Genomic DNA, 72089 nt, shown 5'->3' on the forward strand with positions numbered 1-72089 from the left:
TTAAAATCCTAATTAAAATTAAAAAAACAAAAATTATTATTACAAAAATACTGATTACTTTTAACAATTATTAACAGATAGACAAAACATTAATCACACAGTGAAACATTTAAAATAGAACCAATGCATATTTTTGTAATTTTATTTTTAAATCAATTATTAAATGCATAATTAAATCCTAGATATGCATGAAACATATATTTTAATTTTAATTTTGTTTAATTATAACAAAGCAAACATTTACGGACAAAACACAAACAATTAATAAACGTAACACAATTTCCAAAATTTGCACACTAAAAGAAATTAACTTTTATTTTTGATTTATTTTGGAGTAGTTTTCGTGAGGCAAAAATCACGTGCTCACACCCGTCAACCAATAAACTAGATAAATTAGTTAGTCAATTCAATTGAAGAATACAATAGGAATGTTAGATAGCCCATAACCGAGATCGTTTTCATTACATTGATATCATAAAAATCTGCTCTTCTTTTGGTCAAAGTTCATTATTTGTTTTTCTTTATTTTAATTAGATTAGAATCAAATACTTCTAGGTTTAATCCTTGTTTAGATAATTGGGATAGTCTAATTTAGTTAATAGTTAATCACAAGTCCCCATGGGTTCGACATCCGACTTTTAGTCATTTTATTACTTGACGACCGCGTATACTTGCATGTGCGTTTGGCCGCAATAAATTTTTTGCGTCGTTGCCAGGGACTTAGAAATTATCTATTTTTCTAGATTAGACATTTAGTTTTTATCTATTCATTTTTTTGATTTAGTTTAATTAGTATTTTTCATTTACGTTAACATGGCATCTTGGAATGAAAATTATTCGAATGATGGTTATTCTTATTTTGATGATCCTTGTCCATATTGTGGAGGACCCAACTAGTGGAAAAATTATCAGAATATTCTCGGGAGCGAGTTGTGTACACAATGTCAATCTTTTGAGTGGAATATTTGTAATATGTGTGGTGGTTAAGATGGCCATTGGAATGGTTGTCCTAATTCTTTTCATCCTTCTTTGGGCACATATTATGATCTTTCTAACAGTGTTTGTGAGTTTGATAGGGGCGATGAAGTGCAGGATATGGAACCTGATGCATATATTAGGGATATTCTGAGGCAAGTAGCAGAGCAACATGATGAACTCAAAAAGTTATGAAAAGAATGAGGACAGCAATCACAAGAATGAAGGCCAAGATAGAAAAATTGAATGAAGAGAGCGAGTTCCAACAAGAGGAAAATTTTAAAAAAGTGGAGATTTTGAGCCAAACATGGCTAGTGGAACAAGCTGAAAGATTAGAAATATATGAGTCTCAACGTGAGAAAATTACAGATGAGATGAAAGACTTAATAGAAGGAAGAGCTGAACTGGAACAAGAGATCGAAAAATTTGGCAATGCCACGACTTGAGAGCTGAATTGATTGTAATGTTTTATGCGTCTAACGCCCAACAAAATAGTAATGAGTTGTGAAAAGGAGCTTATACGCCAAATTGAGGAGCTGAAAGTGGAGAGCCAATCATTCAACCATACTTTTATTGATGATGTCCATGTTGAGGAAAGCACTCTAGAGTCATGTGAGGAAGTAGATAATATTATATTTGAAGACTCTAGTGTGTATACATATGAGGATGTAAATAGTGATGCAATTCTAGAGATGGGGCCTATGGTCTTCATTCCACGCATTTTTCGATATTATTTTGGGATGATGATATGGAAATTGAGTCATTCGATCCTTTGGAGAAGCCAACGGATGAGGAACAAGGTGCTTACATTCTGGAATTTGTCGTGCCAGAGAGAGAGAATTACATACCTCATCTGAAGGCCAAGAAGTGTAAAACGCGATACTGGTTACTTGGCCCAATTATATTTTCCCACCACCGCGAGAGCATAGCAAAAAGCTTGATGCTAAATTAGGGGCTCAATCGTAAGTTCGAGGTGGAGGCAAAAAGTGATTTATGTCGTGCCGCGATATTAAATTAGGCGCTTGTTGGGAGGCAACCCATCTTTGTTATTTTTTTATTTTTATTTTATTTTATTTGTTTGTTTATTTTATTTTTCTATTATCTTTGTAGTGTTTTTTTTGTAGGATTATAAACATAGGAAGAAAAGCCATTAGAAGAGTGCAAAAGTAAGTTAGATGATGAAAACTAAGTGTGGGTGCCCACACAAAAGACCATGCTTGGCGGAAGTCTGAGTACCTCGTGAGCCGCTATTGCTTCGGCCTTTGGCCTTTCCGGGAGTTTCTTGTCCACCCCTGTTATTGTTTTGCTTTATTTGTGCATTGGGGACACTGCACCCTTTTAAGTGTGGGGTGAGAGAATTTCTCTATATAATTAGTAGTAGGATGTTAGAAAAATGTTAACTTCTTATTTTTGTTTTTGTAGTTGTGTAGTATTTTAGTAGCTATGAGAAGAAATCGAAAAAAAGGTAGAAAAATTGAATTTTTCCTGACAATGGATCTCCTAGACAGTTTTCTTGAGGGATTAAAGTCTAAACAAAAATCCAAAAAAAAATGTTTTTAGCTTTCTTTAGGTAGTAATAATCTCCTGTGGTTTTTTTGGTACCTCGGTTCTTTTTCATGGGATGTAGTTTGGACCGGGTAGTAGTTTTTCCTCTTTTTTAATTTTTTTTTTAAATTTTTAGAGTAGATTAGAATTTAGGGAATAAATGGAGGAAGAAAGATGAAATTCCTAGGTGCCTTCACTTGTTTGATAGTAACATATTTAGGCTTTGGCATGTGTAGTATCTTCCATATATTTTGAAGTTGATCATGATGCCTTTATAAATCGGATTGCATGTCTCGTGATGCCTATGTCTCAGCTTTTTGACTTATGTTCATTATGTGCTTAATGCTTAATATTTTGTGGTTCCGTGAATACTTGTATTAGTTGAGAGTCGGAATATGACCGTCCTTAGTAAGTAATGTGCCATGTGTGGTGAGATTTTTGTGTAGTCCATGTATTGTACTTGTATCTAGAACTTGCCCAGTAATGTGAGTTGAAGCGAAATTTAAGTTGTTGCTCGGTTTGAAAAATGATTCTGGGCTTTCTTTGATCTTTTTGAGCTTATTGCTTACCATAAATAAAAATTATCCCTAGTTAACCCCTTTGAGCTTATAGAGTTTTATTTGGCACCCACATTACAAGCCTATGCCTTTTTTTGTTCTTAATTAACATGATTTTGATCCTTTTACCTCTTAAAGCACTTTAACTTGAAAATAAGGGCAAAAAAGTAAGAAGGGACTTAGTGTGGGGTGGATTTTGAGTGGAACCAAGGAAAGAAAAAAGGGTGCACTTATTTTGTAAGATAATACACCACTACCGGAAATTGAAAAAGAAAAAAGAAGAAAAATCTGAAGAAAAAAAAGTAAGAGAAAAAAAATATAGATGAATAAATATCTTGTTTTTTTCTAGTGGCGTGTAAATGACAATAGTGCTAAAAAAGGGAATATTTTTCGGGGTAATATTATTTGTGAAATTGAAGTGGATTGAAGAATTTGCGTTTAAGTTATTTGGTGAGGTGTTAAAGTGCTTAAGAGGGTGAACCACTATTCCTAAATATATCCTACTTGTCCCTTAGCCCACATTACAATCATGAAAAAGTCCTAATTGATTTTAGATCGAGCGAACCTACATTAGTAGAGGTTTACATTATGGGCAAGCCTATGGTGCCAATTGCATGCATGTGACCTCTTTTGTGAGAGTGAGAGATTTTATTTGATATAAGTGAGTCCGTAAAATATATTTGAGCATTTTATTTGAATATATGGATTCAACTTACTCTCTTATTTTTTTTGTGAGGGCGCATGGTTTTACGAGGGATAGGTAATGTTATTAGACTTCTCTGCAATGTTGCGTGTTCAAGCAATGAGTGCATTGTGACGTTGAGTCGGGTTTTGAGGCAAGGATTGTTAAGAGCATGTTGCTTTTGTTTTGAATATTTTTGAAATACGGCATACGTTAAAGGGAAGTGTTTGTTGAATGCATATACTAGAGCTTAATTGTTACTATCAACCATGGTCATAGGTGTGATGTGCTTTGAAAGATAAGAGCTTAACTTTGTTTCGTCTACTATAGTAATGGTTTGCTCGAGGGCGAACAAAGGTTTAAGTGTGGGGTGGTGATGTTGGGCATATTTCTATATGTTTTGATATTACTTTACCCATTTTTAACAGCTTTTTGTTGCTATTTGGTGTTAAAAGCCCAACATGGTTTAGTTATTGGTTTTATGACTAATTGAGTTGTGTGATAATTTAGGGTGTTTGGAGAGAAAAAATATGAAGAAAAGATACTCCAACTAGAGGAAAAGAGGGTGGATGCATCGCATCCAACCTTGGAAAGAAGGTTACTTGGCGCACCCTTAGCAGTGAAGTCAGCCCATAGCATCCGCACCTGGGCAAAGCTAAGATGGAGGAACAAAGGGTGGATGCTTCTACAATGCGAAGCTGAGAAGCGGAGGACGAGGTGGATGCGACGCATCCACCCTAGCATCAATCTCTGAAGTTGAGTCGGATTAGAAATAGGAGAACTTTGGCCCACGACTTTTGTACGCAATATATAAGCTAAAAACGCCCCTTTTAGGTCATCAAACCCACTTTTTGAAGGGAATTCGACCTAGGAAGGGCAAAGAGCCGCCGTGGACGCCGGGTTTCATCTTTTATTCCATCAAACTTAGTAATTTTTATGTTTCTTTGTATGATTTGTTATTTTGCTACCATGTCTATGTGGAGTTAAACTTCACGTTCTAGGATTGTGGTTCTTTCATGACTATTATTTTTTAGATATTGATTTTGCTTTCTTGATTTATCGTATTGGTTTGTTTATTCAATCATGCGTTTAATTATTTGATTGTTTGATCACCAATTAAATATTTTCTACGAATCTAGAATTGAACTCGAAAGTGAGAATTATTAATTGCATGTAGGATTGAATAAAGCAAGTTCTTGAACCTTGGCATCGGGGAACGGATTTGCAGTTAGGATAGATATATACCTAATTTCCTTGCTTGGTTGATGTACAGGAATTATAAATGCGTTCTTGTTTATTCTAACTCCATAGATATATAAGCGTTAGGTTTTCTTGAATAGGCGAGTAAGAACTCGACAGATTCTTATGAGCAATATTAACCCCGTCAACCAATAAACTAGATAAATTAGTTAGTCAATTCAATTGAAGAATACAATAGGAATGTTAGATAGCCCATAACCTTAGATCGTTTTCATTACATTGATATCACAAAAATCTGCTCTTTTTGGTTCAAAGTTCATTATTCGTTTTTCTTTATTTTAATTAGATTAGAATCAAATACTTCTAGGTTTAATCCTTGTTTAGATAATTAGGATAGTCTAATTTAGTTAATAGTTAATCACAAGTCCTCATGGGTTCGACATCCGACTTTTAGTCACTTTATTACTTGATGACCGCGTATACTTACGTGTGCGTTTGGCCGCAAAAATCAACATGTCACAAGCAGTACCCACTCACACTCTCACCAGCCTTGGTTTTCATAGCAAAAACGAACACGTAGTCACCCCGGAAACGGAGTGCCTCCAATCAATCCCGGCGCACCACAAATCGTGGATCCGATTGATGTCAGTTCTCATATCACCATTTATGGAGATTTAGGTGCCAACACCGAAAATAGTGTCCACAGAGATGCCCGAGTAGCCAATCAGAATGCACAAAATGGTGAAGAAGGCAGAATTAGCCTTCGAATGATATTTGACATGCTACAAACTCAGCGGACTGCAATAGCGCAACTCCATAATCGGACACCAAGCAGAAGTGAACTCGACATCACAGGAAGTTGTTCACAGGGTCGAGCCTGTACAGGAGAAATTGAACGATAATGGATCAGGAACTGACCCCCGCCATCATGAGAATGCTCGAGGAGCTCACTAATCAGATAGAATCATGTGAAAAGAAAATCGAGGCCAATGACAAAAAGGTAGAGACGTACAACTCACAGGTTGACCAAATAACGGGGGCACCCTCAATCCTAAAGGGTTTGGATTCGAAAAAATTCATGTAGAAGCGTTTTCTTCAAAGTGCGGCTCCGAATCCCATTCCTAAAAAATTCAGTATGTCGTACATGTCTAAGTACAACGGGACCGCCGATCCCAATGAACACATCACTTTCGTACACATGCAGAATAAAAGGAAATGACTTAGAAGATGATGAAATTGAATCCGTTTTGTTGAAAATATTTGGGGAAACATTATCAAAGGGGGCAATGATATGGTACCACAATTTGCCTCCCAACTCCATCGATTCTTTCGCAATGCTCGCTGATTCGTTCGTAAAGGCGCATGTCGGAGCAATTTGCTACCAAGAAGTCGGACCTTTTCAAAGTGAGGCAGAAGGACAATGAAATGCTAAGGGAGTTTGTATCTCGATTTCAGATGGAACGTATGGACCTACCCCCGGTTACCGATGATTGGGGTATCCAAGCCTTCACTCAAACTTTGAACGAGCAAAGTTTGATAGCATCACGTTAGCTAAAGCAGAATTTGATTGAATATTTAGTGGTGACCTGGGTCGATGTGCATAATCAGTATCAATCGAAGATCAGGGACGAAGATGATCAATTGGGAGCTCTATCCGGTTATGTTAACCCAAGTAGGTCCGAAGGCAGGATTTAAAAGGACACCAACAGAGAGCCTCGATCGAACAGAGAAGACTACCAACCATATAACACAAATCGAAGGAACAACGGACCGGGACGTAATCCCGTTCAAAATGATCAAAGGAATGATCGAGTTCAAAATTCTCGAGGGCTAATGAGTAATAATGGCTTTGATAAACACGTCGAGCCTATGGAAGTACCACAGTTATCGGAATAAAACTTTAGCATCGATGTTTCAAGTATTGTATCATCCATTGGACGGATCAAAGATACTAGATGGCCCAGACCCCTATAAGTTGATCCAGCTCAAAGGAATCTGAATCAAATATGCAAGTACCATGTAACCCATGGTCATAGAATCGAGGACTGCACACAATTAAAGGAGGAGGTAGCTCGTTTATTCAGCAAAGGTCATCTTCGAGAATTCTTGAGTTACCGAGCAAAAAATCACTTCAGAGACAGGGGTGCAAACAGGAAAAATGAACAGGAGGAACCACAGCATGTGATTCATATGATTGTCGGTGGGGTCGATATCCCTCAGGGTCCAACATTTAAATGCACCAACGTCACAATCATGAGGGAGAAACATACCCAGGACTACTTACAAGAAGATACCTTATCCTTCAATAATGATGATACAGAAGGGATCGAACAACCTCATAACGATGCACTGGTAATATCTATCCTTATGAATAAAATTCAAGTTAAACATGTGTTGGTTGATCTAGGCATCTCGGTGAACATTATTCGATCGAGGGTCGTGGAGAAACTCGACCTTCAGGATTAGATCTTGCCTGCAGCTCGAGTGCTTAACAGTTTCAACATGGCAAGTGAAATCACTACAAGGGAGATTATGTTGCCAGTATACGTGGCCGGAACTATCCAGGAAATGAAGTTCCATGTGATTAAAGGAGATATGAGGTACAATGCGCTGCTTGGAAGGCCTTGGATCCATAATATGAGGGTAGTACCTTCAACGCTTCATCAAGTCTTAAAATTCCCAACACCGAAAGGAGTCAAGACGGTGTACGACAGCAGCCAAAAAGATGTTTGCAATCGATGATGTGATACCAGTGTCGGCTCTCACACCAATAAGGGGACAAGAATTGAAGGAAAAACAGAAGGTCAAATAGCAACCACACTCGCCGGCTTTGACCAGTTCTGAACAGCAGGAAATTATCGAGGACGATGATTTCATAATACCTCGAACCTTCATAATCCCTGATGACTCTGATGCCACGAAATCAATAGTCAAAGAGCTGGAAAAATCATACTGATCGAGCTCCTGCCTGATTGAAAGGTATGCCTGGGCATGGGTTTAACTCCCAAGCTCTGGGAAAAACTCATTAAATTCCTTGTTAAAAATGGATTGTTTTTCTTGGTCTCACCTTGACATGACAGAGATCCCACCATAGATCATCATGCATCAATTGAGTTTGGACCTAAAGCTCAGACCGGTAAAGCAAAAGAGAAGGCCACAATCTAAGGTAAAGTATGCATTCATCAAGGACGAGGTAACCAAACTTCTCAAAATAGGGTCCATCCGGGGAGTAAAATATCCCGAATAGTTAACAAATGTAGTTGTAGTCCCCAAAAAGGGGAATAAACTTAGAATGTGTATAGTTTATAAAGACTTAAACAAAGCGTGCCATAAAGACTCTTTTCCACTGCCAAATATCGATCGCACGATCGATGCCACGGCCGGCCACGGGATCCTCAGACTTCTCGATGCCTACTCCAGATACAACCAAATACAAATGAACCCGGAGGATCAGGAAAAGACCTCATTTATCACTAAGTACGATACATATTGCTATAATGTATGTTGTTTGGGATAAAAAATGCTGGTGCTACTTATCAACCCCTAGTAAATAAAATGTTTGAAGAACATATAGGTAAGTCAATTGAAGTGTATATTGATGACATGCTAGCTAAATCCCTGCTCGCAGAAGACCATTTGACATATTTGCCGGAAATATTCGAGATACTGAGAAAATACAACATGAAGCTCAACCCTAAGAAATGCGCTTTTGGGGTCGGTTCAGGCAAGTTCCTTGGCCTTATGGTGTCGAATCGGGGAATCGAGATCAACCCCGATAAAATCAAAGCTATCAAAGACATCACCGTCATGGACATTGCTAAATACGTGCAAAGGCTGACAGGGCGGATAGCTGCCTTAGGCCGATTCATCTCGATATTGTTGGATCGGAGTCATAGATTCTTCTCTCTACTAAAAAAGAAGAACGATTTCTCCTGGACCCCAGAATGCCAACAGGCGTTAGAGGAATTGAAGCGATACCTCTCGAGCCCACCATTGCTTCATACTCCAAAGGCAAATGAAAAACTCTACTTTTCACAGACGGAGCTTTGAATGTGAAGGAGTTCGGGCTAAGTATCATTTTGAGGCCACCCACAGGCAATACGATTAGACAATCTATCAAAACCCCTAAGTTGACTAACAATGAGGTCGAGTATGAGGTCATGATTGCAGGTCTCGAGCTGGCTAAAAGTTTGGAAGATGAGGTCATCGAGGCCATGTATGACTCCCAGCTCATGGTTAACTAGGTCAACAAAACATTCGAGGTTCGAGAAGATCGAATGCAGAGGTACTTAGAAAAATTGCAGGTAACCTTCCACTGGTTCAAAGAATGGACCCTACACTATCTACCTCGAGAACGGAACGGTGAAGTCGATTCCCTTGCAAATTTGGGTTCATCAGTCGAAGATGATGAAATTAGCTCTGGGAATGTCGTACAAATTTCAAAATCGGTGGTCGGAGAAGGCCACACCGGAATAAACTCCACAAGCCTAACTTAGGATTGGAGGAACAGATGTATCGATTATCTGAAGAATGGGAAACTTCCATCAGACTCTAAGGAATCGAGGACTCAGCGAACAAAAGCCGCACGATTTACATTGGCGGAAGATGGAACATTCTATAGAAGAACATTCGATGGGCCATTAGAAATATGCTTGGGTCCGGGAGACACCGACTACGTCCTTCGAGAATTCATGAGGGCACTTGCAGGAACCATTCTGGCGCCAAGTCGCTGGTTCACAAAGTCATCAGAGTAGGATATTATTGGGAGAAAAAAGATACTAAGGAGTTCGTTCGAAAATGTGACAAATGCCAAAGGCATGTGCCGATGATCCACCAACCGTGAGAGTAACTTCATTCAGTCCTATCCCCGTGGTCATTCATGAAGTGGGAGATAGATATCGTTGGTCATCTGCCATCGGCCCCAGGTAAAGCTAAGTTCATTTTATTTATGACTGACTATTTCTCTAAATGGGTTGAAGCACAAGCTTTCGAGAAAGTCAGAGAGAAAGAAGTTATAGACTTCATCTGGGATCACATCGTATGTCGATTCGGGATACCTGCCGAGATAGTGTGCAACAATGGAAAACAATTTATCGCCAGCAAAGTAACAAAGTTCCTCGAAGATCACAAACTAAAAAGGATATTATCAATACCATATCATCCTAGTCGGAACGGACATGCTGAATCAACGAACAAGACCATCATTCAAAACCTAAAGAAAAGGTTGAATGACGCTAAGGGGAAATGGAGAGAAATTTTGCCCGAAGTCCTTTGGGCATATCGGACAACCACAAAATCTAGTATGGGGCAACGTTTTTCTCCTTAGTATATGGTGCCGAAGCTCTAATTCCCGTCGAAGTTGGGGAACCCAGCGTTAGGTTTCGATACACAACGGAATAATCAAATCACAAGGCTATGATCACAAGCCTCGATTTGTTAGATAATAAATGGGAAGCTGCCCTCGTTCGAATGGACACCCAGAAACATCCAATCGAGAGATATTATAATCGAAGAGCCAATCTTCGACACTTCAAAATAGGGACCTTAGTTCTGAGGAATGTCACCCTCAATACTTGAGACCTAAATGAAGGAAAACTCGGCCCAAATTGGGAAGGGCCATATCAGGTCCTTAGTTTCATCGGAAAGGGATCTTACAAACTTGGTACAATGGAGGGTGAACAATTGCCAAACAATTTGAACATATCACTCCTCAAACGATATTATTTCTAAGGTATGACTTTCTCCTTTTTCATTTATATTTGATACTAACTTATCGCAGGTGTTCGTTTGAAGATATCGTGAAGCTCTTCAACACGAAGACCTTAGGTTTTAAAGCACATGTTGCACTCTTTTTCATTTAGATCGATTTTTATCCAAAATGGGTTTTTTCGGTGAGGTTTTAACTAGGAAACAATTATAGTGCTTCCTGGGGAAAATTCAACAGTATCCAAGGCTTCTTTGCAATCAACCTCGAATACTGGCGGTATCACCCTCGGATATTATGTTTTCAAAGAAGATGCTTCGTGCCAACAAGGTCTCGATAGGAAAATTTTGTAAAGGGACAAATGGTCAAACGAACCGTGCCCATGTATATTACCCGAGCCCTAATGACAAAACATATACGCATGAATGATCTATTGAAAGAAGTACTTTTTCCTTATCAGATTATCCATGACATAGTAAAATTTCTACTTTACAATTTTGTACTTACGATATTTTACGGAAATTGGCTCAAGATCCAATCACAACTAAAGCTCGAGCAATTAACTCCGTACCCAGATACTGCCGTCCAAAAATAGACCTTCCCGAATTACTAAACTTTAAAATCATAAGACCTTATAAAGGCAACTCTCGATTTTACAAGCCACAACCATCCGACTTGGGGACTGGTAATTCGAACAAGTTCGAAGTACTGTTGAGAAACAAGCCCAAAGGGCAAATCTCAAGTTAAAGGCTACAGGCAAACTAACACGGTTCGTAGACGTCTGAATTCTGTAATAAAAGAGACCTTCAAATATTTTCACAAAATCGGTTAAACAAGGCTAACCCCAGAAAATTTACAAAGGGTTTCGATAACATCGACCCTCGAAAACCATAAGAGGTACCAAATTGAACAAACTTATGCTAAGGTATAACAAATTAAACTTTTAAGACGACAAAAGGGAAAAAGCCACTATTTTGAGGTCATATCGGCCCGATCAAAGAGCCTAGGAGCCATTATAGTATTGAGCTCGAGGATTCGCCCTCGCTTAGCCAAAACCCAAGGGTTTTACCACTCCGAGTTTGAGAAAAGTCCTCACTCGACTATAGAAACTATAGTAATCCGATTTCAACAAAATTTTCATGGGGCAACGAAGTGAGTTAAATTCCTCACAAGGCCTAATGTATATTAGAATTACCATAAGGCTAAAGTAAAACAAAGTTTTCACAAAAAAAAAATCATAAACAAATCGGAAAGAAAAAGGATCTTTCACATATACGAGAGTATTTACAAAGACCACTCAGGGTCTCACACAAAAATCCAAAAAGAAGAAAAAAGTTCTAAGTGCCTAATCTTCCCTAGGAGCTTAATCTTCATATTCTCTACTCTCGGATCCACTTGCGCTACCGGATTCATAATGATCAGAGAGCAAAGCTTCGGCTTCTAACACTTTCGCATTCTCGATATCGGCTATGAGGTCAAAGCTACGAGAATGAATCTCTTCGAGAGTTTCTCTCAGAGACTGACACTTAGCATGACTAGCAACGCAGGATAATCGAACCTCAGCAGCATCGAAAATATCCTTTGCTCGAGCGTTAGCAGCTTCAGCTTCAGCTTAGTAGACAGCCACGAACGCCTCTACCTCAGCCTTCACATTCGCTGCCTCAGATGTGGCCCTTGCAACCTCAGTGGCCAGTCGAGTTTTGAGCTCTTCAATTTTCTTGGCTTGACTCAATGTCTCTTCCTTCAGGCTTTGGAGTTGACGCTTAGCCGAAGACAACTAAGATCGGGCTGTATCTTTCTCCGACGTGAGGCGGTCCATGTTCTGCTTCCACCCCAAAGTCTCAGCCTCTTTTATCTCTGCCTCCTCGTGAAGCTACTCGATTTTCTCAGCCTTCAGCTGAACCTGCAGGATCTAAGTGTTAGTCACCCATATCAAATTGATATGTCAAGCTCCTGAAAATTTACATTACACGATGAGATCGGTATACTTTTTATGGGTTGTTTCCAGTTCAACTCAGAGGTCCTTGATCTCCTCTTCTTTTTGCACATAGAGGCATTTGAGGGCATTTGTCTCCTCTGTGAGCCTTTTGAGATCGGCCTCACACTGGTTCAGCTCGTCTTAGGATTTGGAAAATGCTTGCCGATGAAGTGTCACAGCCTGTGAAAAAAGGAAGAAAATCAGACAAAAGGAAATAAAAACAAACATAAACCTAATAACCAGAGCTAAAATTTACCTGATTCAGGAGTTGCTGAGTCTCTTCAAAAATGATCCTTGCATCCAGGTCGGAAACGTCATCGACCCCCGTGAAGCATCCACGGAAGATGTCATCCCCTTCATGGTCAGTTCCCACATTGGGGGTCCCCGTAGACCAAGCCTCCCAAAATTTCCCTTCAAAAAATGTAGGGCCGGGCGGCGAGTCATCAATATTAATTTCCCCAAGCAAGCCACTTGGGTCATTCTCTCCTTTTCAAAGGGCCTTGGAATTGGACCTTTCAAGTACAACCGCTGATTGTTTGTTACGGCGCACAGGCATGCTCGCCGGTTGTTCATCACGGCGGGAGGCATCTTCAGCCCCCGATGACTCGGGGACTTTGCATAGACCATCTTCTGAGATCTCCTCGGTTCGAGGATAAGCCTCTTTGTCCATCACCGGCTCAACTACTTTTGAAGCTTCGAAGATTCTCCTTTTTCGAGGCACCAGCTCATAACAAGCACCTTCTCCATCCTCTTCTTCATCTCGTAATTTTTGGGATACGGCAGCAGGTAGAGCGGCAAAGTCATCTTCGACTTACGAGCCTTATTCTTCTTAGGCTTTAGGGTATCGAAAGGCGAGGCCCTTCTCCTTTTCTTATAGTTAGCTGGTTTTGGTGCCACCTCTTCCCTAGGTGGGGTCGGTCCCATTTCAGCAATATCCCCGAGGCCTGCATAAAAGGGAGTTAAGTATAAATAAAAAGAAATGTTTCCAAAAAAAGCATCAAAAGCATTCAAGGTAAGCTTACCGTGATTCTTGGCCTCTCATCGGCCCCTCGCTAAATCACACCACGAACGCTCAGCATATGTGAAAGTCGAAGCCAGCTTTTGAACCCAACTTTCAAGGTTCGGGATTGCTCCGGGCATCCAAGGAACTGCTACATCATAAGAAAAGATGCGGCAAAAAGGAATATGAAAGAAACAAAGCAATCAACATAAGATGTTGATGGGTTTACTTACGCTTCATGTTCCATTCCTCAGGGAATGGCATTTTCTTGGTTGGGATTATATCGGAGGTCCTTACTCGGACAAACCAACCCATCCATCCCTGATCCTTGTCCTCGTCTGTACTCAAGAACGACACCTTTGTGGCTCGGTGATGGATCCTTATTAATCCTCCCCGATAGAGATGAGGGCTATACAGTCTCATGAGGTGGTCGAGGGAAAATGGCATCCCTTTGACCTTACTCACGAAGAATCGGAGCAAGATAAAAATGCACCAAAATGAGGGGTGTATCTAGCCAAGAATTATCGGTATTGACGGCATAATAACGGGATCGATGAGACCTAGTGTGAAAGTGTAAGTGTAAACACTTAAGAACCCTTCCACGTAAGTAGTAATATCCTCATCGAGGGTCGGAACCACCACCTCTGCATTTTCCCAGTGGCAGTCCTTTTTCACCTGCTCGAAATCGCCTTTAGTTATCGAGCATATATACCTCGACATGGGCTAACATCGGCCAAGGACCAAAGAGGGTTTTTTAATTTTGAAATCAGAAGAAAGGTCGTATGACCCGGGAATGCACTCTTTAATGCGTGGCTCCACCGGCGTTTTATCATCGGTCGGCCGCTATGAAGAGGCTTTGTCCTTTTGAGGAACGATTTTAGATGTTTTCTCCATTTCTATGTGAGTTCATAAAAAAGAAGAAGATGAAGTTTGTTGTTTTACGAAAGTGGTAAGAAGGATGTAAATAATTTGCAAAATTAAGGAACTTGAAGGAAGTAGGAGTACTTTGAAGATTAGAAGAGATTTTGGGAGTAAAGTTTGGCAAAATTATGAAGATGGTCTATTTATATTGTTTTCCATGACGGTTCAAGGGCTCTAGTGGCCAACCATCAACTGGCACTAATTAATGATCTTGAGAACTATGCAGAAGCGACGCTTCAGTCGCCTCCGTTGCTTACGTCACGAGGGTGACATCATAATCGATCGAGCAGCAAAATTGAAGGCTCGGTTCGTTTCTTCTCGTTACATTCTAAGAAACGAGGGGACTATTGGCCAAAGTAATGGTTAGTATTGAAGACTGACAAAGGAGCACAGACATGAACCACGTTCATCCTAGTGGAGCACAGATATGGATAGACTTAAGCATGTAGGATGCACGTGAAGGAGATAAACCTAACTTGACAAAAGTGATATCTCCTGATCCTGATTGAAAAGGTTGCATATTGGATAAGGAGAAGGACTCCTTACTCAAAGAGATCATGGGTTAATAAAGAGAAGGAGTTAGATGTTGAGATCAACTAGAGCTCTTCCACCAAGGAAGAGTAGCATCAAAATTTTAGTCAATCTCCATTTACTAACTCTATAAATATCAGTGTTGTTCTCTTTTATAGGTAACGCACATAAGCAGAAGTTAAACGTGAATTGAGAGCAAAATAGCAAGGAAATTTTGCAAGCAGTTCGTGTGTGATTCAAGTGTGTAAACCTGAAGCTACTTGAACCAGATAGAAGAACCAGTTTTAAGTGTCTGTCTTTTATTCTAGTTCAATTGTAGTAGGTGGTTTTATATTGTACCTTTCAGCTTTATCTAGAGGCAATTATAATAGGTACTCAGAATTTTCAAGTTAGAGTTAACTTGAAGTTGTCACAACATATTAATGTGGACAGATTAACCCATAATCGAGAGAGAAGTGAGAGAAATATGAAACCTAATCTGAGAGAAGGAGAAAAGAGAAGCGTAAAAATATCTAAAGAAAGAAATGAATTATCTTTTTTCTTATTATTGGAAACTTCTAGTTACATGTCTAATATATCAAAAATGAAAATAGAACCTGGTCACTTAATACAACTGGGCCAGTTACTATACAAATGGGCCGAGTATGTCTTCAAACCAATTGCTAAGGTGGCTGAGGCCCAATATTGTCAACACCCCCCCTCAAGCTGGAGGGTATAGACACTCTAAGCTTGCACAGAAAGTGATGATGCAGAGGACCGGGGAGATGCTTGTTCAACATATCTGCAAGCTCAGCAGAACTGGAGGCAAAAGACAAGGAAATCAGACCTGAATGCAGACTATCACGGACAAAGTGACAATCAACTTCAATATGCTTCGTGTGTTCATGAAATACAGGGTTCTTGGTAATATGTAAAACTGCCTGGTTGTCACAGAAAAGAGAAACAGGCCCAGAAATATGTAACCCAAGATCGCCAAGTAATCGTACAAGCCAAGAAATCTCAGATATAGCCATTCTCAATGCCCTATATTCAGCTTCTGTTGAAGAAAGTGCCACAGTAGGCTGCTTCTTACTCTTCCAGGAAATAGGACTGCCCCTAAGATAGATGTAAAAACCTGATACAGATCTTCGAGAGATAGCACAAGCAGCCCAATCTGAATTTGAGTATACTAAAAGGGATAAATCGGAACTGGTAGATAGAAGAATACCCTGGTCAGGGGCATTCATGAGATATCTCAACACATGAAGAGCTGCTATATGGGCACCATGTGGAGCTTGTAAGAATTGACTGAGGTGTTGAATAGAAAAGGAAATGTCAGGCCTGGTGTGTTGAAGAAAACTTAGCTTGCCAACCAATCTCATATAGGTACTAGGATCAGAAATGAGATATCCCATATCAGCAACCAATTTCACACTAGGATCCAAAGGGGTGGAAACAGGAGTGAAATTTTCACAATGGAATTCTGCTAGGAGGTCAGAAGTGTACTTCTGTTGGCACATAAGATAGCCATGTGGATGAGGAGTAATATCTAAACCCAGGAAGTAATGAACATTCCCAAGATCCTTTATCTTGAAAGTGTCATCCAGGAAAGACTTCAGAGAATTCAATTTACCCACATCATCACCAGCCAGTAAAATATCATCCACATAGAAAGCAATCACCACCAAGGAGGAACCAGAAGACTTAGTGAAGAGTGAATAGTCATTCTTACTGGAAGTATAACCTCTAAAGAGCAAAGACTCAGATAATTTGTCAAACCATTGTCTGGATTTTTGCTTGAGTCCATAAAGCGATTTTTGAGTTTGCAAACCAAGGGAGAGGAAGAGGAAGGTACAAAAACTACAAGACCAGGAGGTATCTTCATGTAAACCTCCTCACGGAGATCACCATGCAAGAATGCATTATTAACATCCAGTTGGAAAACAGTCCAGCCTCTCTTAATAGCCAAAGTAAGTAAGCATCTAATTGTGGTAAGTTTGACAACATGTGAAAAAGTTTCAGTATAGTCTATCCATTCTTTCTGAGTATCTCCCCTAATTACTAATCTTGTTTTACATCTTTCAATAGTGCCATCAGACTTCTATTTTATCTTATACACCTATTTACAATGTATTGGTTTCTTATGAGGAGGAAGGGGAACAATATTCCAAGTTTGGTTTGCATCAAGGGCCTGAAATTCTTTAGTCATGGCCTCCTACCAAGCAGGATTAGATACAGCTTGTTGGTAAAATTGAGGTTCATGCATATGCAAATCAACAATAGACATCTTGGAGGTTAAAGGAGCAGGAATATGAGAAGGGATGACAGAGTTGCAAACATAATCCTTAAGGTAAGCTGGAGGAATAACAGTTCTGCTAGACTTCCTAATTTTAGGAACTAGAGGGTAGGAATGAGGAGACTGAGAAGAGGTGGAGAAAGGAGAAGTAGGAACAGCAGAATTGGTGGAAGTGGGGGAAAGTGTAGGATCAACAGGAACAGGTGAATAAGTGTTCACATTAAAGGGAGGAAGAAGGTTAACAAAATCAGGTGAAGGAGGAAAAGTAGGGGAAGAAGAAGAATGGTAAGGGAATATATACTCATAAAATACCATATCCCTAGAGAAGAAAATAGATTGATTAGACAAATTTAATAATGTGTAACCCTTTTTACCACAAGGATACCCTAATAATACAGCAGAAATGGACTTGGACTGAAATTTATCTCTACCAGGTCTAGGGCAGACAGCATAACAAAAGCAGCCAAAAAATTTCAAGTGGTCATAAGTAGGAATAGTACCATGTAATTTTTCGAAGGGAGAGATATTGTGTTGAACAGTTGAAGGGATCCTATTGATAAGGTATGTGGTAGTGAGAACACTCTCACCCCAAAACTTGAGGGGAAACTTAGACTAAAAAGGGAGGGCTCTAAACACTTCTAATAAGTGTTTATGTTTTCTTTCAACTACCCCATTTTGTTGTGGAGTGTGTGGAATTGTAGTTTGGTGAAGAATCCCATTATTAGTGAAGAATTGTTGAGATGCAGTACTACTGCCTAATTCATATGCATTATCAGACCTGAAACATTGAATAGTAGACTTAAATTGCACTTTGACCAGTTAGAGGAAAGCTTTAAGGATTGAAAGAGCATTACTTTTACAAGATAAGAGATGAGTCCAAGTCACTCTAGTAAAATCATCAACTAGAGTCAGAAAATATTTAAAGCCATTGTAAGTGGAGGTATTGTAGGGACCCCAAATATCAATATGAACAAGTTGAAAATGAACAGATGAATGGATAGTACTATCATGAAATAGTAATCTCTGTTGTCTAGCCATAGGACAAACAGTGCACAAAAATGGTTGCTTAGATGAAATTTTATCAGACAAGAAAGAAATAGATTTCATTCTAGCAAAAGGAATATGACCCAACCTTTTATGCCAAAATAAATCACTTTTATTAGCAACAATAGGTGGATTACAAGTGGAATTATATTACAGAAGGTTCAGAAGAATTGAAAATAGGAGCAGAAACATCACTATGAACAGAATTAGAAACACAGCAAGGAACAGGAGTAGAGACTTGTGGATCAGCTGAATGCAAGAAGTAAAGTCCATTTGCAGTCTTACCAATTTCCAGAGGCCTCCTCAGAGAAAGGCCCTGTAAAATACAAGCAGAAGTGCTGAAGACTACAAGACATTGAAACTGAAGAAGCAACTTGTGCACAGAAATCAAGTTGAAAAGAAAAGAAGGAACTAAAAGAACATTATATAATATCATATCTGTTCTAAGGACTAAAGATCCAGTAGATATAACTTTAACTTTATATCCATTTGGTAAAGTTATCAGAAAAGAAGAAACGAATGGCTTAAGATTGTGTAAAGATGTTTATGTGGTGTCATGTGATTGATGGCACCAGAATCTATGATCCAATGGTTTAAACCTAAAGTTAAAACAGCACATGCATGAAAAGAACTAGAATGTACTTCAGGATGATTGTACACACCTGCAAAATTTGCAAAACCAATATTGTCAACAGTATTATTCTCATGGTGGAAGATAGGAGAGGTGTGAACTACTGGAACAAATTCATAAGATGTTGATATTGTTCTTTACTGAACCCATGACTAGGAACTTCAGAAGAACCACGGCTGGAATGGACAGAATCTGGAAGAAGAGCCTTAGACTGAACACATGCAGCAGACCTCTTATTCTTGGTAAATTTGAAGTTAGGGGCAAAGCCATGGAGCTTGTAGCACTTATCAACAGTGTGCCCAGTCTTCTTACAATACTTACAAAAAAGATTTGAGGTAGAAGTAGAACTTCCTTTTGAGTCAAACTGTACCCTTTGATGGAAAGCCCTATGATTATTCATATGCCCAGTTGAAATATTGAAAGAAGCAGAATCATTAGAGAAGCTGGGAAGAGGAGCAGAAGTTTCTTTTTGTTTTTCATCATGTTGAAGCATGGAATAGGCTTTGCTCAAAGAAGGAAGAGATGGAATCATCAGAATATTACTTTTGCATGTAGAATAGGACTCGTTTAACCCACAAAGAAATTGATAGATTTTATGTTCTTCAATGAATTTAGGCAAAGCTCCACGGGAACAAACTGATCCTACGTATGCAGTTCTAAGTTCATCCCAAAGACCGCTTAGTTTGGTGAAATAAGTGGCAATGTCCAAAGACCCCTGAGATGTAGCACTAACTTCCCTCTGAATTTGAATATATTTGGAGCCATTGGAGGTACCAAACCTTTCATTAATATCAGCTCACATATGCTTGGCATTATCAAAACACATCACACTATTGGCTATATCTCTAGACAATGAATTGGTGATCCATGCAATGACCATGTCATTACATCGTTCCTAGAACTGATAATATGGGGAATGGAATTGCGGCTTTGAGACTCTACCAGTTATAAGACCTAATTTGTTTTTAGCAGACAACGCAGTCAGCATTTTTTTACGCCAAATAACGAAACCACTACCATCAAAAGGTGGGGATACCAAGTGAGTACTTGGACTATCCGAGGGATGAATATAAAATTGGTGGGAAGGGGGAACAGTAAAGTCATCAAACCCATTAGTAGTAGAAGTTGAGCTAACATCAGGATTGCCCATGGTAAAGAACCCTAATTAGGTATATTTCACAAAGTGTAAACAACTGGCAGAATTTGTCAACACTGAGCGTGAACAAAGGTTAATAAAAGAGATTAACGTCCTTCTTTGCAACCTAAAGAAGTAAGGCCTTGAAATTAACCCAAAAACACAGCGACATACATCCAATCGGTAGACCTCGGACCACCAGAGAACGAAGATCTCGAACCACCAACAATTTTACCTCAATCGATAGCGCGTAGCTAGATCTTGAACCAACAGCATGTAGCGAGACTAAATCGCTCAAAAAAAATTCACAGAAAAAATCGAACCCAAAAATTGTTGCGGAGATTATGATGAAATTTCACAAATCTACCATCAATCGATAGAGCGGAGCTAGAATCGATCGATTCTAGGATCTGATACCATGTTAATGTGGACAGATTAACCCATAATCGAGAGAGAAGTGAGAGAAATATGAAATCTAATCTGAGAGAAGGAGAGAGAAAAGAGAAGCGTAAAAATATCTGAAGAAAGAAATGAATTCTCTTTTTTCTTATTATTGGAAACTTCTAATTACATGTCTAATATATCAAAAATAAAAATAGAACTGGGTCACTTAATACAACTGGGCCAGTCACTATACAAATGGGCCGGGTATGTCTTCAAACCAAATGCTAAGGTGGCTGAGGCCCAATATTGTCAACACAACAGTTAGAGGTTGTTTGCCACAACGAGATTAGAGTTAGTCCTAGGTTTACAAAAGAGTTTTTGTAAATGCAGTTTTTGGCTCAGTGATTTTAGTGGAGAGTTTGAGAAAATTCTACTGGAAAGTAGGTCGTGGTTTTTTTATCTTTTGAGTCAGGTGTTTTTCACGTAAAATACTTGTGTTCTTTACTTTCCGCATTTACTATTTCTGCAATAGTAGGTTAAGGTACACTTAGAAGAACCAGGTCTTCCATAATCAGTTTAAGCGAAAAATCGGTCACCACACAAATCATCTCCCCCCCCCCCCCGTGTGGTATTGAAGTATAAAACATCAGGGACTATCTGTATACGGCCAAAATCGGCCCTTTACTATTTGATCGAATAGCAAAGGAGCTGCATCAAGGGTAGTAACTTCGTAATGAATCAGATCCGAGCTTGAAGACGAGGCATCGAGTCCAAAGATTGAAGTGTCCGTCGAGATCGAGGCCAGCAGCAATCGAGACTAAGCAAGACCGGCTTCGAGTAGAATGCAATAACGGAAAGGCGAGATATCCATAACCGATCGGAGATCACGGCGGAAATCTCGGAGCAGATCAAATCAAGGGCGGTTATTTGTATCAATCATGGGATTTACTTCTGTAATTAGAATTGTACCACAATTAAGATTCCTCTAGTATATAAAGAGGGGTCCCCATCATTTGTAGACACCTTACATTCATACAAAAAAAACAATATAATATTTCTCTACTATTCATCAATTTATTATTCTTTAACTGTTCTTATTTTGCATCCCTCGAGGGTTCAACAGCTCGAGGGCATTGTTCAAGCACTGGTTTGTCTTACATTCTTGCCAATTTCATTACTTATCTCTGAATTAATCAATTGGTATTAGGTGAAATCACATATCTTTAAAATCACATTACAAGTTTAATTGTTACTCGATTTTTAGGGTAAACAATTCTAACCCCAACTTAATGTTGTGCGCTAGGAATTCTGACCATACGACTTGTCACACATATATTACATCCATAAGAACATTAAATTTAAATATAATCAACTGCTAATCAGCTAGCTAATGCACTGGTTTTTATCATCTTCTTTATTTCTTTCAGAGATGTGGATATGTAATCCGTCCACGAAGTACAAACCCGGTGTCCGCACAATGTTCCCTTCTTTTTTCATTCTCCACCTGAAAAATCAATAACGAAATGATAGTGATTTTTACCTCTCTTTTGCTCCTATTTTACTAAAGTTTAAATTATATTCATTGTCAGTGTGTAAATGATATTTGCACAATCAAATCCTTTATAACATGAACTAGTAAATCTTTACGATAAACGTTAACCAATTAACCTAATAACAAAGCTAATTGCCCGCAAGGGTACGGTTGACTGATTTAGTTGGGTGAGCGTGGTTTCCCACATGGGAGACCTGAGATCGGTTCCCCTCACCACTAGCATCTTTAGTCAGAGTTCGTCGCACCGGACTTGCTTAGTATGGTTTATATCTCATGTGTAATTTGCGAGCTATTGCACAGTGAGAGGTGATCCAGTGTGCACCCGAAGGATAGCGGTTGCGGGTTCCCTTGGAATTTTTCCCACAAAAAAAAAAAACTAATTGACATGCTATTATAGTGTAGTGCAAAAATATTTACACTGTCAGCATACAATATAGAGTAACTTAAATTATTTTTTACAATTGAACACTTTTTATCTTGAAATAGGAAAATATTTACCTGTACTTGGTGACTAAATAATGGAGAAAAATGGATATTTGCAGCTTGGCAAGATCAGCACCAGCACATAGTCTGAGACCCCCACCAAATGCCATGAATTTCTTGGATGCACTATGTAGTTCTTCCTCCTAATTATATATATTTACATATATAGGTTAAGAGAAGTCCATTATATATGAAATGTTAGTACAAGAAATGATGCTGAGAGCATATGAAATACAAATATACGTCACTTGCCTTCCAACGCCATGGATTGAAGACATAGGGATCCTCATAGTTATTAGAATCAAGATGAACTGATGGTGGACATACTACCACTATCCAACCTGCTGGAATTGTAAATCCTGCAACAATATAAGGACTTCAGCTTGAAGCAAACCAAATAATAAAAGAATAAATAGATACAGACATCTAAAAGCAAAATATACTAGGAAATGGTATGAATTTTCATTACCTTTTATTTTGACATCTTTCAGTACTTTTCTGAAAATTCCTGGCACGATATTGGCTAGCCTTACTATTTCATTCACAACCTGCAGCTCAGTTCTTAATCTTTAGTAACAACAAAACAAAGGTAGGATTATAAAATTGTTAAGCCAAAATTTATTAGAGTACATATAAGAAGTGCCTTGAACCATTTAAATTATGTTAAAAGCACAAATACAATATGGAAGGTAAATGCACCTTATGTGTGAATGTCATTGACTTGTATTCTGCCCATGAAATCGCGGCCTCTTTGTCCTCTCGGTTTTTAACAATGTTCTCGTGTTCTTCCTAAATCAAGCAGAAAAAGAGAGATGAGATTTAGTGTAAGATAATATGAGAAATAAAAGACAAGGAAGAAGTAAAATAGGTGAGAAAAGATTTTCAGGAACGAACCATAAGTTGTGGCAACACCTGAGGATGATCATTGAGAAACTTAAGACCTAAGGCAATGGCAGCAGATGTTGTTTCAAATGCAGCAAACAAGACTGCAAAGATAGTGTTCAGGGCATTTTCCTCGGTTAGAATTGTTTCTTTGTCTACTTCATAAAGGAGGTGATCCAAGAAATCTTGTTTCTTTCGTTTTTCCTTTGATGTTTTTCTCTCCTTCACTATATCTTTGATCATCTTCATGGCATTTTTACGCCCCTGAAAAAATGTACTACTTAAACTAAGGTCTAATCAGCTAAACCATACATGTATAAAGTGATCCATTCTTCCATGAGTTTAAATTATATACATTCTGAATATAAAATTTTTTACACAATATCAGTGCACCGGTTATAGCATGTTACAGCTCTATTTCTTAGGTTGTCATATTAGGTTTGATACAACAGAATACTTCACCTGTAAAGAGGCATGATAAGCTGTACCAGGGAGATTAATGGGAAAACAGACAAAGCCACCCATAAAAGCTCTGTACTGCTCTCTCAATTCCAATGCTTTTTCTTCATTACATCCCAGGATCTTTTCCGCCATAAATGTGATTAGCATCTGGATTAAGACATATCAAAATTAACTATTAGCAAAAAGAAGAGCGTGTTGAAACTTAATATAATTAACTTGATATATAAAAGTGTGTTCCCTAAAAGCTTAAGAGAATATCACAATTTCAGGCGCTTCTTTGACGTCAACATCGCCCTGGCCAGCCCATCGATGCAAGTGTTTACGAATGTTTAGGTCAATTTCAGATATATGGTTATGTTTTAGCTTATCAGGGCCAACGAGACTGAGAACTAAGTTCCTAAGGTACTTATGAACAGTCCCTTTGTTGTCAAGAAAGCCATCTTTTCCAGTGAGTTCAATAGCACTCTTTGTGTACCAACATTGGAACAACACTTCTTCTTGTTGGAAGACATAGTAATTGACTTCAGGATCAGTAGATAAAACCACTGGATGCCCAACTAAACTAGTCTTAAATAGCTTCCCATATCTGCAAAATCAAGAAACTTTTTTCAGAAGTACTTGATTAGGATTACCTATAACAGCAGGTAATTTTATAAGTAACTCTGGTTTGGTAATCTTAAGATACAGTAAATAACCTATTATAACCGGTTAAAGTACATTGACTATATGAGTAAATTCTTTTTTCTTTAGTGTATGGTAAATATAAGTAAAATCTTTAGTTTAAAGTGCATTGACTATATATAAAAGGAAAATCCTTTAAAAAATTTCAGGTTGACAAACCTTGCAGTTCTTTTCTGAATAAAAGGTGGGATTCCTTCCAAAGGATGTGAAGAGAAGTACTCAATGGATTCGCCAATAATAGGCAGACCCATAGAGCCAGGAGGCAATAACCCTTTGCATTTGGGATTTCTCCATCTATACACCCAATGAGTGAATCCTACAACTATTAATGCTACTGCCAGTAAACTAAGCCACATATTTTCCTCTGTATATATATGTATCCAAATTTCAACTAAGTTTACCAACTCATTTGTAAGGACGAGATATATATATACACTTTCTGTGCTGCCAAAAGCTAATGAGTGATAATATCAAGTTAAAGCCAGGTAGTTATAAGAAAATTTAGTACAAGAATGTATATTCGGAACATTCTGTGGTGGGTGCTACTAAAAAAGAAGCGTCATATTCTGCAACTTGTTATCACGTGAAAAGTATCTTGCATACGGTTTAAACTTGTTCTTTGGCTAAACGTATAAAATTTTGCTTTTTATCAAAACATGCGCATTGCATTGCATTCATCCTCTTTTGCGTATCAAGAATCTTTCTTATCATTGGAAATTAGACCAACTCTTTTGCCTTTTTTTTTCCTGCTCGTTTCTGTCGATGAAATTAAGGTTTTTATTTGGATTGAAAGACTTGACTTTCCGCATTATGTCTCAATTGGAAAAATCTTCATAGAGCAGTTGTATTACCATTGGCATTTGATTTACTCCTTGATTTATAATTTTTTTTAATACAATTAATTGGCGTTGTGAGCTACACGCTTCATTTCGAGAACAAACCAAAAAGGGGCGTTTCAGGGAGGGGGGAAATAAAATCTATACGTAGTCTAATGAAAATAAGAACTGCAACTGTCTTGTGACTCTGTAAGGCCTAGCGTTTGTGTTTGCATCTAATGATTGTTCTCCTTTATTTTCACAAGAAATACGTCCTATACGTATCCCTCCACCATAAGGACTAATAATTCAGTAACAGGCTAATATCAATACACCATACCAAATTACCAGACTACATAAAACTATATCAGAACACCGAGACCCAAACCATTTTCAGATGTCAAAATATTCCCTGTATGTACACCAGTAAGTGACAGATTCGTACATCACATGCATGTATAACCATATGTAAACGAATGAACAAAGAACCAATGTAAACTTCGTCATTTTTACAAACTGAGCCTGTGTTAAAGAATAACTCTACAGCAAGGAAGATATGAACACGCAAAGATACTCTCACGTATAAAGTGACAACAGTAACAAACCGTTACCTCCGTATAATGCGTTTTAATATTTTTAACACTATAATGCAAACTTTAACTTCTCAGGATTCCATTAACTGAGAGGTTGGAGGCCTCACTTTTGTCTTCTCTAAACCTGCATATCATAACACATGATGAGCTTGCCACAATACAATCACAATTAGGAAGTTATACTAGGAACCCACAGACAGCTAAAAATCCCAAAAAATCAAGTTAAGAAATTACAAAGCAATTCCCTGCCAAATATTGCTAACACAGAAAAGCACCATACATAGACATATGAAATGGAGTAGAATTTTCCAGTGAAGCATACCATGAGTCCCACGTATCTCCACTTCGCGCCATTCTTGGACAAGAGCACAGCAACAACACATTAAATGAGAAAGAAAATCATCAACAAAGCCTCCCTGAAAAGAAAAGAAAATTTTTTAGCACGGCTCGTGAGATCTCTGAGGGTATTCAATTTATTGCATCTCAAATAAAAAGAAGCATTATTGACACAACATGCATGAAGGTACTTATGTATCATAACTGTTTCTCTTTACCATGATGTTTAGCTTTTTCCGAAGCTTCCTTCTGATGCAACATGTGTAACAACAGCAGGATAGTATCAAAGAATAAGCCATTAATTCATTACAAGCTTCCGCTGAAGCTACATAACAGACATTCAAAAGTTCATATTGTTAGCTTCAAAAGTATCAAAATGAATAAATAAAAAAACAAGCTGTCGAACTACACTAATTGATACAGAAGTCAAGAAAATGGTTCTTGTATTTTCTACTGACAAAGATAGAAGTAAGATATCTAATTATGCCCACAGAATTTAAGGGTATGCATAACATTTTCAACATTTTTGCTGAATCAAGTTACAAGACATAGTCAAGCATTGACCTTGTCGTTTTTATTTTCTTAGAAGATCAATGCAATTAAAAAGGGAGGCAATGCTAGTCTGAAAAGAGGGATTAACCAACCTATGATGGTCCAAAGACTTTATAAGTCAAACTTCTAATTATAGTTTTCTCAAAAGAAGACTTTAATTTCATAATCCTGGCCCAAGATTACATCATACTTGGAAATTTAAACTTTCAGCAAAGACGCAACACTTGACAAAAAACAGTAGACTCTAATGTTAAAATTAACCGGAAAACATAATATAGTTTCTCTTACAATGCGTATTAGCAACTCAAACTAGTACGTATGTCAGTAGTCACTTGCAGAAATATAAATATGATAAAGAGTTACACATCTTTAAAAAAGGGCAACTAATTTCACCAGTTTCTTGATTTATTTTAAGAAAGAGAAAGATTGATGAATGAAAAGGACGGCTTAATTTTCACCCCTCATCACTCACAATTAGTAGAGCTATTAATAGACCAGAAAGTTCTAAATGGAATATAAAGCCACTTACATATATGCCTGTCTGCAGCAACACTGGCAACTTTAGAAAATGTACCACAAGGAAAGAAAACGGTTTTAATACCTGCATAGAAAAGACACAGTATTAACTAGGAATATCTTGATATTTAACCTAATATAATGGCATCGTCCCAATGATGAAACAGATAATTCTGTATTTGGTGTCATAACAAATCATCCTCCCTTTGTGAGCATGTATCATATGAAAACATATGGAGTCATGCATCTAACTAATTTAGGTATTCTCATCGAAAGCAAAGGTTATTACACATGTGGAACAACAGACACAGACACCAACTACAGGATACAGTATATGTTCTCGCTGATCTTTCAGATGACAGCATCTTTCATAAAATGGCTTGCTAGACAGTAATAGAGCAATATGAACTGTAATAATAGGCAAAATGATAGTAACAAAAAAATTAGTAAATGTACTACATTGTCCTACTTCAGCCACATCATAATGGAACCCGTCCAGCTCCTTTGAGCTAGAATGACACAACCAAGATCCATGTCTGGACCTACTACTCCAACTTATTTCGTTCTCTCTTGGAGTAACATTTTCTGTGCTATTGACCACTCAGAAGTGAATCAGAACTCAGAATACCTATAGAAAGGAGTCTTCTGTTCATAGAACACAGAAGGAATTCCTAAATAACGTATTATTACTAGTTAAAATGCGTCAAATCTTGACAACCTTCTATCCTGTCTCTTTCTAGGCACTCTCACTCTTCTAATTCTACTTCAAATGTATGTCATCTTGTTGATAAATTTAGAAGTTGCTGGCCAAGTTTCATTTGCTTGGTGACAGTAATCTGTATTTGCTAACTTATTAAAAAATAATCTGTACTTGCTGATGCAGATCCCAAATGCTAGCTGAAGACAAGTGAGAGGGACCTCTGAGGATAATGTTTGTTATCAAGGGCTTTCGATCAAGCATCACTCAGTTGCGTTATCCTTTTTAGCATAATGAGAATGAAATATCACAAGAAACGTGACATAGAGAACATAAAGCAAGTTCTAAAACATACACAAGAGAGGTTCTGAACAGCAGCCGAGCAGATCTGAATGCCACTCTTCATATCGATGTGAACCCTTTGAAGACAGCAGTTCATGTTTGGACGAAACTGATGAAGTGTTTCTGTAAATATTTTTAAGCATTTAAAAGAATCAGTTGACGGCAGGCAATATGGACCATATCCTCGCACTTGATTTATGAGTCTAAGAGACACAGCCTCCCATAGAGAATTACAGTTTAGCTACCATACTTTAGCAAAAATCATATTATCTTTTACTTACCTTGAAGTTGCCTGTTTCTCATCATTTTTTGCATAACTTTCAACGTAATGGTCCGTGTAACTATCAACATTTGAGTAACTTTCATCCAACTTTTTGGGAGGCTTGATAGGTGAACTCTTCAATGATAGAGAGTTTGTGGCAACAACCTCTGTGACATCCAGAAGATGCTGAATGAATTCACACTGACCTACATCTAAATTAGCTTGTGAGCGTTGCAATTCTAGTTGCAGCTTTTCATTTTCTTTTTTAATTGCCTCATTGATAGGTACTCTTGGGTAGGAACAAGAAAGGTTCTTCGTTAATATAATGGTATCATCTTTAGAAGGCTCTGGTTTCATAATCACTTCTTGCACCTTCATGTCCTCAGCCTCCAATGTGTATTCATGCTGGTCCCTTTCAATAAATTCCAACCTCTCCTGTCAATGTATGGAAAGCAAGATCTATCAACTTGGGATAGAATAGATAGTGGTTAGTGTGAACATAAAGTATATGTATGTATATATTCTTTCCAATTGTGAGCAGTAGCAGTCAATTTAAGCTATAATCATGAATGAGTAGATATTAAAATAAGATATTAGGTAAAGTAGCAGGTTGCTCTTATTGTAATAGATGCACTATCTTATAACCACTGCAATTTTCTCTTACTCAAACTTGATAAGAAAATCTCACCTCAAGAGGTGATTAAAGCGATTCTACCAAGATGGATGAAATAGCAAAAAAATACTACCGACCCTTGTTCATTGTAACAGATTCAAAATATCTTCAATATCCAAAAGTATACGGGCCTGCTCTCTCATTCAAATTCTGAGAAAAGATTACTTGTTCCATATCAAGAATCAACAAACATTCTATAGTTTCCATAGTAGCTTAAAGAGCTGATTGCTGTTAAAAGAACTTTTCATCATCTGTTATGCATTACAAGAAGCGGGTACATATGATATAAACCCAAAATCAAACCAAATATCAACACAACATACTTCTTCATAAGTAATTCGTATAATAACAAAGTGTTTTAGTACTTTGTGTGAATATTTATATGACACACCCAAAATCAAACCAAATACCCTATCAACCTATACTGCTTGGCACGGATCCCACACACACCCAAATCTTGTCGGATCGACAAGAGAACGACAAGGAGTTTGAAGGATCTGAATAACAGAGTATCAAAACAAGGTAATGACCTGACCAGGAGTTGAATTATGACCAATTATTCCGACTTCAAATCATGAACTTGTCAAACTCAATTATATCCCCCACCATGTCATCAACAAAAATGAGAAACAACAGATATAGATCTTAAGATGGAAGAGCAATGAAACAAACAGATAATGGAAGCATATAAAGCGGAACAGCAACACTATGGACAAAAGAGCAATGTCTCCATACCCTGACTCGAGCATTATCCACCAGAGTGATAAGAGGAATAATCTTCAAATATTGGTCAATCTCATTCTGAGCCCTACGAAACTGGTAGACAATGTTCCACCCCATAGCCAACAGATAAAGATAGCTCCTGTCCTGGCAGCTCTTGACCAATATATAAGACCTCCTTAATGCATCTTCAAGTTGTTCCAATGGCTCTCGGGTTTCCGGATACCTCTTAAGTTCAGTAATCTTGAGCTGCTCCAATAAATTTCCAATTAATTTGAGATGCTGTGCAAACTGCCTGCAATTCTTCTTGTGCATCCGGGCTGTGGTAGCAGCTTTCACAATCATCCCAATTAGCCTCACCGCATCTATGCCAGTAAGCTGGGCGACATTTGCAATTTCCCCAAAATGTTCCCATGAAGCCATATCTAAATTCCGGATTGTTCCCTCAACTCCCTCTAATTTTTCAGTTCAATAAGAAGCACATCTCCAGATCAACAGAATCAACTCCTTATAAACAGCAACTCGCTCTAAACTTTTAACAAAAATCCAAGATTTCTCCAAGTCAATATCATTAAGTAAAATTTGGAGAGAACAACATTGCCGACTTAATATAGACTTCTATAAACATCCGTTTTGCAAAATTCATCAGATTCAAGCTTGCACACATGCAGTCCCATCAAAATACACTCAAAAGCACCGATATGTGGTCAAAATGCACTCAGAAAGATTGCTTGCAACAGATCCAGCAATGGAAGTGCAGCTACCAGTATTGAGCTGCAATGGAAGCTCAAAAGAATGAGGGAACGAGATATCAAAAATACTTAAGATTCTATTATACCTCTTCAATTTCCTTTTCGACAAAAATGATAAAGGCAATAAAAGAGCAAATAATAAAGGAAATATGTCGTTTGACTCGTCTTTTGAATATTGAGAAACTACCGGGATAAAAAAATGGAAAGGAAATTAACATATTTTTAGTAGAACTCCATTAAAAGTGCAACAACATTACCAGAATTAACGGTGACGCCGTCACCTCACTGTACTCCACCGCAATCCCGTGGTCCTTTCAGCATTCCTTGCAAGCTAAACCTATAATGGAATTAAAATCACAATTTACACAAAAAAAAAAAAAAAAGTTGAAGAATGAAAAAAAAAGCTGCGCATATCTCCATGCATATATTCACAATAACGCTGCACACGCGATTTATGCAAACGTACGGGTTTTCAAACTCGAAGCACAAAAATTTCTGTGCTTTCGGGTTTCGATACAGACTAGAGCTTTAAAAAATGGTTAATGCAACTTTCTATGAACTGAAATACGTGAAAGAAAACGTAAAATTGAGAGGAAATGGACAAGATTTTCTGTGATTTAGTAATTTACAGTCATTGCTTTGCGCGAAGAAGCTTCTGGTTATGCAGTTTTGGAATGATTCAGAGAAGAGAGATAGATAAACACTAGTCACGGCTCGCTTCGGTGTCTCTTGTCTGGGAGCTCCGTTATCTGCACTGTTACAACAGAGTAAGAGAAAGGAATACTTCTGTGACTTTTATTTGGCCGGGAGTGCGTACATTCACTATACTGTTACGTTTAATTGACATAAACACCCTCAATATTTCTTTGTTTTTTCGTATATGCCACTACCTTCACGGGATTTGCAATTTTTGATTTCTTTCTCTTTTACTGTGCTTCCATTTTTTCCTCAAACCAGTTTCGTAATTTTTCTTTAGTGAAGAATACTTTTGGGCACAGTTCATCCTTTTGACTGTTTTTTCTTTTTTCAGACAACCGACGGTGAAACCCACATGATATGCTCATACTGTTCTTTATTTCTCTACTTTCTTTTGTGGCAAAATACATAATTTAACCACTAACCTTCCAGCGAAATCCCTGTTACATATCTCTCTTTCACAGGAAACCTTTTACACACTCAATCTTTCAAAAGTATGTCTAAAACACACTACTTTTGACTAGATAGCACTTGCATGTTTACACAAAAAAAAACACGTGAAACTCGTAAAAAAAACTATTTTTTGTCTCCCCTCGCCACAAGAACCCCTCCCCTCCCTCTTGTCTTCTTCCTCACCACCCTCCCCCTCATTTTCTTCCACCAAAAAGAATTTTTGAAAGAAAATATCAATTTAAGATCTAAAATTGAGCGGATTTTGTTGGCTTATTGTCCAAATATTATAAAAATTATTTATTTGTGATAGATTTAAAAGCCTTAATATTAGTATTGAAGGTTTGGTGAAAAAATCGAGAATCCACCATTGTTGGGATATCGAAAAAAGCTTGAAAATTCAATTGACTCTTGTTGATTATTGGGTTATTGAACTCAATTTGTTGCTCGATTATTTTTGGCTAGTTGTTTAGATAGTGTAATTGAATTTTGGTAATGTTGGAAATATTCTCACAAACAACCATGGTGATAGCAACAATGGTGCTTAAGATAGAAAATGAAAAGATGAAGAAGATGGATTTTAATTTTAATTTCTAATATTTTTTTTAAAGTCAATGACACGTGTCGTGTCCCTGTTAGAGCGTGAATTTCACGTTATCTGAAAAATTGGTCAAGCACAAGAGCGGTGTGACTTAGACACACCTTTAAAAGATTGAGTGTGTAAAAGGTTTCCCGTGAAAGAGAGGTGTGTAACAGGGATTTCGTTGTAAGGTTGATGGGTAAACTATGTATTTTGCTTTCTTTTTTAAAGTCAAACATTAACAACTAACATGTTGATGCATTTTCTTTTCTTTTTTTGTGAATGCTTGTCATCTGAGAAACAATATATTGTCCACTCTTTACTTATTTGTGAGTTTGATAATTCCTGGAGTAAAATTGGACTAAAAGAAAGTGAAAATAACCATAATATTTAATTATTTAGATAACACTCAAAATAAAATTTATATAAATCTGCGACTCAATTATTATAAGAATTTGTTGAGGCTGGTAGTTAGTAGTAGTTGTGTAGTTGTGCAGTTGTGTGCCAGTTGTTAATGAGTCGGTATTAGTGTGGAATTAAGTTAAGAAGTTAGTTAATTATGTGTATAAATAGGGAGTATTATCTTTCATTTCTAGATTCTTCTGTAGCTCAGCTTTGATTCAATGAGAATACATTTTCTCCTTCTTCTCTCACTCGCTCATTTCCTTTTCAATACATCACCATAGATGATCTCCATTAACATGGTATCAGAGCTTAGGTGAAGCTACCTGGTTCAGCAATTAGGAGAAGCCTGATGCGAAGAGAAGGTAGTTAAAATTCTCACGAATTGAGCTCGATTTCACTGGTTTTTTGAATTTGTGATCTACAAAGATAATTCCTCTGTAATTCAATCTCAATTGTTGTCATTTTGTTGTTCGAAGAGCTGCCAATTGATCAATGCAATAGCTATCGATGGAACTTCCTTTACTCCAGCTACTCCAGCTGCTCCAACACCATATCAGAGTGTAGACCAGAATGTAGATCTAGTTCATCACCATCACCCACTCTATATCCACCCGTCTGATACACAAGGTACAGTCCTCATCTCAATTCAACTTCAAGGTTCTGAGAATTATTCATTGTGGAGTAGATCTATGAAGATTGTTTTGCATGGTAAAACAAGTTAGGTTTTGTGCTAAGAACGTGTAGCAAATACATGTTTGATCCTAGCTTATACGAGCTTTGGGATAGGTGTAATGTTATTGTATTGGCTTGGATAATGAATACTGTGGCTCCAAATCTGCTTAGTTTTGTGATATACGCCTCTAATGCTCACAAGGTTTGGGAAGATCTTCGTGAGAGATTTGATAAAGTCAATGCATCTAGATCCTTTTACTTACACAAGAAAATTGAAAAACTAACACAAGGTTTATTATCTGTGTCTGAATATTTTTCAAAACTGAGAGTGTTGTGGAATGAATATGAGGCTTTAGTTCCTCATCTTTCGTGTGGTTGTCCAGAATCTAAGCAAAATGCAGAACATTATCAAATTGGGAAGTTGTATCAATTTCTTACTGGCCTAAATGATACCTTTGATAATGCCAAAGATCAGATCCTCATGACTAGACCAGTACCTAATATAAACTAGGCATATGCAATGATTATTAATGTGGAAAGTCAGAGAAGAAATAATGCTACTGTTGGTGTTGGTGATCATACAGCTCTAATGAGTAATAGAGCCCATACTGGTGGTCACAATCGTGGCTATAAGCCCAGAAATAACTTTGGAAACTCATCTCTTCAGTGTGACTTCTGACATCTTAAAGGTCACACTAGAGTCGATTGTTACAAACTTCATGACTACCCCACTTATTTTAGAAGCAGGAAATGAGAGTGAGGAACTCTTGATTCTAAAGGTGCATATGCACACACTGCTAGCATAGCACCTGATTTAGCTACACAACAAGGAAGTGCTGCTAATGTAGTCCCAGCATATGGTTCAGCAACTGATAGCCCTTCAGCAACAACAGGTGTCTCTTCAGCACCCTTCTTTACTTAGGATTAATACAATCAGATCCTGCAAATGTTGAACAAAGGAAAGCAGGTTGATACTATGGCTAATTTCGCAACAATGAGTACTACAGGTACTATAACAGCTCTCATATCTCATTTAGTGAGCAATAACTGGATTATTGATACAGGTGCTACCAATCATATGGCTCACAACCTCAATCTACTGAGCAATATTAGAAAGCTATCAGATAGTGATCAGAACTCATTTCAACTTCTTGATGGTGAAAAAGTTATTATCAGTCACACTTGTGATCTATCATTGTTTAAGGATAAATCAGTACATCATGTACTTTATATTCCAGATTTCAAGTTCAATCTGATGTCAGTGTCAAAAATCATAAAAGAGCTAAAATGTCTAGTGGCTTTCTTTTCTGACTTCTGTATATTTTAGGAGCTCTTCACTGGGAAGGTGATGAGGATTGGTAAAGAGGATCATGGTCTCTACATTATGAAGCACAAAGAACAAGATGTTCCCAAGCAGCTTCCAGATCCTAGGCCATTTCATTCCAGTCCTTTTGTAAATACTACTGCTAGTGAGTTTCAAACAAATAATGTTAGTACTGAAAATAAGAATACATCTGAATGTCAAGATGAGACTCTTTTGTAGAATAAGAGGTTAGGTTATGTACCATTAGGAGTTCTAAATAAGATAGAAAGTTTACCAAATGTTCAATTGAAGGAGCAGTTATGTACAATTTGTTCTGTTGCTAAGCAAACAAGAATTCCTTTCTCTTCCAGTAATGCATGTTCTATTAATGCATTTGATCCCATACATGTTGATGTTTGGGGGTCATACAGAGCACCTACTCACAATGGTAGGAGGTATTTTATGACCTTAGTGGATGATTACTCAAGGTTTATCTGGCTTTTCTTAATGAATGACAAGGCAGAATTTATTGTGATTCTGAGAAATTTTCTGTTATTAGTAAAAAATCAGTTTCACTGCAGTATCAAGTGTTTAAGGCCAGATAATGGTACTGAATTCTTTAACAACCAGGTAATAGGACTTCTACAAGAACATGACATAGTTCATCAAAGTTCTTGTATATACACTCCTCAACAGAATGGCAGAGTTGAAAGAAGACATAGACCTATTCTTGATATGGCTAGAGCCTTAAGGTTTCAGGCTTGTGTTCCCTTAAAATTTCGGGGAGAGTGTGATACTTGTTACACCTCGCATTTTTTTTATACGTTAAAGTTTCGTCTTCAGTAAATTGACGTAGACTCGGAGATGATATTATCTGGAGGTTAGCATATTTATGCTATTTATAACAAGCGATAAATAAGTATCATGAAGGATAAAGGATACACGAATTAGAGAAAACGAGTTTCGTTGAAAATAACCAATTTGAGATAAAATACGGATCAAGTAATAATACCCGATAATTATAAACTAGTACTATGCAAGGTACCATATGAGAACGGTAGTATAATGTATAAAGTATATTAAAAATAAGTAGAATTTTTAGTAAATTGTGATAATTTTTAAATTATGCGAGTAATTGATTAATTAACGGGTAACATGATATTACCTAGTTAACTAATAAGTGGATAAAAAAATTAACATCCCACCCCCACCCCACGTGGCAAGAAGCCACTAAATTAGAACTAACTTAATAGTCACTTTGGCCAAATGGCTAAATCATGGAAATGACTAAGCTTTAAGTCTTAGAAAGCAAGACTTGTGATGATTAGTTTGAAAACTTTATAAAAAAGCCTGAAGAACCAAAAACGTTGCTTTTGCTTTTTTAGAAAATTAAGACTTTAAACTTTACTATCCTAAAGTAAAGATAACCATCTTCCTTGGTTTAAAAATCACTTGGGAAAATAGTAGTCAATTGGTTTTAAAAAAATCTGATCCTAGGCTCAAATTCAAAGACATATTGTCTTTAAAAACATTAAAGAGCAGAAAACCAATTTAGTTCTTGAATTTCAAGCAGACTTTCGTCCATATTACGCAAAAGCAGATTCATTCAAATAATTTCAGGAACAAGTATGTTAAGGCTAGGCTCTTCCTTCATTTTGGCATGATCTCGTCATTATACAAGTTTGATAACGAGGCATAAAGAAAAATTCATATTTCGGAATTTATATATATTATATGTGTAGTGTTGCGGTCCATTTCTTGTGACAATGTGTATGTTTAATTTTAGGCCAATTAAAGATAAGGTCTGGTGAAACCAAAATGGAAAACCCATGAAAAGGCAATTAGTTATTTTACAGTTGCTCGTTTACTACCTAATATTAACTGAAGGTTTTAAGTGGTAATGAGAGATTTGAGAGTAATGTTAATGCTTATCTTGGATTTTTGTTTGAAAGATAGTGATAGACCTTTTTGTTATTTATGTTTAATTTATTTATTGCTTTATAATATCTGGAAATTCTAGTTCAGCATTTATTTTTGTATTTTTTTTTAATCTTTAATATTGACGAAGTTATGTTTTCAGCGGAGGTGAATTAGATTAGCTTTCTAAGTTTTTTTGCGTATATTTTTCTAGTTTTGTAAGTTATAATATTCTCTTTATGGAGACTTCATATTCAGTTGAGTATTTCCTTCTTCCAGTCAAGAGAGCAGAGAATTTACATACTTGGTCAATATCAGAAGTATCTTGAGCGTATATGGCGAAAGTTGTGCCGGGCAAACTTGGTAGAACCTACAGAACTCTTCCGCTAATGGGAGGAGGGGAAAATAATAGTCAATCACGAAAGGGTACTCGTAGAAAGCGCAGTACCCCGGTCTGTGGACCTCCACGAAATCCCTCCCCGCTGAAACCATGTCAACATGAGCGGGAATGCCATACTTTGCACGAAGAGCATCAATGTGAACTTGTTCCGTCTTAGAGAGTACAGTGGTAGGAGTAGAAGGGGGATCTTTGAGGAAGTCACTTCAAGACATGGGGTGTCTTGGTAGTAACTCCTCCACCGTAGGAAGACTATCACTTCTTCTACCACCATATCTTCACCGCCTGAAGGGGGCGCCATGGACAATGGGGCGGCCTCAGAAATTCCTTCAAGAGATCGATGTGACCTTGGCATGCTTTTGTTAAAAGAGGTAGTGGCACAACCAAGAAAAAGAGAAGAAGAAGTTGTGAACGAGGAGTGTGAGAAGAAGAAGCACAAGGTTGTCAGGGCAAGCTCGGAAGATATGAGGAGGGGAAATCAGAAATGAAATGGCCAAGAATTTTCGAGAAAACAAACCCTTCACCTATTTATAGGATTGGGTGGCGCCAGAATCGAAGCGTAAGGTCACAGAGTGGCATCAAAATCGAAGCAACAAGCCATCAACTCCTATCTCGAAAACACGCGTAATGATGACGCACGTGAAGATGACATCATTTCCCGGTAAAATGCATTACCGGGTGTCTTGCTAAGCACGCTGACCTCCCACCATTGGCTAGGCCGTAACGCCTCGTAGGGTCAAATTTCTCCGTAAAAAGGCATGGTGTCTGCTCATCGAGGACGCACTAAGTTGCAACCTCGACAAGCGGAGGGACTAACTGTATGGGTCTAAATTTGAACAACTACGACTGGTGATGAGTACAACGAACGCCGAGATCCTCGAAGTTCGACATCCTAAAGAGGACGACCTTATGGCGAACAAGAGGTTGTACGACCTTTGCAATAGTGTAGGCCCATTAGGGGACCTTAGAATTATTCTTTCGAATATTCCCTATAACTTATTTTTTAGCGCTTAGAAGGCAATATATAGAGCGTAAAACCACCATGTAAGTCTCTCAGGACATTTTTTCTAACTCATAATACTTGCTGTAAACTCGCTTACATAAACAACCGACTGGATTATTGTTGATTTTTCTTTTGAAGGGAGATAAAAAGTTCTTATCCTTTACATTCTCCCGGTCTTTCTTCTGTTCTAGAGATTATTATGCTTAGCTAAGATTTACCCCTTCATTTTCTTTGATTGATTTGTTCAAAAAAGTTCCGATATTTTTTAAGTCAAACAAGTAGGCATTACACTGCAGTGAGAGATATTAAAGCATACTAATTAATGTAATATTTGGGAAGAAGGCTCTCGTGAACAATCTGCGCCGATGTATTAACAAAACTAAACAGTAATATTTTTAAAATTATAGTCGTCACTTATGCTTGGATAAGGATTTTTATGGATGAGTTGCATAGAGTTAGCCATGTGAACATATATGCTGATTAGCATTTGGTATTAATGCCAAGATAGGGGATCTCCCAGGGTCGCACGACCGTTGCAAATCGTGATTCTTGAAGTTGGTGTATAACTATGTCCGTCTTAATTTTCCAAAGTTTAAACCTTAAAACATTCAAACTTAAAAAATCATTTAGAACACTATCTAAAGTGTACTATGCATCACGTAAAACAAGAAAAATTATCTTTACAGAATATCTACTATACATATGGAGGGAGAAAATATTTTTCTATTATTTTCACGAGAATCGTCACATATAATATTACAGGGCATATAAGATACTCCCTCCACCAAGATTATTACTGACAGTTACCATTCACGTTATTTGATTTAGAGAAAATTTTATTTTTACACTGATCTAAACTCATTTTATTATTATGCGCGACGGCCATAGGCAATAGGGTATGATGAGGAAACGGGAGAGGGGTCTTACAATGGCAGTCTTTATTTATTGATACCACGTTGGTAAAGAGGACTGTAGCACAGCTGGCATAGTAATAAAATTGCCGTAACCAATTTCAGTTTGCATTTTGTTAAGAGGTGTCTGCCCTAACTCCCTCTATGCACTGAGGGCATTTGTGTCATTCGAGTAAACAAACTAAAAACAGGAAGGCGCATGATTTTTTTTGCAACTGTCAAAGTGGGACCAGTAGTAAATTTGCGAGAATTTCCTTTGGAGCAAGCACATGCGTCTTAGGACACGTTCCCTTCTGTTTTGGCTACTTTAGCTCTTCCTCATTTTTTATCCATTTCTTATTGTACTACGCAAAATTTTATAATTTTGTGTCTCATACAATATTCTTTTTGTCTCACGATTTTGCGAAGACACACAATAAAACTTATCGCATATAATTTATCAGATGCACAAAGAAATATAGTGACTCAATATCAACCAAATACCAATATTATATGTATATGTGGTATTAATAAACGGTCGATCCAGTTGTGTGGCTAGCTTTATCTCTGTGTCCCAACAAGTTCCAAATTCAAGTTAATTAGACATTTTCGATTTTGTAATATGTTAAACAATTCCCCAACATTATTACCTATAATTATCTTCAGCAATATACGACAATAATAATTATGTCTCAGTCCCAAATAAAATTGGGATCGGCGATATGAATCATGATCACTTCTTTTTTTAAGCTCAACTCATATTATCATGCCAGAGTTGAGCTTAAAGAAGAAGTGAACTTATATCGAATTTTATTTGACACTGAGAGATAATCGTTATTGTTGTTGTTGTATATTGTTCAAAATAATTATACGTAATAATATTGGGGAACTATCTTGAACAATATATGCATGGAAATTTTGAAAATTTTTTCAATGTGCACGTAATTATTGTTATACAAAGAATTTAAAATTAACATAGCCGTGAATATATTAAATCGGACGGTATAAATTACCTTTCATGATTTCTTCTTCAATGACAACAGTCAGTAACCTTGATCATGAAAATTTATGATCAGTTAAAAGGACCTAAGATATACCCGACATAATGATTCTAGAACGTGTTTGCAAAAATATGATCCTTATTGTCGTCTTTTTCCCCCTTTTTGTCCCTTGTCAAGTGAGTAATTAAATTTTTAACTCAGCCATACGATATTCCTTAAACCTCATATTAATATCTTGTTCCCTAGTCGAGATCGATAGTTGAAATTATTATTTTTATCCGTAGATAATTAATTTTTACGCACTGAGTGTTTCGAAGATTCATAAAATTTATAGTATAATTAGTCAATTACACTAGATAAAGGAAAAGCACTAGCTGGTTTTACAAATTTACTTTCAGATTAATAAGAGTACTGTATATTTGGCTCTGATACCAATTGTTGCGGAAGCCAAATGTATATAGTGTGAATAAGTCACAACTACTATACCAAAAATTATGACAGCCACCAAATAATAAATAAGACAATAAAGCAACAATAAAAGGAACACCAGAATTTACGAGGTTCGGCTAATTTTGCCTACTCCTCGGACACAACCAATATTTTATTCCACTCCAAAAATACAAGTGAAATAATACTAAAGAGAGAAGATACAAATGCCTTAAGAAGATAAGAAGGCAAATGAGAGGTGTATCTAAATCCTAAACATTAGGCCTTCTTTTATAGGGGAAAATCCCCCCAACTCTACTTCCCAACCGATGTGGGACAATTTGACATCTTCAACAAATCTCCACCTTGGCAAAATTCCACATCTTCAATTCTCTCTCAATAACAAATTTTGGTTGTGTCTTCATCTTCAATCTTCATTGTTCAACAATGTTGATCAAATCCAAACGATGTTGAAACTTGATCGTAGTCACCACTTATGTCAGCATATCAACAGGATTCCCTGTAGTATGAATTTTCTTCACCGTGACCCCACCTTCTTCAATGATTTCTCGTACAAAATGATACCGAACATCAATGTGCTTCGTCCTTACATGATAAACTTGGTTCTTCGCTAATTGAATAGCACTTTGACTATCACAAAAATTGTGATACTTTTTTGTTCAACGCCAAGCTCCTTTAGCAATTCTTGAAGCCAAATTGCCTCCTTTACGGCCTCTGTAATAGCCATGTACTCTGCCTCTGTTGTAGACAAAGCAACTGTTGACTGCAAAGTAGACTTCCAACTGACTGGTGCCTTTGCAAAAGTAAACACATAACTAGTAGTTGATCTTCGTTTGTCCAGATCACCCGCAAAATCTGAGTCACAATATCCAACTACAGACTGATTGTCTTCCTGCTTAAAAACTAACCAAACATCTACAGTATTATGAATATACCGTAGAATCCACTTCATAGCTTGTCAATGCTCCTTTCCGGGATTATGCATATATCTGCTAATAACTCCAACAACTTGTGAAATGTCAGGTCTCGTACAGACCATTGCATACATCAAGCTACCAACAACATTTGCATATGGTACCCTTGACATATACTCTTGTTCAACTTCATCATTTGGCGACATAGTAGTACTTAGCTTAAAATAGGGAGCAAGTAGAGTACTAACTGGCTTAGTCTTTTCATCTATGCCAAAACGTTGTAGTACTTTTTTCAAATATTCTTTCTCAGATAAACAAAGTTTCTTTGAATGTCTATCTCTTATTATCTCCATGCCAAGAATTTTCTTTGCCTCACCCAAATCCTTCATCTCGAACTCCTTCTTCAGTTGAATTTTCAACTTATCAATTTCTTCCAAATTCTTGGAAGCTTATCAACATATCATCAACATATAGGAGAAGATATACAAAGGAACCATCTTTAAGCTTGCACAAATACACACAATGATCGTATTTGTTTCTCTTGTACCCTTGCCGCAACATAAACTCGTCAAATCGCTTGTACCATTATCTAGAAGATTGTTTCAATTCGTACAACGATTTTCAAGTTTGCACACCATATTTTCTTTTCCAGCAACTTTGAATCCTTCTGCCTGAGTCATGTAGATTTCCTCCTCCAAGTTTCCATGTAAAAACGCAGTTTTTACATCCATCTGAACTAGTTCCAAATCTAATTGTGCTACCAAAGCCAACATAATTCTAATGGAAGAATGTTTTACAACTGGAGAAAATACTTCATTGTAATCAATTCCCTCCTTTTGAGCATACTTTTGGCCACCAATCTTGCTTTGTAGCGAACATCTACTTGGTTAGGAAATCCTTCCTTCTTTGCAAATACCCATTTGCACCCAATTATTTTCTTTCCCTTCGGGAGATTGGCCAATCTCCATGTATGATTTTGATGAAAGGACTGTATTTCATCATTCATGGTAATCCTCCATTTATCTTCTTATGAACTTTGGACAGCGTCTTTATAAGTGGTAGGAACATCATCAGCTACAATTGAGGTTGCACAAGCAACCGTCTCTATGAGACGAACATGTTTCGTTATTGTTCTTTTTGGCCTGCTGGTTGCTATTGATTCAAGTTGTTGTTGAGGTTCCTGAGTTGGAATCTCCTCTACTGGCTCTCCTTCCAGAGGATAATCTTCATTTGTTTCCTCCTCTGTTTCTTGTGTATGAAAAATAAAATTTCCCTCAAACTCCACCTGCTTAGAAGCACCTTCATTTTGTTTGGTATCTTCTGTTACCTTATTTACCATAGCAGATTCATCAAAGGTAACATCCCTGCTGAATACTATTTTCTTTGTCATAGGACACCATAAGCGCTATCCTTTGACTCCAGAAGTAATTCCCATAAAAATAGCCTTCTTTGCCCTTGGATCCGATTTTGACTCTGTCACATGATAATATGCAGTTGAGCCAAACACGTGCAAAGAGTCATAATCTACAGCAGGCTTTCCATGCCATTTTTCAAATGGTGTCTTGCCATCAACAACAGCAGATGGTAAGCGATTGATGAGGTGGCATGCATATGTAATTGCCTCAGCCCAAAATTCTTTGCCCAAGCCAACATTGGACAACATACACCATACCTTCTCCAGCAAGGTCCGGTTCATACGTTCTGCCACTCCATTCTGTTGTGGTGTATGTCTGACAGTGAAGTGTCGGACGATGCCATCATTTTCACAAACCTTATTGAAATGATCATTTTTGTATTCACCTTCATTGTCCGTGCGAATACACTTGATCCTCCTGCCTGTTTGATTCTCCACCATCGTCTTCCATTTGAGAAAAATTCCCAACACTTCATCTTTGCTCTTCATTGTATACACCCACACTCTTCGGGAAAAATCATCAACAAAGGTTACAAAATAGTGCTTCCCACCCAATGAAGGTGTTTTGGAAGGACCCCAAACATCAGAGTGTACATAATCCAAAATGCCTTTAGTATTATGGATCGTTGTACCAAATTTAACCCTTGTCTGTTTCCCTTTAACACAATGCTCACAAAACTCCAAGTTGCAAGCCTTTACTCCTTTTAACAATCCTTGATCTGATAGAGTTTTCAAGGATTTTCCTCCAGCATGTCCCAAGCGCATGTGCCATAGCTTGGTTGCTTCTGCCTCTTTGTCGTCACTGGATGTTACTGTCGCTGTCCCAATAATTGTACTGCCACGATAGCGGTACATATTATTATTCTTCCGATTAGCCTTCATTACCACTAGTGCACCGGAGCATACTCTCATCACTCCATTTTCTGCAATGATTTTGAACCCTTTTGATTCTAGGGCTCCCACAGAGATGAGATTCTTCTTCAAATCCGGTACATATCGAACATCTGTTAATGTTCTGATCATTCCATCATGGTTCCTTAATCGTATTGAACCAATGCCATATGAGGTAAGAGGGTTGTTATCCGCTGTGTGGATGACTCCATATTCTCCTTCTTGAAATTCCACAAACCAGTCCCTGTTGGGACACATATGATGGCTACAAGCCGAGTCCATCAACCATATGTCTGATGATGTTGATGACTCTGTTGTAACTAATGAGAAGTCTGAATCATCACAATCAGCTACATTTGAATCCATAATGGCCTTTCCATTGTTATGTTTGGCCTTATTCTTCAACTTCGGACAGTCTTTCTTCCAGTGCCCCTTTTCTCGACAAAAGGCACATTCATCTTTGCTGGGTCTGGATCTTGACTTGGATCTTCCCTTCTTTGTCCTCGTTTGATTTTGAGGACGACCCCTCACAAATAGTGCTTCTCCTTCTCCGCCCTTCTGTTTTTCTCGCTTTCTTTGTTCATAGCTGTACAAAGCCGAACAAACTTCTCTGAGAGAAACTTCGTCATTTCCATGGAGTAGAGTAGTTTCAAGGTGCTCGTACTCATCAGGAAGTGACGCCAACAACATCAAGGCCAAGTCACCATCATCATAAGTTGTATCCATATTTTGCAAATCTGTGACCAACTTATTGAAACTGGTGATATGTTCATTCATCGTGGTACCAGAAACATAGGTGAAGTGAAACAGTCTCTTCTTCATGTACAATTTATTTTGACTGTTTTTCTTCAAAAATTTATCCTCTAGTGCTTTCCATAATTTACTTGCAGAAGTTTCCTTTGTGTATGGATATTTCTGCTCTCTAGCAAGGTAGGATCGAATGGTACCGCAAGCAACACGGTTGATAATTCTCCAATCTTCTTCTCCAATAACATCTGGTTTCTTTTCTTCAATGGCCAGATCTAGCCCTTGTTGAAAAAGGACATCTAGAACCTCGCCTTGCCACATCCCAAAATGTCCGGACCCGTCAAATATTTCTACCGCAAATTTCGCATTTGACACAATTCTTGTCATAAGCGAAGATGCCAATGATGACGTATTGTTGACACTTGATGTAGATTCTTCTTGTTTATTGTCTCCCATCTTTGACACAAATATTATTTAATAGCTGACGACACAAATCAAGATTATTTCCTTTCTGGTGTGGAAGATCAGACTAAGCTGCAACCACAGAGCATACTCAGACAGAACCTTGACTCAGTTACCAAGATAAATCTTTTCTGATGTGGAAGATCAGACTATGCTGCAACCACAGAGCATACTTAGACAGTACCTTGGCTCTGATACCAATTGTTGCGGAAGCCAAATGTATATAGTGTGAATAAGTCACAACTACTATACCAAAAATTATGACAGCCACCAAATAATAAATAAGACAATAAAGCAACAATAAAAGGAACACCAGAATTTACGAGGTTCGGCTAATTTTGCCTACTCCTCGGACACAACCAATATTTTATTCCACTCCAAAAATACAAGTGAAATAATACTAAAGAGAGAAGATACAAATGTCTTAAGAAGATAAGAAGGCAAATGAGAGGTGTATCTAAATCCTAAACATTAGGCCTTCTTTTATAGGGGAAAATCCCCCAACTCTACTTCCCAACCGATGTGGGACAATTTGACATCTTCAATAGTTATATACTGCAAGTAATAAACTTAATTTGCTTTTAAATACAAGCATTTTTTTAGTGAAAGTGAAAAAGAAAAAAGAAAAACAACAACATCAAAAAAATAATAGAACACAGCGGGATTGGGGAAATGAAAATAGGTATGTTTTTTACTGCTTTCATTCCCTTCCGTTTAGTCCCACGATAAAGTAAATAAATATTTGAAAATTACGTTCTTCCATGCACCTTATTTTGACCAACTTTTATGATGTATATAATTCGATGTTACCTGGAAACCTTCCAAGTTTTCACATATTAAAAATTACGATCAACTCGTGATTTTATAGGAAATAAGGAACTTATAGAGGAAAATAATCTGTTATTAGCTAATTGAATATTGTGTAACATGAATTTAACGTTGATTGTTTACAGTTGCAGAATGTTGGGTGTTGATTGAATGCCTTTTCCCAACACGTACCAAACTTGATTGTGATGCCCACCTAACGTTTGAAGTATTGTTTAGAAGATGATTGACAATCTATTGTGTAAGACAGGCTCCTAGATAGCTCAACATATGGTTCACTATACTACATTAATTCTACTACCAATTCGGACACAAGAAATGTTCGATAATAATAAAAGTTTCTCCTTAATGGTTCCTCATAATAGGTTCTAATTTCGTTACGTTCTGTCTTTACAACATACGAAGGGTAAGGTAATTGGCAGAGAAAACAAGCTTGCTTTTAGTTAGAGTGGAGTAGAAAAGGAATGAAACCATGTGACTTATATTCCGTCACTACTAAGCACCAGCCTTAGTTCGCTCATGAATAAACCGTCATTTTCTTCTAGTGCAAAATGCTTCCAATTAATGGGACTTGTGACCAAAGTTTGGTAGCTTATTTGCAGATCTATCGTGCTACAATTCAGCAGTTTAGTAAGACAGTCTTTGTCAATAAGTGTTAAAAGCATCTACCCTACTTCAATAACTTGGCTCATTATTTATTATTTCTGGAAAAAGGCATAAATATCCTCTAAACTTGTTCAAATTAATTAATATATATATTTGAGCTTAGTGAGGAAAAAAAAAAGGAACACAGAGATTGTTCTAAGGGACAAAAAGTAAAAGCTGTAAGCACTAAACTAAAGATGGATAAACTAGCTAGAAATTGGTGTAAGCATTTGTTGTAAAGCACCCAATTTATCTCCACGGTACATAAACTTGACACATAACTGACAAGTTCAAGTTGTAAGAATCTACCACTTCCCTAATTAGAGGTCTCGGGTTCGAGCCCTGAGTATGGAAAAATCCTTGGTAGGGAGCGCTTCTCCCCAAATGGGGCCTTACACGGTGCGATTCCGAATATAGTCAGGCTCCAATGCGGATACCGAACACCAGATGGAAAACCAAAAAAAATGTAAGAATCTCATGAAGATGCTATCCATTTTTTAAAGCATTGTGGAATTACTGCGACAACCAAAAAGTATATATCAACCACTTAATTTCTTACAATAGAGAACGAAAAGGCAAGATATTTGTTAGAACCATTCCTTTCCTCACTACAAGAAAGAGGTGAAGCAAAATTAAATGACGTGGCATCTGTGAGAAACCTAATAGCAAATTAGTATAATCGGACAATATAATGTTAAACATGAGCAAATGATCGTAAGTTCACACCGTTAAACAAACAAAATACAAGGAACAACGAAAACGGTTTGCTGTGATATGGCTTATTTTTTTTATTTTTTGATTCTTATATTGGGAATACAGTCGAAAGACATATTGCATGTTGCCTTTATGTTTTTTAAGTTGTTAACCTACAGAAAGGTGTCTTTCTGCGGGCTTATTTCTACTTAACTTTTCCTAGTACTATCATTTTTAAATACTTGAGGAAGGGAACTTTTCAGGTAATGGAGTGTCACGGGTGTCATACGGTGGAATTTAACGTAACCATTAACCAAAGTTGCACGCCTTTAAAGAGATTCTAATTGAACTTCAGCAATCATTGTCCACTTACCACCATATTTTTTTGTTTTGTTTTTGGTATCCCCATTCAGTCGCCTATACTCTTCTTTTCTCGGTTGTACGATTTTTAAAAATCCAATATTTTAATAAATAAAATTCAATTTGATGTACCCTAAGAGTTAATGATTAACCCAAAATTGTAGCTTTTATAAAAGTTTGCAATTCAAATAGAATTGTCAAAACATAGTCCAAGCTCGACTTTTTTTCACATCAAGTTTTATTGATAAAAATAAAACGAATGGTTACATCAAGTACTTTCTTGTATAGAAAGTAGATGCTATTTCAAGTATAAAAAAGGCTAGTATGTTTATCGTTCCGCAACATTATATTGGCCGCTGATTCCATACAGTAAGAGGCAATGAATGACGCCTTTGATAAAATATATAATTACTCTCTTTAATCGTGATTGTGATAGAGCCAATCATATCAAACAGGGAATGAAACAAGAAAATCCAGATCATGATTCCATTTGGGATCGTTCCTTCGTACCCGATGGACCCTTAGTGCTCCAACTTTAGCACTTATGAACCAATAAGTTAGACTCAGCCTATTAAATTACACTTAGATTTATTGTTGTTGTATTCGCTTATGAACCAAGCTGTTAGGAATGAAAAGCTGTTCCTTATACTCCCTCCGGTCCAAAATAAGTGATTTTTTGGCCTTTTTTTGTGATCCAAAATAAGTGATTTTTTCAGATTTCAAGAAAGAACTAATTATTTTTTTCCTACATTGCCCTTTGAGTAAATAGTGTTGAAGTATGTGTTAGGAATATTTATGTGAAGAGATAGTAAAGATTAACATGATCAATTTCATTGCTAATTAATGTTAAAAGGTGAATTTCTTAATATGTGTGAAAATAGCTAAAAATCACTTATTTTGGACCGGAGGGATTAATAAATAACAAGCTATTAATTAGAGGTTGGGAAAGCAACTTTTTTAACTAGCATTCACGACAAAATATCCAGAGTATACATATAGTTTTTATTTTTATTTTATTGGAATATTTGAACAAGATAATATATGGAATCGAGGTAAGGGAGTTGGTCTAATATGAAAAGTAGTGTAACGGTTACGAAGCTCTAACTACTGAATTGTTGAGTCCATTTAGGAAAAAATGGGTTACTTGTTTCTGGGTCTCGCTATGTCTCTTTCAGATGGACTCGGTCTCCATCACTGCGGTCAACTAGTTTTTCACTGAGTAGGCGTTTGGACATAAGAATTGTAAAATTTCCCAAAAAAAAAAAAAACGAGTGAAAATGGTATTTAAGAATTAGAGTTGTGTTTGGACATGAATATAATTTTGGATTGTTTTTGAAGTTTTGTGAGTGATCTGAGTGAAAAACAACTTTTTGGAGGTTTTTCAAATTTTCGAAAAATTCCAAAATTCTTCATGTGAAATTTGAAAATTTTATTGGCCAAACACTGATTTCGAAATAAAGTGAAAAAACTTCGAAAAAAAGTAAAAAAATTCTTATGTCCAAACGGGCTCTAATATAACTGCCATGTTTTTCCTTTATCTTGAAATGTTATCATCTACCACTATAATATAATTTGTAGTACTCATTCCGCTTTAATTTAAATGATTTAGTTTGACTTGATAAAAAGTTTAAGAAAAAAAAAAGACTTTTGAAATATGTGGTCCTAAAAACTTAAGGAGCAAAAGCTTAAGGGGCTAAGACATTTGTGTAACAATAAAAACTTGAGTAAGTTCCTGAAATGACTACTTTAAGGAGCTTCCTTTTATGTTTTATGTTTCATAGCTAGTTTTGGACAATTCACTGTATTTGAGTGTATTTGGCTACACTGTTCAGCTATATTTTTGTTATTTTTATTTTATTTTTCCGTGTATTTGAGTGTATATGAATACATTGTTCAATTGTATTCAATCTTATTTGATGTGTCAAGGCTGAGCATATTCGACTATATTTGAATGTATTTACATTAAAAATGACGAAATGCAAAATACAATCAAATTCGGCCAAATCTCCGAAGAAAATACAAAATACATTATATTTAAAAAGGAAGAATGCAATCAAACCCAGTCGGATATTTGGGGAAATATAAAATACCACTTTATGCACACCAACAAAAATAAAGAATACAATCAAATCACGGACGAGAATACAAACTATATTATATTAAAAAATAGAGAATATAATCAAATCTCATTGAATCTCTAGCGAAAATCCTAGATACACTTTAGATCTCTAATGGAAGTATAAAATACATTGTATTTATACAACGATTTTTTGACGTGAAAGGAAGTGGAGAAGAAAGAGGCGACTACTTTTTCCAGCGTGAAAAGTAGTGGTGGAGAAATAAATCTCAGGTCAGACGAATACACTCAGATGTGAGATATAAAGAAGGAGAAGAAACCATAGATTCCGGTATCTCTGTTAGATCCAGATCCAGTGACGCCTCTGATCTTACACCATTGTTTTCGCCGTTGGTAATGGATTGATCGCTACTTCGTGATTTCAGATTTGGATCTGAAGGTGTGTAGTGACGGTGTTTAAGGGTGATTCGTAGTGAAGGGGTACACAACGGAGTATGGTGATGTGTAGTAAAGAGAGAAGGAGGCCGCTATTTAGTTGGGCTATGTAGAGCTCCGCCGGAGAAGACGACCGGCGGTGACTTCTCTGCTTCCGAGGGAGAAGAGAGAAGGAAAATGAGAGAACGTTGAGGGAGAAAAGAGAGAGAGGGGATTGAGAGAAAAGATTATATAATGGAATAACTCTATGTATTTGGTATAGCTATGATGGGTAAATTAAAAATTTAATGTAGCTATGAAAAATAATTAAATTAAAAGGTAGCTATGATTCATTAATAGCTCTTAAATTTAGCTATGGCGGGTATATTGGTAAAATAAAATTTTAAAGTTAAATTATTTCCAAATATAAAAATATGATTTTTTTGGAACGGACTAAAAAGAAAAGTGTGTCATTTAAACTGAAACGAAAGGAGTATTATTTTATAGATGTGCGCATATAGGACAAGTGTTCATGTTTGTGTAGTAGATAAAGATTTGTGAGGGCAAATAAAAATGTTTTATGAAAATGTACAATTTTCACTTCCATTTGCTTGCGTTTGTTATAAATCTAGCCTTGCATCTTTGGTAGATTATACCAAGCCAGTTTTGTATGGGTCAAAAGTTACCTCTAGACTATTTAAGCCAAGATAATACTAAGGGAAGAGTTCTCAAGTCGTTGTTAGTCAAAATGACCCAAGAAGCAGTAAAGTCCACGATCGAAGTGTCGACAAGAGCCGTAGTGGAGATGTCAACAAGGGTCGAGGTCGAGGTCGAATATCGTTGGTAAAGCTGTAACGGATAGTTTTTCAAGGTAGGATATTAAAAGAGAATATTCTAGTGGATATTCTCTACACTTGTACTATTAGTGTTTCTTATGAACATGTCCCATATATATAAAAAGAAAAAAGAAAAAAAAGAGACAACGATCGGGGCATGTGATATATATTTGTAAAGAACACACTTTGACTAAAAGATTCGGCTCTCTCTCTCTCTCTTGCTAAGATACAAATACCACATTTTCACTAAGATTCTTATCCATACTTTTCTATCATATCCGAAAATAACTTGAATATTCAAGGATTTGTCTGTCATTCATCATTATCAGGAGGAACATCCACCTATTTCATCTTTTATTGGGTGAATCATTCCTCCTATTTACTTAAATGTCATTTATTGGTATTCATTGTTATTGAATGCTACATTATTGCTCGTGCTTTCTAGAACAGTTATTGCATGTTGTTATCATTATCTGACCGAACTCATCTAATGTCTATTGCATCTTTGAAAGCTTCATCTAGGGATATTATTGCTAACTAAGATTAATCCCTAATTACATAAATTTGATTATTTGAACCAAGATCTGTATTTTTTGGTCAAACAATTTGGCAACGTCTGTGGGAATTTCTTAATTAAACTTTTAGTTTCTTCTAGATCTACAACTAGCATGGGTCACTAACGTAAGAAAAAATAAGATCTCCTTTCTTTGTGTACACAAAATCTAACATGGCAAGTAATCGAGAAGAAAAGACGAGAATAACAAGTGACCTCCCAATCAACCTCATGAATGTCATCAACAAAAGCTGTTAAACGGCACACGACGGCGCGATGCCCAGTATTTTCCCTAGACGAGATGGGTCACCGCCTCCTCACTATAGCATAACAAAATCCCGTGAAAAAGGAGCCTCCCTATCTGTGGAGGATGAGATGCCCCCAACTGTGAAAAAACTCCTCAAAGCGTGGCCAAATGACATGCTAACAAGCATCCTCAATAAGCCCGCTCAGGGCACAACTGCAGAAAACGTAAGGGCTTGCACGATACAACAAATAGATGAGCAATGGAACCAACCCTTTCCTCTAACAACAGGTATTACTCACAATGTCGTTGATAGTGCAGGTGACAATACCCTCGCATCCATTCTAAAAAGGATGGAATAAATGGAGAATGAAAACAAGGCGATCCGAGATCAAATGAAAGAACACCAATAAAGGGTCGATAAAATATCGGATGCTCCTAAGTTGATGCTGAAGAGGGACGCTGGCCGATTCGTCGAGTAGTCGTACAGTAATGACGCAACCCCACATGTCATACCTGTCACACCTCCTTTTTCCGCACCCGGGGGGCGCAGGGGGTTTTTTTCCAATTAAAGGACAACCGAAACGGGATTGGTTTATTTATTTCAGAGTCGCCACTTGGGAGATTTAGGGTGTCCCAAGTCACCAATTTTAATCCCGAATCGAGGAAAAGAATGACTCTATATTACAGTCTGCGTGCCAGAAATCTAGATAAGGAATTCTGTTAACCCGGGAGAAGGTGTTAGGCATTCCCGAGTTCCGTGGTTCTAGCACGGTCGCTCAATTGTTATATTCGGCTTGATTATCTGATTTTATACAAGTATGAACTTATGTGCAAATTTTAACTTTTAACCGCTTTATTATTATTGTTTTTACAAGAATGTGAACATCGCTTAAAACACGTCTTTGGACTGCGTCACATGAAATGCACCCACAATCCGGAACGCATTTTATTTGATGTTTTGAGATTTGGATTTGGGTCGCATGAAATGCACACCCGAGCTTAAGGAAGTAAATTATTAAACACGCGCCTAAAGAGACTATCGCGTTATTATTTTTTTGCGGAGGCCGTGAAATTCGCTAGACGACCCTCCTGAATTCTAGGTAATTTTAAAACAAGTATTTACTGAGGGCCCCGCAATTTGCAGTTTTTATTCGGCGAGGCTCATCTCATTCTTATTTTTTAAAGGAATTTGCAGCGTCATGGAAATGCATCTCGGGCCACGCCACAATCAATGCGCCCGTGACTAGAGACATATTTCGACTCCGTTGAGATTTGGATTTGGGTCACATAAATGTGCACCCGAGTTTAGGGAGATAGCATTATTAAAGGCGCGCCTAAAGCAACTAGCGCATTATTATTTTGGGCTAGGGCCGTGAAATTTGTTAAACGGCCCGTCCCGGAATCTAAGTATTTAATACATATATTTTGTGAGGGCTCCGCAATTTGTACATTTTTTATTTAGCGAAGCTCGTCTCTTTTTTTATTTTTATTTTTTTTATTATTTTTTAGAAAAAAAAAACAAGGCTAAAATAACTACATTTTTTTTTGCTACTTTGCGAGGTCATGAGTTGTAGGTTAAACATATTTGATGAAACGAATATTTTTCAGTGGGATTAAAATTACTCCTATGATTTTAACATTACTACTATACGTACAGACAACTCTTAAGACAAGCCTGTAGATAACAATAATCTTAATATGAAGAAACAAATTGCGGAATAGCTACTTAAAATAACGAAACAAAGGAAGAGACATTCAGCAAATCCGATACACAAACAGTGCATAGGAAATCTATATCATTTCATTCCATTTAAGCAAATATAACAAGTTTGGAAATGTATATGCACCTGTTTGAAGCAAGAACAACAACCAAACTGTCTCGACAGCTATCGGAAACCTCTCCAATGACGGAACCTCGATGTCGAACTCAACGATATCAGACCGGAAGCCACGAGCACAATCCGACGACGACTTCAGACGGTGTGCGCGACGATAACGAAGAAACGGCGGCAGCTGGGCATACTAACGCTAATGGCGTTACTGCTGGTTCGTGACTGGGGTGAGGAGGAGGCCTGGGGTTCGACTGGATGGGTTGTTGTCGTTGGTCGTGTTGTTGGGTTGCGACGGGGGGTGTGGAGGTGGTTTTCGTCGATGGTTATGGCGCTTGGACAGTGGGCGGCGATGGAGGAGTTGGGTGGTCGTTCATGGAGGACCTGCAGGCAGTAGGTGGTTTCATAGGGTGTTGATGGTGGTTTCGGGCAGTGGAGGTGGTTGTTTGGGTGAGGGTTTTCGGTTATGGCGTCGGGAGTTCGGGGAAGGTGACGGGTCGAGGAGGTAGTTGTTTGGACAGGAGGAGGAGGAGTTCGACGCTTGGGGGGGGGGGGCGCTAGGACTGGTCGGACGTGAGGGAAGCTGGGAGGAGGAGGTTGGTAGGAGGTTTTTTGCGATGGGCGGGGGCAGTAGGTTTTTTTCGCCTTCTTCTTTGAAGAAGAAGAAGGAACAGTAGTATTTTTTTTTTTCGTTTCTCTTTTTTTTTCTTTTCTTCCTCACCCAGGGTCCAGAATCCCTGTTCGTTCCCTTTTTCTCCTTTTGTAGGTTTTTTCTTCCTCCTTTTTGGAGAAGAAACCGGAACAGTGGTCCCCCCTTCAATTTTCAAAAGTCCGTGTTTTGTAATGGTTCGCCCATGAAAATGAGCCCCACGCGTGGTGGGGTTCGAGGCATATGTCCCCCACGCGTGGTGGGGTTCCCCACGTGTCCTGGACACGGTTTATTATGGGCTAGGTCCGAAAATTAGGCCTAAAACCGGGTAGTTTGAACCCGAATATTATTCTTTTGCCCGGACCCGAGAAATAGGAACACGTTGCTTAACTAATCCTATGTAAGCAAAATAACTACCAAAAATAAGACTAGTATTTAAACAAAACTATATATTTTCAAGATTTTAAAATAGCTACAAAAATATTAATAAAACTATTTTTTTGTAATTTTCGTAAATATTAAGATAAAATATGAAGTACTATTTTTGTATTTTTTCAAAGTTAAAACGACTATAAAATATTAATAAAACCATTTTTTGTAATTTTCGTAAATATTAAGATAAAATATGAAGTAATATTTTTTGTATTTTTCAAAGTTAAAATAACTATAACATATTAATAAAACTATTTTTTTGTAATTTTCGTTTTTTTTAATAAAGACAAAAATATGAAATAATATTTTTTGTATTAAAATGACTTCAAAACATTAATAGAATTATATATATATTTTTTGTTAATTTTCGAATTTATATAAAGTACCAAAATAAAGTGCAATTTTTGATTTTTTCAAGTTTATGAGGGATACATAAACTAAAATTTATATATATACTTTTTTTTTGTAATTTTTCTTTTTGCAACGAAATAAAGTAAAAATAGTTAAAATAGCTATACTAGACCCAATTTCACATATTCACACTAAAAATGTGAAAATTCTCGGGGAGGGTCAAAAATCACGTGCTTACAGCTGCCCCTCTTTGACTGGAAACACGAAGAGTTTTCCGACAAAGAACGACTAGCCGTGTTTTTGACCCGACCATTACTTGGACGGACTACACTTCAGGAAAGGGAGGGAATGTGACCGAGCCCTGGTATCCGAGCTGCCTACATATCCTTGGTTATACAGGAATCAGGCCACGTGTAGTTCGGAAATGAGAGAGATAGTGAAGTGTACCGAGGTGAAGAGCCGATCGAGGTGCCGTTCCGTTGAGGTTCCGGTCCGCGGTCCTGTCGTTACAACAAAAATGAAAACTGAAAAAGACTAACTAAGCCTATCAGCTACTAGTTACAAGGATTCCTATCTCTTAAGTCTTCTGAAACTTGGTCTTGAGTCTTGAATGGTGCTTCATGCAGACTTTGGATCTGAACCTTGATACTTGCTAGTTGTAGGTGCTAGTTCTTGAGCAGACCACATTTGTTCTCCACTTCCGTAATTTGGGTCTCTTTTTTTTTTTCTCTTTTTTTTTTTTTTTTTTTTTTTTTTTTTTTTTTGGTGACCAGCTTTTGTTGATCATCCCAGACTGTTGACTTGCATTCTTGGGGCGAGCTTCTTGTTGCTTCTATCTTGGATTGAGTGCTGGGGATTTTTGTTGTAACCTTCTGCTTTCCAGTGGGTCACTGCTTGATCTTGAAACATGCTTCTCCGTTCTACAGGCGGACTCCTGACTTCTTCTATCTTCGACACGCAACAACCTCCGTTCTACAGGCGGGTCCCTGACAATCAAAACAAACAAAACAAACAAAATTTTCTAACCCAGTTTGTACTGGGAAGATTTGTGAGTCGTTAGCAAAATTGTAACTCACTTACACTACTGATTCAATGATGAGAGTAAACTAAAGACTAGGCTAGGATGTGCATCTCCTCTGAGTAAAACCAAAACTCTTGCTAGCAAATGTGTCTGCTAAAATAGAAACCTCAATGACTCAAACTAGAAAGTGTGTCTTCTATGGTTGAATCGGAATGAGCTAAACTAGGAAGTGTGTCTCCTAAGGGTGAAAACTTCAGTGACTAGAACTAGGAAGTGCGTCTCCTATGAATAAAATCTCGACTAGGAAGTGCGTCTCCTACGGGTAAACTTCAAAAACTGGACTAGGAATGGTGTCTCCTATGGTCGAACTTAAAATGAATCAAATTAGGAAGTGCGTCTCCTACTGGTGAAGCTTGCTTAGGAAGTGCGTCTCCTATTGGGAAAACTATTCTTAGGAAGTGCGTCTCCTACTGGGTAAAATTTGCTTAGGAAGTGCGTCTCCTATTGGTGAAACTGAACCTAGGAAGTGCGTCTCCTATTGGTGAAATAAACTTAGGAAGTGCGTCTCCTATTGGTGAAACTTGCTTAGGAAGTGCATCTCCTATTGGTGAAACTTGCTTAGGAAGTGCGTCTCCTATTGGTGAAACTGAACCTAGGAAGTGCGTCTCCTATTGGTGAAATAAACTTAGGAAGTGCGTCTCCTATCGGTGGAATTAACTTAGGAAGTGCGTCTCCTATTGGTGAAACTTGCTTAGGAAGTGCGTCTCCTATTGGTGAAACTGAACCTAGGAAGTGCGTCTCCTATTGGTGAAATAAACTTAGGAAGTGCGTCTCCTATCGGTGGAATTAACTTAGGAAGTGCGTCTCCTATTGGTGAAACTTGCTTAGGAAGTGCGTCTCCTATTGGTGAAACTTGCTTAGGAAGTGCGTCTCCTATTGGTGAAACTGACTTAGGAAGTGCGTCTCCTATTGGTGAAACTTATCTTAGGAAGTGCGTCTCCTATTGGTGAAACTGAAACTTAGGAAGTGCGTCTCCTATTGGTGAAACTGAAACTTAGGAAGTGCGTCTCCTATTGGTGAAATAAACTTAGGAAGTGCGTCTCCTATCGGTGAAATTAACTTAGGAAGTGCGTCTCCTATTGGTGAAACTTGCTTAGGAAGTGCGTCTCCTATTGGTGAAACTGAACCTAGGAAGTGCGTCTCCTATTGGTGAAATAAACTTAGGAAGTGCGTCTCCTATCGGTGGAATTAACTTAGGAAGTGCGTCTCCTATTGGTGAAACTTGCTTAGGAAGTGCGTCTCCTATTGGTGAAACTGAACCTAGGAAGTGCGTCTCCTATTGGTGAAATAAACTTAGGAAGTGCGTCTCCTATCGGTGGAATTAACTTAGGAAGTGCGTCTCCTATTGGTGAAACTTGCTTAGGAAGTGCGTCTCCTATGGGTGAAATAAACTTAGGAAGTGCGTCTCCTATCGGTGAAATTAACTTAGGAAGTGCGTCTCCTATTGGTGAAACTTATCTTAGGAAGTGCGTCTCCTATCGGTGGAATTAACTTAGGAAGTGCGTCTCCTATTGGTGAAACTTGCTTAGGAAGTGCGTCTCCTATTGGTGAAACTTGCTTAGGAAGTGCGTCTCCTATTGGTGAACCTATTCTTAGGAAGTGCGTCTCCTAATGGTAAAACTGAACTTAGGAAGTGCGTCTCCTATTGGTAGAACTAAACTTAGGAAGTGCGTCTCCTATGGGTGAAATGAACTTAGGAAGTGCGTCTCCTATGGTGAAACTGAACTTAGGAAGTGCGTCTCCTATGGTGAAACTGAACTTTAGGAAGTGCGTCTCCTATGGTGAAACTTGCTTAGGAAGTGCGTCTCCTATTGGTGAAACTGAAACTTAGGAAGTGCGTCTCCTATGGTGAAACTGATCTTAGGAAGTGCGTCTCCTAATGATAAAACTTGCTTAGGAAGTGCGTCTCCTACTGGTGAAACTTGCTTAGGAAGTGCGTCTCCTACGGTGAAACTTATCTTAGGAAGTGCGTCTCCTACTGATAAAACTTGCTTAGGAAGTGCGTCTCCTACTGGTGAAACTTGCTTAGGAAGTGCGTCTCCTACTGGTACAATAGATCTAGGAAGTGCGTCTCCTATTGGTAAAACTTAGCTTAGGAAGTGCGTCTCCTATTGGTGAAATCAACTTAGGAAGTGCGTCTCCTATTGGTGAACCTATTCTTAGGAAGTGCGTCTCCTAATGGTAAAACTGAACTTAGGAGGAAATGCATCTCCTATGGGTAAAACTGAACAAACCTAGGAGGAAATGCATCTCCTATGGGTAAAACTAAAACTTAGGAGGAAATGCATCTCCTATGGGTAAAGACGTGGAATGTATGCCTCTATTATCTGGGCGGGCTCCCAATTTCAACACTTGAAATAAAAGACTGAATGTATGCCTCTGTTATCTGGGCGGGCTCCCAATTTCAACACTTAAAATTAAAGACTGAATGTATTCCTCTGTTATTATGGGCGGGCTCCCAATTTCAACACTTGAAAGTAAAAACTGAATGTATGCCTCTGTTATCTGGGCGGGCTCCCAATTTCAACACTAAAAAAAATAAAAAGACTGAATGTATGCCTCTGTTATCTGGGCGGGCTCCCAATTTCAACACTTAAAATAAAAGACTGAATGTATGCCTCTATTATCTGGGCGGGCTCCCAATTTCAACACTTAAAATAAAAGACTGAATGTATGCCTCTATTATCTGGGCGGGCTCCCAATTTCAACACTTGAAAGTAAAAAAAAGACTGAAATGTATTCCTCTCGTTATACAGGTGGGCGCCTGGTTGTAAAGATATGAAAAATGATATGCCCGCATTATACTGGTGGACGACCTAGAACTTAAAATGTATTCCCGCATTATACTGGTGGGCGACCTAGAACTTAAAATGTATTCCCGCATTTTACTGGTGGGCAACCTAGAACTTAAAAGTATTCCCGCATTATACTGGTGGGCGACCTAGAACTTAAATGTATTCCCGCATTTTACTGGTGGGTGACCTAGAACAGAAATGAAAAGACAAAATGTATTCCTCTCGTTATTCAGGTGGACGCCTGTCTTTAACAATAACTTTGAAAATAAGATCCTATTTGAGGGCGGACGAACCCGACATATCCTATTTGAGGGCGGATGAACCCAACATATCCTATTTGAGGGCGGATGAACCCAACATATCCTATTTGAGGGCGGATGAACCCAACATATCCTATTTGAGGGCGGATGAACCCGACAGATCCTATTTGAGGGCGGATGAACCCGACATATCCTATTTGAGGGCGGATGAACCCAAAATATCCTATTCGCGGGCGGATGAACCCAACAGATCCTATTTGAGGGCGGATTAACCCAAAATATCTTTAAGACTTGAAAATGTCTTACCTCGAATACTTGCTGGGGGTTGGGATGAATTTTCCTTTTCTACCTTCCCCATTTTTATTATTATTCTTTTTTTTTTCATATTATTCATAGTTTCTTCCTTCGAAGACTACCTCCCTTGAGAGTCGTTTCGCCTTTCCCCGAAAGGAACCGCTGAGGGTACCGACTTTCCAACCTTGTGTTGGACTCCTCGCAACTGCTAGGGATAATACTGTTGGGGAATTATTTACTTACCTGTTGGGGGTAAAATGTTATCAGCTGAGGGTACCTGACTTCCAGAAAATTTTCTAAATGAAAGGAAAATTTTCTGCCCCAGTTTGATAATATCCCTTGTGGCACGCAGTTCTGGCATCAATGCCCTTTCCTTAACCTGTTTCAAATCAAACAAAATTTGTTAGTTTAAAACATGGTGGTTGGTTGTGATACTCCCAACGGGATGGATTTTCCTTTTCCCTTCCTTGCTTTGCGTTGCACAACTTGTTGGGGATGATATTATGTGCTGGGGATAATCCCTTCCTGCTGGGGATATCCTTCTTCTTTTGTGGCATAGCTCGGAAACTGGCATTTCCCCGACCTTTTAGTCTAGTATGGATTTCGCCAAATCATGCTCACTGCTCTCCTTGCTTTGTTCACGGGCCTTGTCTTTGAGGTTTATAACCTTGGTTTTGGCAAGGATATCCCTCTTGATGCTCGTCAATCCTTTTGTCAATTCCCTTTGCTGGGGATATCTTTTTTGACACTGACCTCGCGCTTGTTCCTTGCTGACTATACCATTCGGATATACTAGTCAGATCTCATCTTGGAAAGCTGATGGCATATTTTGAAGTCATTTCATACTTGTTCTGGCCCGACAGACTCTATTGGGGAATTTTTCTATGAAAGGAGAAAGATAAAAGAAACAAAATAAAAGACAAAGGAAACGAATGACTCTTTTACAAAAGAAACTATAAATAAAAATCTATCAAACGCAGATACCGACTCTAATGGCCATGACATGCGTATGTGGCCTATCCTCTGCCGTCAATCATCTTTTAAGATCTTCCATTGGCGATTCCCCCTCTGATTCTCAATCTTATTCGACTTGTAGTGCCCGAAGGGTTTTCACTATCAAGTCTCTCTCATTTTTGGCTTTTCTCTCAGCTTTCATCGCCTTATGGTGCCTGTGAAGGTTTTCACCGATAAGACTCTCTCATTTGTATCACTCTCCAGCTGAGGGTTTGGAGTGTTGCCGGCATGACTCTTTCTTTTGGAGAGTAGAGTCCTTTCTGCTGTGGAACAGAACGTCATGTTCGCCGGTAAGACAACATTTGTCTGACTTGGCATCTTTTGAAGACTGATCAGAAGGTCTTTCTTGGACCGTAATGTGGGCTTTGGATAGGGCTAGAAAGAAAAGGGTATTAAAGGCTCAAAAATGCATTAATTTTGGGTTATTAATTACAACCTTCGGAATTAGATTTATTTACAACAAACGCAACCTTTGCCCCAGTTTTTTGCTTGGGGATATTTTAATTGATTTTCTTTTCATTTTTCAAAACTATGACCGAGCCGTGAAGCGCCTACGTATCCTCTTTGAGGAATCAGGTCAAACGTAGTTCCCAATTCCTCTTCTCCATTTGACTTTCTTTTTTTTGCTTTTTGTTATCATTTTTCTTTTCTCTTTTTCTTTTCTCCTTTCTTTTGTCGTTTTTTCTTTCTCTCTTTTTCTTTTATTCCTCTTTTTCCATTTTGTGGTTTTCTTTTCTTTCTTTTCTCTTACCTGCCATGCTCGCATATTTTATTCGTTGCTACCAATTCCGAACGAGGGGTATGAAAGAAAAATAAATAAGGCTCAAAGGGGTAACGAAGGATAAAAGTGTTTGGGTAGCAGAACAAAATGCCTTCGTCATTCCAGTCTTCAAAATATGCCAAGTGCAAACAACACGAATTTAAATTCGTAGTCTCTTCTGATGGTGCTGGACTTGACAATTATATTCAACATCTGTTTGTTCATTTGTCACTTCTAAAGCACTGTTGGCGACACTCTCATTCTCATTATTATGAACGACCCTCATGCCAATTTAGGCGAATCTTTCTTTAACGGTTTTCTTTGTGTTTAACTTGCCCCAGTTCCATATGACTCGAGCTCTGAATAATCTCAACCGTCCTTATTTCCTTTAAATGGTCCGATCGCCTTTCCAGGGTTTTATGATTAACTTTAAAGACTAGGCCCAAACTGGGTGCGCATGTCATGTCCCTAGAATCGGCATTGAATAAAATGATAAAAGGACTAAACAAAAGACGACTGGAACTAACAAAAGACCGGATTTTGCCTTGGACTACCGGCGAAATGGTTTGAATAATAAAACAAACAAACAACCAGAATAAAATCCTAACACAAACTGGACAAAATTTAAACAAACTGCTATGACAAAATGGAAAGATAAGAAGGTTTGACGCCAGAAAATATTCGGATTACAACTCTAAGAATAATCCGGACAACAGAAATGACAACAAAATAAGCCACCACCAGCTTCTCTTTTGCTAATCCAAGGAACGGAGCGTGCTCCCACTTTATCAAAACTGGCATCTTAGCCACTGAGCTTCGTAGCAATACTGTCAAGACCATTACCAGCTTCAATATCATCAATCTCCGTCAACAAGTTTCCAACAGGATTCGAATGCTTCTGTCATCATGCCTGATCCTCGCAGAGTGTGCATCATGAGGTGCAAGTAAAGGATTCTGGGTGTCATTGCCCGGCTTACCACAAACCAATCACCTTAACTTTATTTGCGAAACAAACAGGTTAGAATGGACTCAGTCGGTCCTCATTATTAACAACATCTTTTTTTCTTTTTCTTTTTCGATGTTTTTCTTTTTTTTTCTCTTTTTTCCGCTTTTTCTTTTTCATTCTTTTTTCATTTCTTTTTTTTTTATTTCTTTTTTTTTCTTTCTTTTTTCTCGATTTTTTCTTTTCTCTTTTTTTCATTTTTCTGTCTTTTTCATTTTTTTTCTTTTTGATTTTTTTTTATTTTTTTTTTGTTGTGGCCGAATCTTATGGAGATTGCCTACGTATCATGACCCCGCATGAATCAGACCTTGCGTAGTTCGGACCAATAAAATAAACAATAATGAACATTTTTCCTTTTCACTTTCATATTAAAACAAACTGGGTTTCAAAGGTTTAGAGATGACCTACAAACTTGAAAATCAAACAACCCACCTATTTTAATCAAAAGGTTTACAAACTTCAAAACAAATGGCCAACTTTCTTCTTCCATTTGCTAATTTTAACCAAATGGTTGTTTTTGCAAACGTGGCCCTTTCCAACTCTCACATGAATTTTGAGGCCGAGGAGGATTATTTCGACACTTTACAAACTTGTCCATTCTTTTACGAAAATAACCCTTCGACAACTGAAAGATTATTCTAAGGCTATTTCGGCAAGAACGGTTTAAGACGCGGCCGAAGCTGGCTCGGCTTATTATGACAAAAGACGGTATTCACCTGACCGTCGACTTTTTTTTTCAAATTATAATAAAAACTTGGTGTTGCAAAACACAGCCCTTCAGCGTCTCGGGGACGAAGCTTTTTTAAGGCTGTGTGGGTCCATATCTCAAAATGACCCAAAGGTGGCTGTTTATGCCAAGTTAGCCTTCCGGCGTCCCTTTCGGGAACATTCGGCTATTTATGACAAAACAGTATCACCTGACTTATTTATAACTTTTTTTTCATCGTTTTTCAAATTAGAAAAGTCAATATTGCAAACACGGCCTTTCAACGTCTCGGGGACGAAGATTTTTAAGGCTGTGGGGGTCAACTGGACCAAGTCTTAAAAATGACCCAAAAGTGGCTGTTTATGCAAAGTCAGCCTTCCGGCGTCCCTTTCGGGAATATTCGGCTATGTCTTGATAAAACAGCGTCACCCGACTTCTTTATGAAACTTGACATATTTGCTATTTTTTGTAAAAGGGGAAGTTGGACATCACCCGACTTATTTATGAATAAAAACTTGACATGTTTTTTTTTTATTATTATTATTTGTTTTTGGCTTTTTTAGCAAAAAGGGGGTTGGACCCGATGAGGGTTGCCTACGTATCTCACATCCGGTGAGAATCAAACCCGCGTAGTTCGGGCAAAAGAACTACTTTAAAAGAAGAAAGGAAGCATTTTTTGATTGATTTTCTTTTTACAAGAAACACTTCTAAGATATATTTTGAATTTTCATTTGCTCCTTTTTTTTTCTTTATTCTAAAGAAGAAGAAGAAAATATTTTTTTCGGAATTTTGCTTTTAATAAAAGAAATGCTTCTCAAAATGTTTTTTTTTTGGATTTTGATTTTCTTTTCAATTTTGAAAAAGAATCAAAATATTTTCGGATTTGTTTTTATTTTTATTTTTATTTTTTTTTATTTTATATTATATTATTTTTTGAAAACAATTAGAAAAACTTCCTAGAGAAGCCAATAATGGAGAAAATATTTTTGGATTATTTTAATTTTGTCACTTTCATAAACAAATAAATAACACATATTTTAAAAACAAGACTCTTATTTTCATTTTTATGGCAAGACAAACAATTTTCTTTTCTATTAATGCTTTTTTTTTTAATAAAACAAACTAATAAGACATATTTTTTTATTTTATATTCTCAAAATTTCGGCAGAGTTTCGACACTACTTGGACATTTGTTTTCTTTTTCTTTCTAAAAATAAGTAGTTATATCTCTACACTGTCATTTCCTCATCTTTTCACGATTTTCTAATTTGTGAAAAATGATGACAACATACAAAATCTTTTGAATTTTCATGCCTTGTTTTTATATGCATTTTTATTTTTTTATGTTTATTGTTATTTTCAAAATGTGGCATGGGAAACATAAGGATTTCCAAGACATCTTGGATTTCGCAAATGTTCCTCATGCGCTTTTTCCAACATATGAAGTGTGGGGGACGTATGGGAATTCCAAGACTTCTTGGATTCCACAAATGTTCCCCATGTGTTTTCCCAAAAGCAAGCGTGGGGGACATAGGGAATTCCAAGGCTTCTTGGATTCCGCAAATGTTCCCCATGCTTTGATTAAAATAACATCATGCTGGAAATGACCAAATGACCCATTCGCCCTTGACTGAATACAACATGTAGCACATAGGATGCCATAAGATGGTCTATTATTTTCAGGTTGCTTGTCCTAGACGGACCCAACCCCTGTGTTGAGTCCCCTAAGTCAAATGCACATGATGCAAATAAACGTTCCTACTAGGGATCCGGCATGTGGCTTTGTTATACTAGGTTCAGAACCTGGGTGTTTGTTCTAGACCTGGCTTACCCGAGCGGACAGCTCGAGCCGAGGGGGGGCAGCGTACCGGGAATACAGAAGCTTCACCGGCTTAGCAACTTATCCGAACCTCGTTCTAAATTGGGATTTGACACTATACAGAAAAGAAGTCGTACGAAGTACGCCCTTCTTCATGATTTAGAAGACTCAGAAAGTATAGGGGTTTCGGCACAGTTTATATACAGTTCACGTAATATCAAAGCGGTAAAAGCAGCATTTAGCACATTAGGCTCAAACATGTAAAAATCAGATAATAGATAAAGCCAAATAATAACAATTATTTTAAGCTCGAATTCTTAACCCTGAACCAGTGGTTCTGGGCCAAATCCCCAGCGGAGTCGCCAGAGCTGTCACACCTCCTTTTTCCGCACCCGGGGGGCGCAGGGGGGTTTTTTCCAATTAAAGGACAACCGAAACGGGATTGGTTTATTTATTTCAGAGTCGCCACTTGGGAGATTTAGGGTGTCCCAAGTCACCAATTTTAATCCCGAATCGAGGAAAAGAATGACTCTATATTACAGTCTGCGTACCAGAAATCCGGATAAGGAATTCTGTTAACCCGGGAGAAGGTGTTAGGCATTCCCGAGTTCCGTGGTTCTAGCACGGTCGCTCAATTGTTATATTCGGCTTGATTATCTGATTTTATACAAGTATGAACTTATGTGCAAATTTTAACTTTTAACCGCTTTATTATTATTGTTTTTACAAGAATGTGAACATCGCTTAAAACACGTCTTTGGACTGCGTCACATGAAATGCACCCACAATCCGGAACGCATTTTATTTGATGTTTTGAGATTTGGATTTGGGTCGCATGAAATGCACACCCGAGCTTAAGAAAGTAAATTATTAAACACGCGCCTAAAGAGACTATCGCGTTATTATTTTTTTGCGGAGGCCGTGAAATTCGCTAGACGACCCTCCTGAATTCTAGGTAATTTTAAAACAAGTATTTACTGAGGGCCCCGCAATTTGCAGTTTTTATTCGGCGAGGCTCATCTCATTCTTATTTTTTAAAGGAATTTGCAGCGTCATGGAAATGCATCTCGGGCCACGCCACAATCAATGCGCCCGTGACTAGAGACATATTTCGACTCCGTTGAGATTTGGATTTGGGTCACATAAATGTGCACCCGAGTTTAGGGAGATAGCATTATTAAAGGCGCGCCTAAAGCAACTAGCGCATTATTATTTTGGGCTAGGGCCGTGAAATTTGTTAAACGGCCCGTCCCGGAATCTAAGTATTTAATACATATATTTTGTGAGGGCTCCGCAATTTGTACATTTTTTATTTAGCGAAGCTCGTCTTTTTTTTTATTTTATTTTATTTTTTTTTTTAGAAAAAAAAACAAGGCTAAAATAACTACATTTTTTTTTGCTACTTTGCGAGGTCATGAGTTGTAGGTTAAACATATTTGATGAAACGAATATTTTTCAGTGGGATTAAAATTACTCCTATGATTTTAACATTACTACTATACGTACAGACAACTCTTAAGACAAGCCTGTAGATAACAATAATCTTAATATGAAGAAACAGATTGCGGAATAGCTACTTAAAATAACGAAACAAAGGAAGAGACATTCAGCAAATCCGATACACAAACAGTGCATAGGAAATCTATATCATTTCATTCCATTTAAGCAAATATAACAAGTTTGGAAATGTATATGCACCTGTTTGAAGCAAGAACAACAACCAAACTGTCTCGACAGCTATCGGAAACCTCTCCAATGACGGAACCTCGATGTCGAACTCAACGATATCAGACCGGAAGCCACGAGCACAATCCGACGACGACTTCAGACGGTGTGCGCGACGATAACGAAGAAACGGCGGCAGCTGGGCATACTAACGCTAATGGCGTTACTGCTGGTTCGTGACTGGGGTGAGGAGGAGGCCTGGGGTTCGACTGGATGGGTTGTTGTCGTTGGTCGTGTTGTTGGGTTGCGACGGGGGGTGTGGAGGTGGTTTTCGTCGATGGTTATGGCGCTTGGACAGTGGGCGGCGATGGAGGAGTTGGGTGGTCGTTCATGGAGGACCTGCAGGCAGTAGGTGGTTTCATAGGGTGTTGATGGTGGTTTCGGGCAGTGGAGGTGGTTGTTTGGGTGAGGGTTTTCGGTTATGGCGTCGGGAGTTCGGGGAAGGTGACGGGTCGAGGAGGTAGTTGTTTGGACAGGAGGAGGAGGAGTTCGACGCTTGGGGGGGGCACTAGGACTGGTCGGACGTGAGGGAAGCTGGGAGGAGGAGGTTGGTAGGAGGTTTTTTGCGATGGGCGGGGGCAGTAGGTTTTTTTCGCCTTCTTCTTTGAAGAAGAAGAAGGAACAGTAGTATTTTTTTTTTTCGTTTCTCTTTTTTCTTTCTTTTCTTCCTCACCCAGGGTCCAGAATCCCTGTTCGTTCCCTTTTTCTCCTTTTGTAGGTTTTTTCTTCCTCCTTTTTGGAGAAGAAACCGGAACAGTGGTCCCCCCCTTCAATTTTCAAAAGTTCGTGTTTTGTAATGGTTCGCCCATGAAAATGAGCCCCACGCGTGGTGGGGTTCGAGGCATATGTCCCCCACGCGTGGTGGGGTTCCCCACGTGTCCTGGACACGGTTTATTATGGGCTAGGTCCGAAAATTAGGCCTAAAACCGGGTAGTTTGAACCCGAATATTATTCTTTTGCCCGGACCCGAGAAATAGGAACACGTTGCTTAACTAATCCTATGTAAGCAAAATAACTACCAAAAATAAGACTAGTATTTAAACAAAACTATATATTTTCAAGATTTTAAAATAGCTACAAAAATATTAATAAAACTATTTTTTTGTAATTTTCGTAAATATTAAGATAAAATATGAAGTACTATTTTTGTATTTTTTCAAAGTTAAAACGACTATAAAATATTAATAAAACCATTTTTTGTAATTTTCGTAAATATTAAGATAAAATATGAAGTAATATTTTTTGTATTTTTCAAAGTTAAAATAACTATAAAATATTAATAAAACTATTTTTTTGTAATTTTCATTTTTTTAATAAAGACAAAAATATGAAATAATATTTTTTGTATTAAAATGACTTCAAAACATTAATAGAATTATATATATATTTTTTGTTAATTTTCGAATTTATGTAAAGTACCAAAATAAAGTGCAATTTTTGATTTTTTCAAGTTTATGAGGGATACATAAACTAAAATTTATATATATACTTTTTTTGTAATTTTTCTTTTTGCAACGAAATAAAGTAAAAATAGTTAAAATAGCTATACTAGACCCAATTTCACATATTCACACTAAAAATGTGAAAATTCTCGGGGAGGGTCAAAAATCACGTGCTTACAATACCAAAGACCTTCAAAATGTCGTCCTACTTTAGGATATATGATGGCACAACCGACCATGAAGATCATATGACCTATTATGTCACCGCCATAAAAGGCAATGATCTCGCCAAAGAACAAGTATCTTCCATTTTGCTGAAGAAGTTTGGAGAAACCCTTACAAGAGGGGCATTAAAGTTACCATCACGCTCTATAGATACATTCAAGGAAATAGCCGACAAGTTTGTAATGGCCCATGGCGGAGCCAAGAAGGTGAGGCAAGAGTGAATGACATATTTTCTATTAAGCAGTCCCTCGGAGAGGGACTAAGGGACTTCCTAGTGCAGTTCAACCGAGTGAGGATGACTCTGCCAAACGTATCAGAAGGAATGGCGGTCACAACCTTTCAAAATGGGCTGAGTAAAGATAGTTCAAGAGCAACTAGGAAACTGTTGAGTCGGTTGATGAATTATCCCCCAACCACTTGGGATTAAATCCATAATGCTTATTGTGCCGAGGTCCGTGCAGATGAGGACGACCTAAACGGACCAAGTCGCCGACTAACCTCGGTATAAGCCGAATCAAGAAAAGATCGAAGAGATAACACTATAAGAGATCATCCAATTCCACGATCTAACAGGGAACGACATCAACCATATATCAGGACAGTGGTTGCACCCTCCCCCTGCTATGAAGAAGGTCCGTCTAGACCAAGGACGTGAACTCATCAGAATGACCAAGGTATTACTCCCATGTTATCCGCTCAAATTTTTGTGTGTCACCTGCAGAGATAATCTACGCTCTGGAAAAAACTTGGACCGAAAGTGAAGTGGCCACCAAAGATGAGATCGGACCAGAACACCAAAAAGTCCAACGCCCTCTATGAGTTCCACTAGGAACGGGGACACAAAACTGAAGATTGCAATGCCATGAAGCATGAAGTTGTAACATGTTGCGACGAGGGCACCTCAAAGAGTTACTAAGCGACAGGGGAAGAACAAACTTCGCCAGAGGATGCGAACACCAAATGTCGCGCCCCCTTTTTTCCTCCGCGGAGAAAGCCCGGGTTCTGACGTTCATGGGGGTAATAACTCATTTCCCTTTTGGGATTTGAGTATTTGAAGAGTCACCACCTAATGGATTATGGTGCATTATGAAACCTAGAGCGATTAACTCTTAGACTAGTTTGCATTACTAGAGATTTAGGGTACGAGCTCGAAATAACCTTGAGGGGAAAGTGTTAGGCACCCTTATCGGTCCACAATGGTGGGTCCCGGCCGAACTTATACTTATAAATTAGTCCTTTAACAAATAAAACACATAATTGCAAATAAAAGCATGTTGGACATTGTATGACTCAAATAATAAGACAAAGAATTTGAACAAATTTCATATAAAAGAGTAAAGTTTAACCATCGGGGATTGGGAAAAGGGGTCCCAGGTTGGTTAGCCTACAGGATCACCCCACACAATGCCCGGTAAACACTCCTCAATGAGGGGATACACGTGACATTAGTGTATAGTCATCATATCCTTTTCTACCCAAGTCCCCCTAGTCATAGCCTAAAGCGTTATAGAAACCTTGAAAATATCCTATGCGTGCACTACCCGTCCCTTCCTTGTGGCCCTGGAGTTATTTTAAGACCTCTACTTTTGTCCAGTTCTAGACCTTCTTAAGGTTTTAAAGGATAAAAGTCTAGGCGTCAATCAAGAACAGTTAGGACTGCATTTAAAGGGAACAAGTTATAGGCCCACAGTTACCTCCACAAATATAACAAGTAAATGCACGTCTTCAAACAGCGGTCAAGTATTTAAGAGAAGATCCTAGAACATGATATCTAGGTGAGCATGGATTATACAGTAGTGAATTAGGACAAAATGTCCATATCCTATTTAATTTGCCTACTAATTCAAACCTGTTAAATCTGGATAGTTTTAAATAATAAAGCATAGTTACAGAGTTGCGGAATTTAAATCACCTTATAAGCTTGCCTAAACGCAGAACACTGATGTCCTAAGAGCATGATATCTATATTGGTGCAGTAAAATAGTGAACAATTTTCCTTTAAACGGACACTTGAGATCCTATAGACATGCTTTCTAGCGATAGTAAATTAAGGCAGTATTTGAAAACTCATTTAAAGAAGCGGACAGTTGATTAAGCCAATTCAGAATGAACTAACATGAATTAGACTGATTTGTTTAACTAAATTGATTTTAGGTTCTATGGGCAGGATTTCTGATTTTAACTCCTATAGGCATGGTATCTAATTGTTAAGAGCTGATGCTGGAACTTATAGGCATGATTTCTAGTGGAACAAATGTAAATACATGTTGTAACAGGAACTGAACTTAATCATTTCACACTCTATAGGCATAATATCTAATTATAAAGCCATTTAGATCCTATAGGCATGATTATAAAGCCATTTAAATCCTACAGGCATGATTTCTAATTATAAAGTTGATTTTTAACCCTATAGACATGGTTTCTATTATTGAAACCATTTAAATATTATAGACATGATTTCTAATATTGTGAAAGTAAAGCAAACATAGCAAGTGCATTAGCATTATCCTATAGGCATGGTACCTACCCGAGTTACCCAACAGATATGTAGCTACCCACCCCTTTTCACCAATCACCCCAAAGTTGTTTACAAATAATTATTATAGACCAACTGAATAAATTACATAAACAATAAAGAAAAAGAAGAAGTTAACTATAAGGAGCCTAAAGCAGGCCCAAATGACTTTCTCAAGCCTCCAATAGCCTCAAATGCCAAGGTTCCATAGACAGTATCTTGTCTAGGTGTGTCAGAGTTCTCTAAGGACCTCAAGGATCCCGGACAGTGCTCACACCTAGACTTCTTCTCAAACAAGAACCGATTTAAGTGTAGTGTGGAAAGGCCAGCTCTGACATGCCAGAGTTCAGAGAAATCTCAAGGATCTCAAGGCAGTACACATGCTAGAGGGGCAGAACCTAATATTCTAGGAGTAGTGTGAGAGTGTTTGACATAGTTTTGTTATGAAAATAGTACAAAGATGACTTCAGAAGTAGGAAAGTTTTTCAGAAAACAGGGAATAACTTAGTGGTAGAAGACAGTTTGAGAAGTGTGTCAAACAACAGACAACATCCAGATTCAGAAAAAGAACACTTCACCAACAGATCTTCACACAGAGATGGAGGGATTATGGCACACAAGAATCACATTAGGGGACATGGATAGGGATAGTAAAGACATGTAGTCACAAACTGCATACAACAATTAGGATCTTGGAGACTTAGTAGATAGTTTAGAACATAGATAATAGTTGGCCTGTCTTGAACATGTTTTAAACATATAATATAGACATGCTAAGTAAAGAAGTAGGTTGAGTGCAAAACATGCATTGAAAGGATAGAATTTTAGACATGCTAGGCAAAGAAGTAAGCAAGAAAGGGTGCAGAACTAAAGCATACATTGAACAAGCAGATTTTAAACATGCTGATCAAAGAAGTAGGCAAGGATACAAGTTGACCCCATAACTGATGAACTAACGCAAGAGTGAAAACACATAGGGTTTGGATTCCAAAACCTAATTAGAGACATACCAGTTAAGGAGAGCAAGACACTAAGTATAGAGCAGTGTAGTGCAATAACTAGCCTTGGCTTATAGCCGGCTAGTCCAATAGAAGTAGCAAGTGACAAAAAGAGCAGAAAGCTTTAAGTATAAAGAGAGTTTTTGAACTAGTGTTCCTTGTTCTTGTTGTTGTCCAGAACTTAAAAGAAGAAAAGGTTTATATAGGAATCAAAAACTTAACAAACAAGGTAATAAATAAATTAAGTAGTAAATCAGGGAATCCATACGTAAATCAGCAAGATTTTCCCTTAATCAAGGGACAACTCAACCAATGGTAAAACACATTCAGTATTTAAGTTAGAATAAAGTAAAGCTTATGTATAGAACATGCAATTAAGGGTAAATGCACAACAGTTTAATTAAGGAAATATATCAATAACAATCAACGGAATGCAAACAAGGAAAGGAAAAATAATTAAGGCGGGTAA

The 72089-nt window shown here is 37.7% G+C and overlaps 3 protein-coding genes across 3 annotated transcripts; 1 reads left to right on the forward strand and 2 right to left on the reverse strand.

The window, feature by feature from the left end:
- Nucleotides 1-21710: 21710 nt before the first annotated feature.
- Nucleotides 21711-25146, reverse strand: LOC104249106 (cytochrome P450 87A3-like). Its single transcript, XM_009805482.2, has 9 exons — nucleotides 24782-25146; nucleotides 24203-24527; nucleotides 23942-24088; nucleotides 23492-23743; nucleotides 23297-23386; nucleotides 23067-23145; nucleotides 22850-22956; nucleotides 22613-22740; nucleotides 21711-22066 (listed from the first exon to the last, which is right to left on the reverse strand). Exons 1-9 carry the CDS (start codon nucleotides 24976-24978, stop codon nucleotides 21946-21948), a joined length of 1446 nt encoding a protein of 481 aa, XP_009803784.1. The 5' UTR covers nucleotides 24979-25146; the 3' UTR covers nucleotides 21711-21945.
- A 669-nt stretch (nucleotides 25147-25815) lies between these two features.
- Nucleotides 25816-31649, reverse strand: LOC104249107 (protein MID1-COMPLEMENTING ACTIVITY 1-like). Its single transcript, XM_009805484.2, has 9 exons — nucleotides 31510-31649; nucleotides 31138-31217; nucleotides 30144-30902; nucleotides 28755-29170; nucleotides 28487-28596; nucleotides 27448-27519; nucleotides 26585-26691; nucleotides 26353-26446; nucleotides 25816-26154 (listed from the first exon to the last, which is right to left on the reverse strand). The coding sequence occupies exons 3-9, from the start codon at nucleotides 30549-30551 to the stop codon at nucleotides 26102-26104; spliced, it is 1260 nt and encodes a 419-aa protein (XP_009803786.1). The 5' UTR covers nucleotides 30552-30902; nucleotides 31138-31217; nucleotides 31510-31649; the 3' UTR covers nucleotides 25816-26101.
- A 2113-nt stretch (nucleotides 31650-33762) lies between these two features.
- Nucleotides 33763-34194, forward strand: LOC138885082 (uncharacterized). Its single transcript, XM_070165978.1, has one exon. It carries the CDS (start codon nucleotides 33763-33765, stop codon nucleotides 34192-34194), a length of 432 nt encoding a protein of 143 aa, XP_070022079.1.
- The last annotated feature ends 37895 nt before the right edge of the window (nucleotides 34195-72089 follow it).

The sequence above is a fragment of the Nicotiana sylvestris genome, chromosome 2 (genome assembly GCF_000393655.2).
Source record: "Nicotiana sylvestris chromosome 2, ASM39365v2, whole genome shotgun sequence".
NCBI lineage: Eukaryota > Viridiplantae > Streptophyta > Magnoliopsida > Solanales > Solanaceae > Nicotiana > Nicotiana sylvestris.

What these genes read in the sequence shown, in the direction of transcription:
- LOC104249106 (XM_009805482.2), bottom strand. Translation starts at nt 24,978, where the DNA reads ATGTGGCTTAGTTTACTGGCAGTAGCATTAATAGTTGTAGGATTCACT. An exon ending in ATTCAGAAAAGAACTGCAAG is followed by an intron (nt 24,528 to 24,781) that starts GTTTGTCAACCT and finishes TTGATTTTGCAG; the next exon opens with ATATGGGAAGCTATTTAAGA. An exon ending in TCAATCCATGGCGTTGGAAG is followed by an intron (nt 22,741 to 22,849) that starts GCAAGTGACGTA and finishes ATATATAATTAG; the next exon opens with GAGGAAGAACTACATAGTGC.
- LOC104249107 (XM_009805484.2), bottom strand. Translation starts at nt 30,551, where the DNA reads ATGGCTTCATGGGAACATTTTGGGGAAATTGCAAATGTCGCCCAGCTT. An exon ending in TGCTGCAGACAGGCATATAT is followed by an intron (nt 26,692 to 27,447) that starts GTAAGTGGCTTT and finishes TCTGTTATGTAG; the next exon opens with CTTCAGCGGAAGCTTGTAAT. An exon ending in GGAGATACGTGGGACTCATG is followed by an intron (nt 26,155 to 26,352) that starts GTATGCTTCACT and finishes TATGATATGCAG; the next exon opens with GTTTAGAGAAGACAAAAGTG.
- LOC138885082 (XM_070165978.1), top strand. Translation starts at nt 33,763, where the DNA reads ATGTTTGATCCTAGCTTATACGAGCTTTGGGATAGGTGTAATGTTATT.